Genomic DNA, 72,089 nt, shown 5'->3' with positions numbered 1-72,089 from the left:
CATATGATGAAATAGCATGAGGGATCTTAGGGTCAAAATTAGGGTCTTATAGCTGCCCCTATTTAAGGACATTCTAACTGAGGATGCGAAGGTTAAAATCTTTGTATCAACTCAGTAAAATGGACTTAAATAACAACATCTATAAATAAATTTTGCTCCCTAAGAGACCTCATGATGCATATGATATATATGTCAAAATAATCCTTATGGGGAATATATTGCCACAAAGGAAAAGAATCCGGAGAGACTGAAAGTCCATAGGAGCATAATGCATTCCGTAAGGAAAGTTCATTGAAGAGACAAAGATATTGGGGGATAAAAACTATGCGTAGGCCAGACTATGACTTGAAAACTGCTGGGGACACGAGGGGATTTTCCATGAAAATAAATCAGTGGAAGGACTCGGTTTGGGGGTAAGGGAAAATCTGCAGGGGAAACGGGTAAATCAGAACAAAACTGAAATACTCGAATCAAACAGGAAAAGGTGATTCCACTGAGGAAACACGCACTCAAACTCAACTAGGGAAGAATAAACTTCAACACAAGAGTACCAGAGATATATCTATTACGGTTACTGGGTAGAAAGATAATATATTATGACAAAGGGACATTCATTACCGGTTAGGGTAAACATATCAAGGATGACTCGCTGAGGAGAAAAAGGTATATTCAATATTTGTTACTAGGTAAGAATAACCTAATGGGGAGAGAACTCAAATAGGGTTTATAACTATCGGTTACTAGGAAGAAGACCAAAGAGAGAGTATCTGTCACCTGATTAAAGTGAACATATCAAGGATAAACTCAGAGGAAGAATATCCGTCATCGGTTAGGATGAACATATCAAGGATAGACTGTCGGCGAGAAAATAGGAATTATATCTATCAATTACTGGATAAAATACCAAAGAGAGAATATCCATCACCGGTTAGGATGAACATATCAAGGATAGACTCAGAGAGAAAAAAAGGATAGAAATTACAACTACCAGTCACTGGGTAGAAGACCAAAGAAAGAGTATCTGTCACTAGTTAAAGTGAACATATCAAGGATAAACTCAAATAAAAAAGTGGGATTTATATCTACCGGTTACTAGGCAGAAGACCGCAAAGAGGAGAAAATCTGTCATCGGTTAAGATGAACATATCAAAGATTAACTATCCAAGGAATAAAAATAGGGATTATAACTACCTTTTTACTGGATAGAAAACCACAAAAGGAAGAATATCTATCACCGGTTAAGATGAACATATCAAGGATAGACTGCCTGGGGGAAATGTGAAAATGAATCCGCTGGGGAAAAAAAGGAAGTAAATTACATTTACCGGGTATTAGGAAAAAGTAAAGTACTAAGCAATTGAGAAGAATATTACCAGTTACTGGGTAACAGACTCTCAGGGGACTAAAATATCTACCTAGGTAATAGCTAGAAAGAAACGTTCAAACAAAGACTCGACCCAATGGGGATATAACTCAAGGGGAGTGACTCCATTCATATAATTAGCTGGGGAGGAAACTAAAATAATAATTACCCACGAGGAAATAACTCAGTGTGGAAATGAGAAAGGTTAAACTCTTTCTGCTTAAGGGGATGACACTCTATAATTGAGGGAGGACAGACACGCCAAATCTGTATAGGTAAATGATATCATCGAAGCAGGGGATCAGAATAAACGAATCAAGTGCGATAAAAATGCATAATGAAATATCTGATGTTGTGTTCTCTGAATGAATATGCATGTATATGACTATGATTATGCTGAATAAACAACACAAAGGATACAAATATCAAAGATTTGAATCACTGCTGCAACACTCGGGTAATCTCGACAAGATGGAAACACCCATTGGAGAAAATGCTGGGGATAAAAATAAATCATCTAGCTCTGCATAAATCACTTATGGCTGGGAAAGTAATGGAGAACATGCCTCCAATTAATCATGGAAAACTCCGCAGGGAGAAGAGAGCATTACTGAAGGAATATCAACTGAACATGCCGAGGATAGAGAAAGGATCTGCGGAGGATCCAAATTGTCAACACTGTGGGGAATTTTAGGTCAATACTATATTAAATGGGAGACAACCTTGCAGAAGACAAAATCAAATACTGCTCTGAATTAAATAATGCCGGGAAAGAGGGAACTTCATATCAGAAGATGAACTCTGCCTGGGAACACAAGAGATAAAACTCTACACCGGGATCTAAGCGAACTGCTAAGGATGCTATGACCAAAATCGTCACATTCCTCAATAATCATTGAATTCTTTTTGGAAATTGTGAAATAAACCAATTCCAAGGCAAAGATAAACCGGATTTGACTCACCAAGGAGAAACCACCGAGGTTATGCAACACAATTATGCAAATGGAAACCAAATAAAGGTTTTGGATCTCTAGGGTCCAATCACAAACTAGGAGGATACGAAACATGAACACCTCAGTTGGGGAATGTGAGTTTGCAAAGGAAACCGATCATCAGCTCGACTCTACTGGGGATGTGACCCACAAACTCAACTGGGTATAAATGACAAAATGTCGGGGAGGAGAATAGTTACCAAACCAAATGCTTGGGGAAGACCAACAACGTTTCATACTTCAAGACTTACCTGTCCTTGGATTGCTGTTGACGTTCCTTACTGAAATCGATTTTTCTTAAAGTGGTTATTTTTATTATTTTAAGAAAAATGATTATTCATTAATTTATTTCAAAATTATCATCATAAAAATTCAATTTTATTTAACATAAGGAAATAAGAACAAAAATAATTGGATAAAAGCTCAACTTTATTTAGTAGAATGGTAGTCTGCGAATAGCAGGACTCCATGGATCTTTACAAAGTTTGAGAATGGTAATTTATATGGAAAAAGACTATATTGAATACAATGATCACTACTCTCCCTACCAACTTTGAAATCTATTGTGCTCTTGGCTTCGGTTGAGAATAATGAATCAGAACCAAATGACTTGCTCAAAACTGAATACAATTACTTGCCATAATCCCTAATTTTTGCCTAGATTACCCTAAGGTGGGGTACTCAATCTACCGGGATAAATTTCCTGTTTTATGTTTCTAACTTTTGCCTGGATCGCCCTTTCAGGTTTTTAATCCACCGAGGCGCTCATTGTTGCCTAAGCCGCCCTTTCGGGTTTTCAACTTAGCGAGTTGTTCTTTTCCTTTTTAGGCGAAGTATTTCTTGACTGCATTGGCGTTCACAGGACGAGTGAACTCTTCACCATCCATAGTTGTAAGAATCAAAGCACCGCCTGAAAAGGCTCTCTTAACAACATATGGGCCTTCATCATTAGGAGTCCATTTGCCCCTATCATCAGGTTTGAAAGATAGAATCTTCTTGAGCACGAGGTCACCTTCTCTAAACACACGAGGCCTGACCTTCTTATAAAAAGCTTTCTTTATTCTTTGCTGATACAACTGACCATGGCACATGGCAGTCAATCTCTTCTCTTCAATTAAATTCAGATGGTCATATCTAGTCTGGCACCATTCAGCTTCAGTCAACTTGGTTTCCATCAAAACACGTAATGAAGGGATCTCAACTTCCACGGGGAGCATAACTTCCATACCATAAACAAGAGAGAAAGGGGTTGCCCCTGTTGAAGTGTGGATGGATGTAAGATACCCATGCAAAGCAAATGGGGACATCTCATGCCAGTCTTTATATGTCGCAACCATCTTTTGAATGATCTTCTTCATGTTCTTATTCGCAGCTTCAACAACCACATTCATCTTGGGTCTATAGGGAGAAGAATTATGATGTGCAATCTTGAAGTCTTTGCAAAGAGCTTCCACCATATTATTGTTCAAGTTTAATCCATTATCAGTAATGATCTTGCTTGGCACACCATAACGGCATATAATCTTATTCTTGATAAACCTTACAGTAACTTGCTTGGTTACATTTGCATACGACGCCGCTTTAACCTACTTTGTGAAGTAATCAATATCCACTAGAATGAAATGATGTCCATTTGAAGCTTTGGGCTCAATCATGCCAATCATATCAATTCCCCACATGGAGAATGGCCATGGAGAGGAAATGACATTCAACAATGCCGAAGGAAAATGAATCTTATCTGCATAAATTTGACACTTGTGGCATTTCTTCACAAACTTGCAACAGTTAGAATACTTTGTCAGCCAATAGTAACCTGCTCCCAACATCTTCTTTGCCATAGCATGTCCATTGGAATGGGTACCAAAGGAACCATCATGGACTTCAGACATCAACATGTCTTCTTCCTGTCTATCCACGCATCTGAGCAAAACCATATTGAAGTTTCTCTTATAAAGCACATCACCGTTCAGGTAGAATTTTCCAGCTAATCTCCTCAAAGTCTTCTTATCTTTCAACGATGCCCCAGGTGGGTAAGTCTGACTTTGAAGGAAACATTTATATCAAAATACCATGACTTTTCATCTCTGACTTCTTCAACAAGAAATATATGAGCTGGCCTATCAAGACACATCCCAGTCAAATTAGGAACTTCATTCCAAAATTTCACTACAATCATGGAAGCCAACATTACAAGAGCATCTGACATACGGTTTTCATCTCGAGGGATATGATGAAACTCAACCTTTGTAAAGAAAGTTGAAATCCTCCTCGCATAGTCTTTATATGGTATCAAACTGGGTTGATTCATCTCCCATTCACCTTTGATCTGATTTACAACCAAATCTGAATCTCCATAGACGTCAAGATATTTAATTCTGAGATCAATGGCCTCTTCAAGCCCTATAATGCAAGCTTCATACTCAGCCATATTATTTGTACATTTGAAGGTCAATCTAGTTGTAAATGGAAAATGAGTGCCTTGAGGAGTAATAATCACTGCCCCGATGCCATTACCATATGAATTAACAGCTCCATTAAATACCATGCCCCAACGGGAACCAAGTTTTGGCCCTTCTTCAAGCAATGGTTCATCACAATCTTTCATTTTTAAGTACAAAATCTCTTCGTTAGGAAAATCGTACTGCACTGAAGGATGCAAGATGGGAAACAAAATACCATAGTCAGATATTCCTTTGACATACCTTTGTATCCTCTTGGTGGATGCAAGATGGGATACCTTTGGCTTCTGCATTAATCTACTGACCATGCCTACACAATAATCTAAATATGGCCTTATGTGATAGAGGTGTCGAAGTGACCCAATGAGTCTTCTGTACTGCATTGGATTAACATCATCTTCATCTGAGTCTTTCATAAGTTGCAATCTGGGCTCAGTTGGAGTCGAAGTTGGGTTACAATCTTTCATCTCAAATCTCTTGAGTTTTTTGCATGCATATCTTCTTTGGTGTATCATCAAGCCTCTACTACTCTTGTATAATTTGATACCAAGGAAGTATGGGAGATTTACCAAGTCTGGCATTTCAAACTCCTTACTTAAGTCATGTTTGAAGTCTTCGATCTCATTCTTGCAACTGTCTGTTATCAACATGTGATCTACATAGAGACATAGAATAAGTATCCCATTCATGCTTCTCCTGACATACACATCACACTATGTCGAGTACTTATCAAACTCTTTTTCTATTTGAAAGCCATCTATTTTCTTGTTCCAAGCTCTTGGAGCTTATTTCAGTCCATACTTTGTGCAACATATATACTTTCCTTTCTTGGTCTTGTTTCACAAACCCAACTGGTTGTGTCACATACACCTCTTTGTCTAGAGGGTCATTCAGGAATTCACATTTCACATCCATCTGACATATCAACCAGTTATGCATATTCGCTAGACCGACAACCAACTTGATTGTTTCAATTATAGCTCTTGGTGAAAAGCCTTCATCATAGTTGATTCCTTCTTTTTGACGAAACCCCTTGGCTACAAGTCTTACAATATGTCAAACTACTTCACCTTTTGGATTTGAATTGACTTTATACACCCATTTCACATCAATTTCCTTATTCCCTTTTGGAAATTTGACTAGTGATCAGGTATCATTGTCTTCTAAATATTTTATCTCATCCACCATAGCTTTCATCCATCTTGAGTCTTTCAATGCTTTAGTTGCATTGAGTGGCTCAATATTTTCATAGAGGGTGTAGTGTAGTAACTCACCTTCATCATCGACCATATCATCTGATATGATTACACATTTTTTCAGTATTTCATGCATGTTTCATGTTCTCTAGGTCCTTCTTGTGCTAGCCTGACTTTCGACAACTTCTTGTTGAACTTCTCGAACAGTTTGTAGAACATCTCTAACAACTTCACTAGCTAGTTTATTACACAAGATTCTCACTGAATCCCTCTTGATGTTCTTAGTCCAATCCCTCTCCTTAAGATCACCTATGATCACATCCCTGTTGATCACGACTTGCTTGTTTAGTGGGTCAAATAGTTTGTATCCATCAATCGAATGACATCCCACTAGGATCATCTGACTTGACTTATAATCCAATTTTCTTCTCGGCTTATCTGGAACATGTCTATGTATTATGGATTCAAACACCTTCAAGTGGCTTAAGCTAGGTTTGACACCATAACAACATTCTTCTGGTGTGATACCTTCAAGCCTTTTTGTTGTACATATGTTTAGTATATATGTTACAGTTGATTCAGCCTTACCTTATAGCTCATTTAGAATATGGTTGCCTTTTAACATACTTCTCTCCATATTCATAATGGTTATGTTCTTTCTTTCAATAGTATTATTTTGTTAATGAGTATATCTTAGCACCACCTCATGAAAAATTCCTTCTTTTGTGCATAGTGTGTCAAAATCTTTCGACACATACTCTCTACCTCTATGTGTCCTCAGAACCTTAATCTTGTTACCATTCTGTCTTTCAACCATTGCTTTGAAGTTGATGAAAACATCGATCAAGTCACTTTTCTCATTGATTAAGTAGGTCCCCGACTTTCTGTTGTAGTTATCAATAAATGTAACAAAGTACTTGTTACCTCCAAGTGAATCTACCAAAAGAGGACCACACACATCTGAGTATATTATCTCGAGAGTGGATTTCTACTTGCTTCTTACATCCTTGTTGAAGTTATTCTTGTGTTTCTTTGCTTAAACACGTTCTTCACATACTTCTTATAGAATATGGATTTCTAGTAGGCATGAAACAATGTTTTTCCATCATATCTATAATGCCATAACCATTCATCTCTGCTAGTTGCATTCGCCAGAAACTTGTATTCCATCATATCAAGTTCAATCCTTAAGGTTCTACTATAAAACACATGAGCCTTCAAGATTAACATATTTCTCGAGTTGATCACTTTCATCATTCTATCTTCGATCAATGCTTTGTAATTACTTTCAACCAGGTGACCTATACTTAACAAATTACTCTTCATGCCAGGTATGTACAACACATTGGAAATTACTAATCGTTTACCATCTTTTCTCTTGATCAAAACATCACCAATACCTTCAACGGATAAGGTATTGTCGTTTGAAAATTTTACCTTGTTCTTCAACGAGGGACTGATGTTGATAAACCAATCTTTTCTTTGAGTCATGTGCGACAAATAACTTGAGTCGAGGTACCATTGATCTTTGAATCTTTCTTCTTCTTTTGTTATGACCATTAGCATCACTTTGTCTTTTGCAAGCTTTACATCACTTTCTTGATCTTTCATGCCTCCCCGATATTGACTTGCATTATGGCCATACTTTTGACAATTGTAGCACTAAATATGACTTTTATCAGGTTTTCTTCCATCACTTCTTCCTCTACATGCACCACCACCTCTATGATTGCCTTGGTTAGAAGATTGTCTTTGATTTGATGAATTATCCTCTTGATGGTTTCCTCTACCAGTCGAGTTGTTGTAACTTCCTCTGCCCTTGTTACCATTCCATCTTCCTTTGTCTTTCTTAGTCGGCTGAGCTTGCAAAGCCACGCCAGTCTTCGACTTGCTTACAGTTCTTTCAACAATTTTTTATTTGTGAGATTCAAGAGTCCCTTGAAGCTCTTATTTTGTCATACTTGACAAATCCTTCGATTCTTCTATGGCTACTACCACATGATCAAACTCTGGATGTAATGGCCTCAAAAACTTTGACACTACAAATTTTGATGTAAACACTTGTCCACACGTTTTAATTTGATTCACTAGTTTTGTTACCCTAGTGAAGAAATCAGTCACATTTTCATTGTTTTCCATCTGAAGCAATTCATACATTCTTTTGCGTTTGTAACCTCATCTCCTTTACTTTCTCAGTGCCTCCAAATAATTTTTTCAGGATGCCCCATGCTTCCTTTGCTGAATGTACATCACAAACTTTCTCAAAACTGTTTGGATCAATGCATTGATTGATTAAGAAGAGAACCTTGTAATCTTTCTTCTTCAAATCTTTGTGTACATCCTTTTATTCATCTGTAACATTCTCTCCAATTGGTGTTACTCAATTTTTCACAAGATCCCAAAGATTTTGATAACAGAAAACAACCTTCATCTGCTTACACCAATTTTCATAATTCTTACCATTCAAGATTGGAAGATTCGCAGGAAAATTCTCATTCTAATGATTCATCATGATTCAATGTGTCCCAAAGATCACATAACCAACGCTCTAGATACCAGATATTGGGAAAACTCCAATCTTGAAGTTAACCGAATCAATGTTGATGAACAATAATCAATATTTCTAATTGATTACGCCTCTTGTTCTTCATCCTTTACTCACATGAAACAATCATTCCTTGTTTGCAAGATGATTCTACACTATTTAGAGAATTGAAAGAAGAAAACAATGCAAATTGAAAGTGAGAGAAAAAATAAATTTTAGAAGTAAAAGAAGAATGTAATGTTGTTGTGCAAATTGCACTATAAGTGTTTGATATTGTGTGTTAATCACAACTGTGGTTTCAGAAATTACACAAGGTTATTACAAAGTTTTATCTTTCACTTAATTACAAAAGAAATAAAACTCCTCTCGATTTATAGAAGAGATTACCCGCACTTCAAATAATTACAAAATAACTAACTCAATTAAAACTAAGCTAAGTTAATCTATTTCGACTCTTTCGACAACGATATATTTCAACTGTATGTTTCGACAAATTATATTTGACTTTTTGTCAAATATAACAAAAACACAGACTCTATTCGACACAAATACTTTTTGAGTCCCGTCAAATACAAACACATTTTTCGACTTCGACACAAAAAACTATATATTTAACATAACCGAGAGAATATACCATGAATAAAATATTTTATACCAGTCCAACCGAAGGTGAAACTAACCGGTCTGATTTGATTTTTAAAACATTAGCTAGAAGATAAAAGATGCGATCAACGTGTCACAATTTACTAATCGTTGTAAGTTAGATTATTAATTTAAATGTTTCGTGATTTAAGTTTTCTAGTCTGTCGAATGATTGAGGTGAAAGAGATTTATCCACCTCATAGCACTATTTAGTTTATCTTTTGTCTTTTAACTTATATAAAACTGTTTGATAAGTGCACGGTAAGTAAAATGGGAAGTGTTGCCATGCCAACTTTTTCATAACGTGAAATGCGCACTATAAAAAACAAGATAATAAAACAATAATAACGCAACCATGTACGGATATATCGTTTTCCACTAGGATAGATTAATATAATCATAAAAAGTTTAATGTTTTTCCATTAATATAGTGTTCAACTATGATCCACCAACCCATATGAAAAATAGCGTTTTCGTATCCGTGTTCATTTCGGAATTGAGCACATATATCAATAGTTATAATTAAGTTTAATTTTTTTTTTTAAACTATTATTGATTTTTCGTATCAATATCGAGGTCGTATTTGAGATGTCGTGTTTTATAATATTCAAAGCATTACATTAGCTTGTGATTCGACAGCGTCAACCACTCTTCTGTTGTAATTTCTCAAAGAAGTGAGAGTGATGTATAATACTTAAATATACTGTGGTTTTCATTCATTTTGAGTCTCTTCTAATGTTGGCCACGAATCGTTCAATATAAAAATTAAACTATGTTAGGGTTAACCCCACCAATTGGAATACAGTTTTTAATTATAATCAAGAATCTCTATTATATATTAATGATAACAGGGAATACTATCTTTACACCATTCTTTTACATCCATTCATACATCATACGACAATGTTTTTTTATAAATAAAATAAAATATCTACAAAAAAAAAATTGTTTTTAAAATTATTTTCTTAACATAAATTTAAAATTGATTATTAACCAATTTTATTATTATATTAACCATAAAAATATATATTATTAATTATTTGTTTTATTTATAATTTATTAATCAAATTTATTAATTCAGTAACCAATAAAATACATAATATTAACCAAATTCTGAAATTAAATTATTAAATATAGATGAATTATTATATTTAATATTTTTTAATGTCAGAATTTGGTTAATACTGTGTGTAGTGGAGTTTTCGTTACCTTTAGGTTTATTGACTAAACCAAAAGTCAACATACAATTCGAGTCGCCACCACACTTTTATTTGTCCAAGGGAAAGGCTAAAAAGCGAACAAAAGCCAAGATAAGAAGTTTTTCAAATCAAAAACTAATAAAAATGTCAGAGATCTGGGTAAGGGGGTTGGTTATGAAATGAGAAGGTTTTACGCAACCAAAACATCCTTAGTACTCTAAGGGAATCCTTTTTGCAAATATGTGTTGTAGGTTGGTATTTGTGAAAAGATTTGTACAAAAAAAGATTGGAGGGATGAGAAGAGAATAGATTATATTTATAAATTTTGTTGTTTGAATGGATGAACCCATTTCCTACGTACCATCACAAAGGAGGATCAAAACCTCGTAGTTCGGGGTAAAAATCTCAAAGATTGGTGAATTGATTTGACCAAAAGTCTTAAGGTCTTTTGTTATCAAAGGGAGAAAACTCAACCTAAACCAACAATCCACCATGTGAGGAGGGCTTCAACATGCTAGTGAGGGGTTAACCCTATAATAAGCATGGAAGACTTATAATCCAACCACTAAAGATAATGTGAGATTTACATCAACCACTATGATAACTCAAACCTATGACTAATGTTTTTGAAAAGGGTTTTAATAAGGTGACCATTGAAACCACAAAAACAACTTGAAGTGAGTTATATTTACAAGTTAGATTTACTTACAAAATAAAGTCAAAGTTGGATTAAAGTTCATTCACAATGAGTATTTATGAAAAGAGTTTGAAAAGTCAAAGGCTTAAGGCCTAGGTTTCTAATTTGAAACAAAGTCAAAGTTTAGAAAATGATTTTTGGCTTGGTTAGAGTGGGGGGAGAAGAAGAAAAAGGCTAGTCCTAAAGCATACAAAGACAAGAGGGGAAAGATAAACCCTTGGAGTTCCTTTTCTTGAAGTCATGGAGATGACTCAAGATCTTCCTTTCCTTTGGACTTAACACATAAGCAAGCAATCAAACAAATTGAACTCAAGCTCCTAGGATTTCCAATTGGCTTGTCTCTTAACTTGACTACTCATGACAATGATCCTCTTGCACAATCTCAAGGTGGAATCCCTATCACACAAGAACAAACATCAAAAAGTTCACAACACAATAAGGGGGATGAAAAAAAAATAAGTTTGGATGAGAAGTCCTTTGATATCAACTTTGAATTTTAGCATTCTAAAGGCATGAGGCCTAGTTTCTCTTCAACAAATTTAGCATTCTAAAGGCATGAGGCCTAGTTGCTCTTGAACTCCTTTAAGCATAGGTAAGTCCTAATTCTAAGTCCTTTCTCCTTTTGCATTTGGTTCACACAAAACAAACACAAAGCAAACACAAGATAACAATATATTTATATACAATAATGGGCTCAAACGAGCAAAAGAAAAATGACATAAACATAAAATATGTGCTCAAGTGAGCAAAATGAAAAGCAATATGAATACATGAGCAAGAAATAAATGGCATTAAAAGTAAAGGGCAAGAAATTAAATGCTCAAATTAAAGTTAGTAATTAGTGGAGGTTATGTTAGCTTGTCATAAGACAATGTAGCGCTATGTTAAGCAATCGTAAGTGAACTAATGTAGTAGCCACACCTATCTGAGGCCGGTCAATAAAAATATAGGCAAAGAACACAAGTTAGAGATCATGACTAGTAAGCCAAGCTCCAGAAACTTGCCATTCAAAAACAAAAGGGGAATGGCCTTGTATGGACTTTAGGTTATTTGCTTGACCAAGAAGAAACCTATCTTGGACATAAAACAACTCACTTGATCATGGATCAAGTTGAGTTTGGTTTGGATCAAAGAAGGTTAAACCTCTCATTTGTCAAGACCAACCATAAGACATTAACTCATTGGCCATTAATGGAAAGAATGGGATGAAGAAGAAATGGAATGGAAAAGAAGACAAGTATCAAGTCTAATTAATCAAATGTGAATCAAGTCATCATCAATCAATGCCAAACAAAAAAGAAATGAAGATTACAGATCAACAAGTCAACAATATTTTTTTGGTATTTTTTGAATAAAAATAAAAGGCAAATAAAAAATAATCAAATAAGGTCAAACCTCAAATTCAATTCAAATCAACTTCAACAAGTCCAATTAAATTCTCAAAGGTCTAACATGGTCAAACAAGCTTTGACTAATTTTCTCAACAATTTTTGAAATCAGAAAGTAATTTAAAACAATTAAAAATAATCAAAAGTAGCACAAAATGGATTAAAATCTCAAATAAATCTCAAATCAAATAAGAAATTGATGAGACTATTTTTCATTTATTTATCATGATCCATAAATGCTAGGAAAATATTTTTGTATTTTTTAAATATCAGAAAGTATTTTAAAATGAACTAAAACTATTAAAAACCAAATAATTCACAAAAAATATTAAATGAAGTCACAAAAATAATTAAAAATAAAAATATGAAACTAGATTTTTCAAGAAATTTTTTGGCATTGGTCTCATATTTTTATGACTTCAAATAAATTTTTTATGAATTTTTGAAAATCAAAGGAATTAACTGAAAATAAAAGAAAATAGAAATAAATGAAAAATGCGCAGCCACTGGATGAGATTCATTAATTAACGTGGCAAGGAGAAACAATCCAGATGTGAGGGCACAACGTGCAACCAAGTCAAACGTGTGGCATAATGGATTAAATAAAGTACACATAATGAATGCACACGATTAAAACGTGAGAACCAAATCCAAAGGCTGGGAACGTGTATACGTGGTGATGGTGGTGGAAACCACCATCTTCTCCGGTGGAACAACAACCTCCGACCACCAGTTGCAGAGAAAATTTTCTAACAAAAATGGAGAATGAGGATATGAAATTGAAGCTTGTGTGATGGAGATCACCACTGTATCCATGGATCTTCCTCACTCTTCCTATATTGAGAGAAATGTGAGGTGAAAGATCATGGTGTATCAACTGTAAATGCACGAAATGGAAAATTGAAACCACCATTGGCTTGCCTCAAGTGTGAGGACTTCAGAAAACCACACAAACAAGAGAATACTACATTGAATTGCAAGTTCTAGATCCAAAAAATTTGAAGGTCTACCTCTGAATTGAAGTTCTTTAAGCCACGAAACCTTCAAGATCTTGACTCCTCTTTACTCTAGGGATGCAGTGGAGATGATAGGCTAATGAATTAGGTTTTGAAAATCAACTAATGATGTTGAATTTCAAGCTCGAAAGTGAGAAAAATTTCTGGAAAATTCCTTTGGTATGGTTATGGTTTCAATGCTGCAGCATTTCAGATCTCCAAAAGGTTGATGAATGAATGAGAAAGAGTGCTTATTTATAGTTGAAATTGGGTGTGCATCATGCTTCCCTCGTGTGCATGGCATTTGAAATTGGATATGCATGGGCCTGTATAGGCACATGTGAGTCCCAATGATGGGTGCAAAACCATGTTGAGTTCATTTGGAAAGTAATTGGACGTGCATTTTGGAGGGAACTAGCTTGCACATTAAGTTTCATCATAAAAATGCCAAATTGTACATAAATGAAGAGCTCTTCGAAACTCACCAATGGTAAGTCCAAAAAAGTAATGTGAGTAATGGTTGGAAAGCCCTTGGAATAAGGAACAAAAGTCATGTTAGGAAAAAATCATTTGACATTTGGAAATTAATGAAAACTGGCTGTGAAAATTTAGGTACAAAACATGTTTAATCACCTTTGAAAATTTTCACCAAAAGCAAGCCTATTCAAACCCCTATGTTTTCATGATGAAAGTTTCAAATTAAAAACCCTCCAACATAAAAGTTGTATATCTTTTCAAGATAATCAATTTAGACTCAAAGTTTGCATCATTTGGATTTTCTATGACAAAGTTATGGGCATTTGAAGTTGGGTACTTTTTCAAAATCAATGAATTAGGTCCAATGTGACCTATAATCTTTTTGTATTATCACATGTATTTATTTTAGAATTATGAAATTTTGTCCAAAATAAAATTTTAATTAGAAATCTCAAGATTTCCAATGCATTTGGTCTCACCTCAAAATCATAAAAATTAAGGAAGTTATAGCCTTGGTAAGTTGACCCAAAATTAGGGTTTCAGTCAAAATAACCTATAATGTTTTGAATGAATGATGACCTTCCAAGTTTCAAATGAATTTTGGATGAAAATTAAACTTGTTCATATGGTTCTTAAGAACAGTGTTTCTCTTGGGGTCATCTCCATTTGACAAACACATTAAAATTTATATCTCAATGGTGCTCAGTTTAGTCAGATGACTTGACTGGTCAACTTCTCATGGTCAAACTTCTAAACTTGATGAATAAATGGTTGAGGATGCTCAAAGAGGCTCATATATTCATAAAATGATGAATGGAATAATTTTCCTTGATTAAATTTAATCATAGGTTGAGGTTGCTTCATGGGCAAGGCATAGTCAAGGTACAGTTGAATTAGGGTTTCCTTGGGAAACAATCCTCAAGCCCTTTGGGTTATCTTGATCAAATTGGAAAATTAAGATACTTGGGATACATATATGATGATTAGGAGCTTTGTGGACCATTTTCATGCTTTTCCTCATCTTCATCTAGCCATTTCATTGGGTTTAGGAGCCTCCTAGGAGCATTGGAACCCATGATCACTTGAGCTTCAATACAAAAAGAGTTAGTGACATATTCTTGTGCTTTTGGTTAGTAATTAAATAAGAAAATCAATAATATACAATACAAGCATGCTTGGTGGTCTCAAACCACTCACACAAGTCCCAACCCTAAGGTTAAGGAGCCAAACATGTTATGATCCTTGAGGCAATGCACTTGTGCAATGATATGATGCTATGAGGGATCTTAGGGTCAAAATTAGGGTCTTACACTGTATAATTTATTGGTCAATAAATTAGTAAATTTGGTTAATAAATTATAAATAAAATAAGTGGTCAAATATATATATATATATATATATATATATATATATATATATATATATATATATATATATATATATATATATATATATATATATATATATATATATATATATATATAATGTAATAATAAAATTGATTAATAATAAACTTTATATTTATATTACAAAAATATTTTATTTATTTTAAAATATTTTTTATAAATATTATTATTTTATTTATAAAAAAAAATATTGTTCACTATATATATGTTTATCGTATAAATACGATAAATAATGCATGATGTAAGTATTGGCGTAAGAATAATATTTCTCTAATGATAAATAAGTCCGTGTAAACGGCAAGAAAATCAACGCCATACATAGTCTTACTAGAAAAATTGAAAGAATATTTGGCCCTTGTTTGCAACAATCACTCAAGCACGAACACTCTATCATTCTCTTTATTTGAATCATACACATGAATTACTCAATTTTTGTTTTGAAGGTGAGAAAAACAAGAAAGGGGGGGTTTGAATTGTTTGAAAAATAAGCGCTTTTGCAAAATAAAATCACACAATGATTTTATACTGGTTCGCTTATAACACAAAGCTACTCCAGTCCACCCGGCCAAGGTGATTTCGCCTTCAACAAGGACTTAATCCACTAATCTTGAAAGATTACAAACAACCCCTAAGAGAGAAGAAAATCTCTTAGTCCTCTCAAGTCTACAGACTACAAAGAGTCACTTGAGGAAATCAAATAAAAATTAGATACAAGATGTGTAATCTAGAGTGCTTCTAAGAAAGCAAATATTACAAACTTAAGAACAAATTTTTCACTTGATAAGCAAAAGCTTAGTGAAAATCTTTGAAGAACAAAGATGTTTTTCTTGAGCGTGATATAATTTCAGTATAGTTTTGGCTAGTGATTTTTCTTGTTTTACTGAATGAGATTTCTTCTCTATTTATAGGAGTTGAAGTAGAGTTGAAGTAGCGTTGAATCTGTTGGATATTGAGATGTAGTTACGCCATTCCATTTATAGCTTCTGCAGTAGACTTTTTCTCTTAGAAGTGACTACTTACCACAATTAGTATCTTCTCTCTTGGAAGTGGAGATTAACGTCTCTTTCTAATTGAGGAAATCCATTTGCAGAACTTTAACTTGGCTTAAACGTTACTTCATCATGATTAACAATTCTGATTAGAGTCTGTGTGTATCTGGAGAAACTAGCTTCTGATGTTATCTCTTGAAAGTTCAGATGGCGCTGATAACTTCCAGAGTTTACAGAAGGCATTTGTTCAGAGTCAGAGCTTCTAGACTTTACTTCATGTTCAGATGCTTCTGATACTTTGTAGTTTTGTCCAGAGTCAGAGCTTCTTGAAACGAGATTCCTCTTTAGATGCTTCTGATACTTGAGATTTTGCATCTGATCTTGTTTTGCATCTGATGACATCATCAGATTTATTTCTTCTTTCTTTAGAACCCTGCACACTTAGAAACTTTTCGTTAGGGTGCCATTTTTGGTTTCATCCTTTGTTATCATCAAAATCATGGAATCTGTTGTAGAACACTTTTTGTTCTTACATGTTTTCCACTCACACACGTTCACACATAAATAATTGAAGAGTAAAAGATGAAGGTTGCTAATGAAAGAATGAGATAATAATGCACCTGGAATGGTCGCATTACAAGAGTATATGAATTTGTTACTTGCAGTACAAGTACAAGTAACTAACAAATTTTCAACTAATTCTTACTTGTGTTCCAACTAATGCACAAAATAATGAATTATATTTAGTACACCACCTAATTTATTATATTCAAACTTTCTATATCCATTATAGTTCTAAATTTCTTGAACAATTTCACTTACACTGTCTTGGTCATGATGTCTGCTACTTGATCTTCACTTTTCCAATGCTCCAAACATAGCCTTTCATTACTTACTTTCTTCCTAAAATAATAAAACCTCATTTTTATGTGCTTACTCCCGCCATGTGCAATAGTGTTCTTGGCTAAATTTATGACAAATATGTTGTCAATCTTCATGGTAATAGCCTCATGGAATTTTCCTTCAACTTCATCAATCAAATTTACCTACCATATAGCTTGACAAGCACATGGTAAGAATCATCACTGAATCTAGAGAGTTTTTCCCAGCACAAGTCAGGTATTCCATCCGTTGCTAGGAATCTTTTCTGGACTTTTTTCTCTCCAGCAGAGTCAGGTATTACAGCCGTTGCTAGGAACCGCCACTAAATCTTTGGATATCCCCATAGTGTTAGGTATTCTAGTCGTTGTTAGGAATCATCACTGAACCTAAAGATATCCCCAATAGATGTCAGGTATTTCATTTGTTGCTAGGAATCATCACTGAATCTAAATCTCCCCATCAACATTAGGTATTCCAGCCGTTGCTAGTAATTGTCGTTGACCTTTTTCTCCCCAGCTGTTACTAGGGGTTGCCACCACTTTTTGCATAAAGAATTTATCCCCAACAAAGTTATTTTCTTTCCCCACCTTTCTTCTTGGAGTATCATCGTTAACCTTTCCTCTTTGAAGAGATAACTATGTTGCATAACATACATTATATTGCATATCATACATAATCATCATAATCATATCCTTTCCAACTAAAGCCCACAAAATACCATATCCATTTCCCCAACATTTGGTCTCAATTCAAGACCATTTACCACCCCATAAATACTTTACCACCTTCATTTTTCCAAGCAGATGAACTCATGACAAGATCATTTACCATCCCCAGCAAATCATTTCATATCACTTTCACCCTAGTAGGGAAATTTTTTGGTTACTCTTTTTAGTATTTAATCCACTCCTACCTTGAAAGCATGGAAGTCGTTGTTATCATTACATCCAGATTCGAGAAGATTAAATAGGGGCATTTGTTATACCCTCAAATTCACCCTACCTTCATAAAATCTCCATAGCCCTAATTCATGAGCATACATCCCTCACATATCATCTAATGTGCATCTATAACCATAATAATCCATGAACTCAAGGCATGGGGTCCATCTATGAAGCTTCAAGATCCTTTGACCAGGTTGAGGTGTGCCCAAGCCACTTTAGCCCTAATCTTCATACTCAAGCATCCTTTGGATCTTAGAGGATCACTCAAGACAACTCCATCACCTCCAAAACCCTAATTGAGTGGTGTGCCCTCATTGAAGACATGTGAAGATTCATCTGGTCACACAAAGGACCTCAACCCTAGTTCTTGACCCTCAATGGCTTGTACAAATTATGATTAATTTTGTGCCTTGACCATACCTTTGAGGACCCCTAATATCCAAACTTTTTTCATGCCACAACCCTTTGAATCACCTTAATACACCTCTTGCACCCGAAAACCCTAAATTTCTGGCTATGGCTCTTGATGAAACTTGTGAACCAAGAAACCCTAGTTTGTGCATCCTTTAATTATATTTTTGCCTCTCTTGATCAAGACATTATTAAATATTTCATTAACCTTCAATTCAAGCTATTTTAAACCATAAATCATCAATCAAACACCCATTTCATACATGGTACAAGTCTTTGGTTTCATCTTGAATTTTGAACTTTCAATGCCTTGATTTCACCAACAAAATTGACCTAAATTCATTCCACAAAGAACCAAGCCTCATTTTAAATCAATCTTTGATCATATGAGCTTCAAACATCCATCACGGTTCCTTAAAAATCAAGAAATCTCAAAATGGCATTTCTAGGTCATGTTGGTTGGTCACATTTTGGCAAGTTTGGCCTACTATTTGGCCCAAACCCCATAACTTTCTCACCTTTCAAGATTTTCAATATATTCTTTGATCCAAATGTCCTAATTGAACCCCTCTTCAACTTTGTTTCAAGGTCCAAGACCTAATTCATTGAGAAAGTACCTCAATTGTTGGATTGGCCAAGCTGGTCAAAATGCCTAGCCAAACCTAGAATCATGCACATGACCCCCACTTTACCTCATTTCCATTTCCAAACTACAACTCCTTTTGACCTGGTTATTTTTTCATTTTATCAAGGGCATGTAATAGAACATTTGGCATAAGTTTCATGCAAAATGCACGAGCCAATTTTATTTGGCCCAAGTTCAAAAATTGGATTTCATCATGGTGCGCCAAACCAGTAACACTTAACCAGAATTTTCATATTGATGCACCAAGCCACCAAACTCATGTGTTATGATCCCTTTTGGCCCAAGATACATTGCGTAACATTGTGTGACATGTTTAGAAGTCAACTTGGGTACAACAAGAGCACATGTGAACATTTTGAGCCAAGGTCATAAAGTGAAATTCTACCTTTGAGCATGCTTCGGACCTTCACGATTTTCTGAAGAGAACCCCTTCATTATCCCTCGAAACACTTTCCTAACCTTCCCTATAAATAGGGGAAGGTATTCCATACATTTCTCAAGATTTTAAAGCCAGAAAATCTCTGCCTTGAAACCATATTTCTTCATCAAAAACAGAGTTTCACTTTCTGAGTTTTGAATCCTTTCAATCAAGACTAAGCACCTAGAAACCTTCACACCACCTCACTTAAGCTTTCTGGAACACTAACACACCTTTCAGCCAACTTCCCATAAGTATCCATAATCATCGGAGTCACCATCTGTGATTGATTCCGACCAGGTAGTTCCACTCATCTTTTTCACTCAAACAAGTTACCCTCTTTCTCAAAAAAATTCACTGATGCTTAACCTCATGGTGTGAATCTTGATTACTCCTTATCCACAATTTAATTTAATTTTTAGGTCAAACTCCATTTCCGTGTTCTTGAGAAATTCTCCATTCTCAGAGCCAATCAATGGCTCATTAGTGTGAAGATGATAACGATGGAGTGAGGGGAGGTTGAATCCATGTCTGATTCCCTCCAAAAACATGAGTTTCAAGAGTTTGATTTTTGATGTTTGGAGGTTGAAGACGACCTCACGTGTCTGTTACTTCGTGCGTTTGAATTCAAAAATTTATCGTGGCTTGCTCTGATTGGCTCATTTAGCAAGCGTGTTTTATTTTATGGTTGACTTAATATATTATTACCTGGATGCGCTGACTAACACCACAAGGCGCTTGGCCAAGTGGATGGGGGTTGACCCCATAACCCCAAGGTCAGGGGTCCAACCCCCAACGCCCTCACTTTATTTTATCCTTTTTTCTTTCTTTTGTTTTGTTTTCTTATTTTTAACTATGTTCTTTCATTTTTATTTTAGTTTTTTCATCACTCATATTAATTCTGATCAAAATATTTTCAACATAAACTTGACTTATTTTTCTCCCTTTTATTTTACTCCACCCTTGTTTTATTTTATTTTGACTTATTTTGTTGACTTTTCATGTCTTGATTTATGATGGTTAATGAAATCTATTAGGTCATGACCTTGGATATTTAGGGTTGATAAAACTTTCAATGCTTCAAATCTATCAATGAATGATCAATGGATCATTCATGATACTTTGAGGCATTGATAGGTTGCCTCTATTTAACCATACTTGAGTCATTTGATACATAGATGAAGCCATTTATTGTCTAACTTAATAATTAATCAACTCATTAACTTGTAATTATTGAGTGATACAATCTTCCATTTGTCAAATCATTGATAGATGGACTTAGGGTTGTATAACTTTCATTATTTCAAATATATTATTAGATGATCAAAGATCATTTTCAATATTTTACATAAGTGATAAGTTATCCCTTGATGCGCCATATTTTGAATCCTTTAACCTATGGATAAATAGTCCTCAAATGTTTTCTTTGTACATTTAACTAACCACTAACTATACTTTACTAATTTTCACTCCTAACCTTTATTATTGTGATCTTGTTATTATTATTATCTTGTGATTTATTTTATGTCAATCATATTGCATTGCCATTTACTTTCAAGTACCCATTATCATCATCATCATTGTATATACTCCTCATGCATGTTTAATTTTGTTATTTATTTATTTTAATTATACAATAAAAAAAACAACAAAAACATGATAAAATTATAAGACCAAAAGTATGCATTTCACTTGTGATCAACCATTGGACTTAGAGGATTTCATTTAGGACCCTTGCTTGGAGACCTTGCCCTTATCTTTTGACACTTACCTTAACTCTGGATTTCATTTGTAACTTACATTATTGTTGTAAGAATGGCATCATGACACTATCCTAGGAAGACATGATTGTAAGGACATTATCCACTTGTTAGTTTAGGTCACTTTTGTACACACAAGGCTTTATCTTGGGCTAACTTACAATGAGACCATTTACATTCTTGTTTGGTTACTTTGTATATTCATTGCACGTCACAATTTCAAAATTAAGAGCAATAAATCCTTGATCCAACATCAAGTGGCATTTTCATAATCAAACTAAAAAAAACAATAAAAATACGATTAGTATTGTGCGTCACGATCCTTAAGTGGTGTGGAATGAGTAAGGATGGAGCTCTCCTACCCTTACTCTGATTATTTTGGACACAAGACGTTTGACTTGTTTATCTAGAATATTCTCCTCGGTCCATAGACTTTAGTGCAATCTAATCACAAACATCTCTTTTCATAAACCCTTCGTCAAGGTAAAATCAACACAACCCATCAAACCTCATTTTTGCGCCTTAGGGACTCACACCGAAAACCCTTTTCTCAAAGGTAAAATCAAACAACCCATAAACATTTTATACTCCAAACTACGGAGATTCGATTCTTCATCACCTAATGAATGATACGTAGCCATAAGGGCCCCAATCCTTGGCGAACACAATAATAAAAAACCAAAAAACACATTCTTTCACACTCTTTTGTAAATAAATAATAAAGATAGATTTTTTTTAATAGATAAATACCCACACAGACGGATAATATAAATGATTCTCATGGAGTACCATGGACGTGAGGGGTGCTAAAATCTTCCTCTTGTGTAACCGACTTCCGAACCCAATCTTGGTTGCGAGACCAATCCATATCCTTATGATTGCACTTCCTGTGTGCATTTCTTTTCTCGAAGGGTTTTATTGACTATTTCCCCTTTCCTTTTTTAGGAATAAATAAAATTTGGTGGCGACTCTTTTGTTTCGTTTTTGAAAATGGTCAGTCCTAGTTTCGTTATCGTGAAACCTCGGTAGCGACACTACCACCACCTCTTTGACCATATTGATTTGTACCTTGTTTCTGATTCGATGGTCTTCCTTCTTGCTTAATTTCTACCATTCAAGTTGTTGTAACCACCTCTAACTTTGATGTCATTCCACATTCCTTTGCCTTTCTTATCTCTGCTTAATTGTGCCTGCAATGCCACATCTACTTTTTCGTTGCTTACAAACCTCTTTGCCATTCTTTTCTCATAAGATTCAAGAGTACATTCTAATTCTTAGTTTTTTTTTAAATCTGATAATTCTTTGCATTCTTCTATAGCCACCATAATATGATCATATTTTAGGGACAAAGATCTCGAGAACTTTGCAACTACAAACTCAGTCACTCCATCACACATCTTGATCTGGTTCACCAAAATAGTTACCCTTGTAAAGAAATCACGCATGCTTTCATTTTCTTCCATTTGGAGAAACTCATACAACCTCTTATGATTTTGTAACCTCACCTCCTTCACCTTCTCATCACTACAAAATGTTTGCTCTAGTATATCCCACACTTCCTTTGATGAATCAACATGTCCAATATTCTTAAAGTTATATGGATCAACACAATGATGAATTATAAAGAGATCTTTACAATCCTTCTTATTAAATTCTTTATGCACATTCTTTTGATCATGAATGACACGATCGCTGATTGGTGTGACACTATTCTTTACAAGATCCCACACATCTTGATAGGAGAAAATTATCTTCATCTGCTTGCATCAATTATCATAGTTATTTCCATTTAGAATGAGAATATTTTTTTAGGAAATGACCATTTGGATGAAAATCCATTACTCAAGATCTTCCAAGAATCGAGCTAGAGGGTCTAGATACCAGATGTTGGAACAATCACTCAAGCACAAACACTCTGTCACTCTCTTCACTTGAATGATACACATAGATTGCTTAAATTTTTGTCCTTCCACTAACACACACAAGAATTGAAGAGAAAAAATGAAGATTCACAATGAGAGAATGGGATAATAATGCACTACTTAGACCGGTCATATTACAAGACTATATAAAGTTATTACTTGCACTACAAATAACCAACAAACTTCCAACTAATTGGACAATCACTAACTGTCATAAGTAACACAAGTTAGTTACTAACTAGCTCTTACTTGTGTTCCAACAAATACATATAAAAATGAATTACATTTAACAGCCATCATGGCCATTTAGTAAGTCATATTAATGTAGACTTTTAGTTTATCTAATATGTGTTAAAATCTAAAAAATTTAATTAAGAGGGAAAAGATTCTTTTCATTTCCTCCACTGTTTTTCAGTTGTTAAAACCATAACTGATATCTAACTATTGCATATTCTTTATTATAAAACTTTGACAAATAACTAAGTGTCTAAAAAATTTTAAAAATAAAAATAAAAATATTTTTTATATAACATTAAATCTATTATAAATTGTTTATTAAGCTATAGTGTCCTTTAAATTCAACAACAATCTCATTTTAGAAAATAAAATAAAATATATTAAACGTCGATAGATAAATTAATGACTTATAAATAACTCATAAATAACTATAGAAAATATCGATTATCGATTGTTCTTGAGAGATCTTTCAACCATCATCTATGGAAATTATAATTTGTGTCATTTCAGTTATAGTATATGCTTTATCATTACATAGATAAATAAATCCAAGATTATCTAAATTGAATGTAGTGAACCCTTCCTGGTGCGTCCTCATGTGATAAGAACAACCAGAGTAAAGAATCCACACTTTTGTACACTTGTTTGATGCAACACAAAGTATATCTGCTTTACTTTCTGAATCATTAAATTGAAGCACATTTGCAGAATTGGATGAACCCTGTTTTTTGTTTGGACACTCCCCCTTCCAATGTCCAATAGGTTTGTAACTATAACACTCAGTTATTTTCAGATTCTTGGATTTAGACCTCTTTTTTCCAAAACATGCTTTATTCTTTTTCCGCTCACGGTCTTCCTCTTTTACATACACATCTTCGCCTTGGATTCCTTTCACTACACTTTGTATCCTTTGTGAAGGAGATAAAGTTGTATGAGTAATCATATCAATACTAATAATGTATTTTCCGTATGTAAGAGTAGTCACCAAATGGTCATAAAACCTAGTAACAAGTCCATGTCTCACCTGTTTTTTCTCCTAGTGAATCTCTAATTTGACCCAAACCTTCTTCGCCACCATTAGGTCCAAGATATGATTCATCACCTAGTCTGAAACACATTGCAAATCAATTCTGGTTTTCTCCTTCATCTCTACCAAATTGGTATCTTTCATGTCGATCAGTTTCGTCTCACATAACACCTTTTGTAAACTTTTTAAGTCAACAAATTCTTAACCCTCATTTTCCATGATTCAAAGTTACTTATCCCAATGAATCTTCTCACCTCGAAGTTTACACAATAGTTAATCGATATTTGATACAAATTGTTAGAATATGAACCAGTATAATTTTTTTTAAGAGAAATGAAAATAAAAGACAATGAACACTATCGATTTTTGTTAACATAGTTTATCCAATGGTGTCTACCTCCACGACTATAAAATAACTATAATTCATCTGTACTTATGTAATTAATTAGGGTTATAGTGTTACAATAATATATATAATACTATCACCCGTCACACCCCAATCACCTACTCCCTAAGACACATTTAGAATTTTCACACATTGATTTCCACTTTGTCCCACATATTATGTTCCTCTTTGTCCTAATATAAGTCGTACTCAACAATGATTTGTTATTTACATAATTTTCTTACAATAATAATTTTGTTATTTACATAAAATATATAACATATTTCTATATGGCATATCTAACATATATAATAAATTATTAATTTATTCATGTTTTTTTTATAAATTAAAATGAATTATTTAATAATGAAAATAAACTTATATAAAAGTTATAAAAATTTATTTAACTACTTTTAGATATTTAAATTATTTATTTATTAAATTTTAAAATAATTTTTAAAAAATAAATGTAATTTTTTAAAAAAGGATTGTCTTAGAATAATATATATCATATGATTATGTCATTATTAAGTATGAAAGACATAAACAATAATATGTTAAATCATTATTCTTTTCGTGTGTGCACAAAACACATGAAATTTATTATCATAACATGTCTCTATTTTATTATGTGTATTAAAACACACTTTAGATTTTTTTCTTTAATTATTAATTTATAAAGATGAACTTATTTACATTAATATATAAATATAGATAAATATTGTTATAAAAGATTAAACCTTAAATCATTCATGCCTATTTAATTCAACAAATATATATATATATATATATATATATATATATATATTATATATATATATATATATATATATATATTATAATATATATATATATATATATATATATATATATATATATATATTATATATATATATATATATAAATAAAAGTTGAAATATCTCACTCATCTAATTGTTTTAAATTTTAATAATGCATGTATTGTAGACATTCAATGCAGTCGAACTTGGAAGAATGTTGGAAGGCATAATATCTTCCTAGAAAATAAATATCCGGATGTTTTTAGTTTATATTCCATGAAAATCAATAAATACATCATTTTAGGAAATAAAATGTTAATTTTTCTCTGTTTTAAGAAAATATACCACACTTAAGAAGTTGCTTGCATTTCAGCATTTCAGTATTTGTCAACACTAAATTTATTTAACTACTTTTAGATATTTTAAATTATTTATTTAACTACTGAAAATATACCACACTAAAGTTATAAAAATTTATTTAACTACTTAGTAATATGTGGGTTTAGATATTAGTAAAAATAGTACTTATAAATATGTGGGTTTAGATATTTGTTTTCATTTAAATGGAAAAAGACTAGAGTGATTCAATCTAAGGTGGAGACACAAATTTTTGGTTAGGCCCTTGAAGAGGACTCTTGGGGATATTCAAATTCAAACTGATTTTCTCTTTTATAAAACTGTTTATATTGGATTGAACTTTAAATTGATTTTTCAAAATTGTTTGAAATCAAACCGAAACGTATGCATATATTTTAATCTTGTTTTTTTTTACTATGATATATTACGTTAATTTACTATTTGTTGATATTGAATTGATTTTAACAATATTTATTAGTTTAATTTATCTATTTATTTTTAATATTTTTTTGGTGTAAAAAATAATTGGTTGTCCTTAGTTTTTGTAATTTTAATTTTTAATATATTAAATATTAATATTATTTAAAATCTATTGTTTTTTTGTATTTTTTATAATATTAATATTAATAGAATTATTGTTTGTAATTTAGATATAAAAAAATAAATATGAATTAAACCACAAATTTGGATCAGATTGAATAATTTAAACTAGTCATCAAAAACTGAATCGAATCGTGAGTGATTTTAAGATGAAAATTTCTTTTAAAATCTACCAAAACCATACCACGAACACTGCAATCACAAGAGAGAGAAAGAATTGGACACCTTTTAAAATTATTGTTTCTTCCTAGCAATTCTTCTTGAATAAGAATTTTACCAAGTTTAATTTGTTTAGGAAAAAGTTATGGTTGATTTGCATGTTATTTCCTCTGCTGGATAATGGATAGAAGATATCAAGTAACCATTTGTTCAACTATACATCACATCATCGCTTTGTCTAAATCATATGATATATGATCTTTAGGTGGTTTGGCAGATGGGTGGCTCTGCCACAGTTTATCGTTTATTATGATGGATCATGAGAAAGAGCATTCAAATTGGATCAAGAATAATCACACAAGTGAGAAAAAACACCACATATTTATCAAAAACCTTAAGATATTGAGTATATGAGTCCTCTAACTTTTCCAAACAATGTATGACTTCTAACTCACACTTTTATCTTGATAATTTCTCCCTCAAATATGAGTCAATCCACTATGCTCCCCCTTAAGTGAAAATTAGTTCATCCACGTACATTTGTACTGTCGTTGACACCCTTACCGTTTTAAAGATACTTCAATGGGACATACCATCTTAAGGTATTAGGCAAATGAGTCTTTTGACTTTTTAAAGCAATGTCATACTTCCAACTCACACTTGTATCTCAATAATTTTCCCTTCAAGTGTGGATCCATCCACTATACTTCCATTCAAGTGGAAGCTCTTTCATCCACATACACTTGCAACGCTGTTGACACCCTTACCACGTCACAGACACTTCAACGGGACATGCCGTTTGACCACCACCATGTTAGGAAAACTTTCGATACATGTAACCTGTCATTTACTCGAACCATCGACTCTGGTATCATTGACGGGTCACGAGGAGGAGCATCCACATTGAGTCAAGAGCAATCACACAGAGAGACACCATATATTCACCCAAAATCTTATGCCATTGGATATATGAATCCTCTCACTTATAAAATGTTAAACATGCATTTTCCAAATCATATGAAACTTTCAACTTACACTTGGATCTTAACATAGTTACATGGTCCTTTCGGTTCATAATTGTGAGTCTATTATAGCTGATGACTTGCAGTTGAGGAGTTTACACAACATTTGGAAAATGAAGGTGTCATGCAAGGTTCAAGCATTTAGGTGGTGGAAGTTGCTGCATAATCGGATTCCACTGAAGTTTCAATTGGCAAAACATGGAATTATTCAAGGACCGCCTAATTTGGTTTGTCCACTTTGCTTCGATGACAATGAAGACACCACTCATGTTTTTAACTTGCAAAATCAGCTTGAAAGTTTGGGACAGAGTATTTGTTTGATTAGGTTTTCATCGCGTTTCTGGAATGACTTCTATCTTTTCTCATGTGATGTTCTTTTGTCAGCTGGTAAGACTAAATTAGAGGAAAAATTATATTCTTTCTTTTGATGTGTTGTCTTTTGGATTTTGTGGCTTTGCGAGAATTCCATTTTATTCAAAGGCGATTTATTAGTTAAAAAACAATTATCTTGGGGTTGGTTTCAAGTCAAGTTTAAGTACTCCAATTCTTATTTGTGGGAGGAGTGAAAATCTAATCCGTAGATCTGTTTTGACCCGTAGTAAATTCGGTAATTTTTTTTTTCTTGCTTTGATTTCTTTGTAGTTAGAGCTGAGTATTCTTTATAGTCATTATACTCATTCTTATTCAATTTGTTTATTAAAAAAAACTTGTATCTCAACATATCGCTGATATCTTACAATTGGATTGGTTATGATATGACATTGTTTGGTCTATTTGGTACGATCAGCAATAATGTTATCTATTTTTGAAAAATATATAAATTATTATTAAAAAATGTATAAAAATTTAATCATGAAAATAAAGAAACGCAAATTGGTGTAGATAATTCTCAATTGTCTGCCACATTACTCAGAATTTTGAGCGTGTATATCTGGACAAAATGCATGGTTCTTGGGGAATCATTATAAGAGTTGATTGTGAGGGAACATACATAAATTATTCAAGCTTCCACTACACTAAACTTAGGGCAGATAATGATATGTTGTTTGTGATGATATTAATTAATGGATGGTTGAAAAACTTTATTTGTGTTAATATATTGCTTTCATAATGGACATTAATTATGAAAGTACAAGTCCTAATTCCAACATTTTTGAGAAATTCATGATTAGTTAGTTGAAAACAACATTTAATGGGTGGTGTTTTCTTTGATTCCGTAGAGGAAGTACAAGAATGAAGTTGAACTTATAAGAGTATTTTTTAAATACATTTTTTAATACTATTTTAAAGAAAAAATTGGAAAAAAAAAGGTGCAGTGATTTTAGTTTCAGAAATTATTTTAAAGATGAGAAATTAGATAAATTGTTTGTGAAAATTTTGCCAAAAAGGGGATCAACCATGAGTCATAGTTGATCTCTAATCAGTTAATATATCTTGTTAATCGATTAGATCTAGGTGATTAGAAAGAAATTAGTCGGATTCAAAGTCTAATTGATTAAGAGGGTTCTTAATCAATAAAGTTGGAGATTTCACTCTATGGTCAGTTAGATACATGTTTTAATCGACTAGCATGTGAGTTTTCGTTTTACTAAATAGTTTTCCTAATCGATTATTAAATGACCATAAATGATTTAAATAAATATTTGAAAGATATGAAGTTTGTATAATCATTTTAAGTGTGTGTACATTATTTTAGTAACTTGAGAGCTACTCACTCTTATTAAACACTATTGATCCTAAAAAATATAAAATACACTAAAACACATGATCAAACAAGCTATCATAGGCTTAAGTTCCTTTGATGTTGATCGTAGCATTTGACTTTCTTTGTTCTAAACACCAGAACCTTCTTAATTTCTCTTTTTGATAAACTTTAATCTTTTTCTTCTTTCATGATGCTCATGATTAGTTTTCTTTATTATTTTTTCATCATAAAAACCACAGTAGAATTCACACTTACCTGCAAAATATATAGAACCACATCCTCCCTCTTTTTAAAGATGATAACGTATCTTTCAAGAAGGTGGCAAAAAGAGAGTGTACTATACTCCCTCTAAATGTGTGCTTCAACCCACTTTGACATTTCAAGAATATAAAACGGCAAAAAGAGAGTTGAATTATGTTATTTATAAATCGAGTTTATTTAAAATAAATAAATAAATATATATATATATATATATATATATATATATATATATATATATATATAAATATATAAATATAAATAAATATATATATATATATATATATAATATAAATAATATATATATATATATATATATATATATATATATATATATATATATATATATATATATATATATATATATATATATATATATATATATATATATACAAAAACATTGCCAAAATATTTTTTATTTTTATTCTTTATAAACATAAAGAGAAATACGGGGGATCATAATATTTGAATTCAAAAAAAGTCCTTTTATTCATGATAAAATTTGCAAATGCAAACATGGTAGCCCGACAAACATTTCACAATGTCTTGGGCAGAACATAGGAATTATGACTTGATAAGAAAAACAATGAAAATTACTCCTCCACGCGGGTGACCGTGATAAGTTCTTCAGAAGTCCAATTAGATAGCTCTTGACGGGGGACTGTTGGGTGAATCCAATTTTCTAGATCATAATCACTATCCACTTCGTCTTCAACAACACAAGCATCCTCTTCTGTGCTCTTCCCAGCACTGATAAACTTGATAGGGCCAACGGCCTGCTGAGTCTCGGGGGTACTATTCTTCTTCTGGTTCCTCCATTCTTGATCAAACTTGAATCCCAACCCACACTTGTCCTTTCGAGTTGGCAGTTCCAACACTCTACCCCAACCTTCAGGGTGTTCAGATTCCATAACAGCTTGGGCTTGTTTGAATGATGACATAGAGATTTCTGGCTTCTTCTCCTTAACATGAGGAATCTTAATAGCATGTACGACCTCAAACGCTTGAAACGGGGTCTCGTGGATCTCCCCCTCCACTTCAACATATCGGAAAGAGTTAAGATGTCTTATCACATAATCCTTCTCACTACAAACAGTGACGATCTTGCTACCAATAGGATATTTTAGCTTCTGATGCAGTCTAGAAGTAACAACACTTGCCTCATGTATCCATGGTCTTCCTAACAAACAGCAATAGGCCGACTGTATATCCATAACAAAGAAGTTAGCAGTAAACACTTGAGGCCCTATCTTTATTGGTAAGTCAACTTCACCAAAGAAAGCCCTCCTAAACCCATCAAAGGCTCTCACCATCAAATCACTTGGTCGAATCTCCACCCCTTGATAGTTCAAATTCATCAGCGCCGCTTTTGGGAGTACATTTAAAGACGAACCCGTGTCAACTAGCACACGGGACAAAGTCACACTTGTACATTCCAAAGAAATATGAAGAGCTTTGTTGTGCTTTCTTCCCTCGGGAGGAAAATCAAAATCAGTGAAACCTAAACCATTGCTCGCAGTAATGCTCGCAACTACATGTTCAAACTGATTTACTGATATCTCTTGTGGTACAAAGGAAGTGTTCAACAGCTATATCAAAGAATTTTTATGAGCTTCCGAATCTCACAGCAAAGACATGATAGATATTTTTGACGATATCTTGCTTAACTGATCAATCACTCTATAATCACTTTTTTGGATGTATCTCATAAGCTCTTCAACTTCTTCATTAGATGGCATCCCCGAATTCGAACCAGAAGGTTGAGTACTCTGCACAGGAGGTTCGGGAACAGAAAGTTCTGGCTCAACATCAGTTCCTTTAACTACAACTCTTTTCCCTTTGGCTTTAGCCAAATCCTCAACATTTACCTCGGGAGTCTTTTGAACAGGAGAGAACACACGACCACTTCTAGTAATTAGAACAGTTCCACCAACATCATTAACATCAGAATTAGGAGTTTTAACATCAACCTTCTTCCCTTGGTAATATACTTCTTCCCCATAGTTCCATGGAACATCTTTATCACTGCTATAAGGAACAGGGCCCGGTAAAGTAATACGAACAATGGATTTCTTTGGAGGCACAGGAATGGTGATAACATCAACTTCCTCTACAACTTTCTTTTTCATACGGTCAAACTGTAGAGACCCCTCGTTAATTAGATTCTGAATCGCAGACGCCAGACAATCACAACCATTACACTAATATAAACAATCTTCACAATCAACAGCACAACCAGGAAAGACCCCCATCTTTAAAAGATATTCTTTGACAAAAGGCAGCGGGGTAGTCACAAGACTAACATCCATGATCATGTTTAACTCTTCATCCACTTCAATAGCACTCACAGCAGCACCTCCATGAGGTGGCATGGGATTCTGCACCACATTTGGTCCATTAGGAGATTCAAACTCAATAGTCTCATTATCAATAAGGTCTTGCACTTTGTGTTTGAATGCCCAACAGTTCTCGATGTCGTGTCCGACACCTCCGGAGTGAAAAACACATCTGACATTTGGATCATGACTGGCATGGAGAGGGTCCGACACTGTCCAATTTCTCAATTCAATCAAGTTGGTCTGGCGAATATGATTAAACAATTGAGCATAAGTCATAGGCAGAAGAGTGAATTGCCTATGAGGACCCCTAGTCCTTTGTTGAGCATTTCTCTGGCGAGGAGCAGTCTGCTATTGTTGTCTAGGTTGCTGAGTTTGCTGACGAGGCGCAACAATAGGAATTATGACAACAACCACTTATTCGGAATAGGATCTCCCTTTACCTTTACCAACATAAGCAACACTAGAATCTTCTTTCTTCTTTGAAAAGCCCGTGAAAGGCTTCTTACCCTTATCAAATGAACTTCTAGAACTAGGAAATTGAATATTACCAAGCTTGATACCCACTTCAACATGCTCACCAACCGTGACCAAATCTGGGAAGCCAGCAGCGGTGAAACCAACCAAACGACCATAGTAAACTCCTTGAAGAGTTCCCATAAATAGATCAACAAGCTCACGCTCCATCAATGGAGGTTGAACTCGAGCAACCAACTCACGTCATCTTTGTGCGTACTCTTTAAAGGATTCGTTGTGCCCCTGTGTTAAATTATGCAACTGAGTGTGATTGGGAGCCATATCAGAGTTGTAGTGGTAATGTGTTACAAAGGCATTCACCAATTCTTTCCAGCTTCGCACATTAGCCCTCTCTAAAGACATGTACCAATCAAGAGATCCTCCTGATAGTCTGTCTTGGAAGAAATGCATCAACATCTTCTCATCATTGGAATACGCAGACATCTTTCTGAAATAAGCACACACATGAGTCTTTGGGAAATAATTCCCCTTGTACTTGATGAACTCGGGTACCTTGAATTTGTTTGGAATCCTAAGCTTGGGAACAAGACCCATGTCATTGAAATCCATCCCCATGACATCTTGGTTCTCCATAGCACACAACCTTTCTTCCATCATACAAAATTTCTCATCACCAACACTCTTTTCAGCATCGGAATAGCAATCCTCATATTGATCATCTTCTTGCACATGAATCTGTATGGTCCTCCTAGGATGAGCCAAGACTTGCTCAGTTGGATTTCTGATACGGACATTCCCAACATGCGGGGGTGTCAGAGGAGGAGGAGGCGACGGAGGAGGTGGAGGATTCCCATCATGTCGAGGTGTGGGCGGATGAGAAGGAGAAGGAGGAGGGGGAGGATTCCAATTGTTCTCATTATCGTCTTCACCAAATGGATTCCCTTTAGTGGGCCTAAGGATAATCACCCTTAATGCTTCTTTCCTGATCGCCATATTCTAAATTAGTTCCATGAACTGACTCATCTGCGCAGTAACTTGCTCTTGCATTGCTTCCATATCTGCTTGTATCCGTTCTATCTTTCGTTGCTAGTTGGCACGAGTTGGGTAGCGGTGAAAACTGGAATTTACAATCTCTCTACAGAAGAAAACCAAGCAGAGATAAGAAGACTGGCCACAAATAACCTGTTATGCATGAAATGTGTATGCTATGTGTATTCTATGTTTTATCACTTCCAGGAACTCAAAGTTTTGTCTCTCAATAAGATGATAACAACAAAATACCATAGGCGATAAAAGAAAACACTGCTGAAAATAACTGCCCATCTCATTAAAATTATCAGAACAAGAATACAAGTGAGTTCAACATAGAGTAAAGACATAAATGCTAAAATATAGGTGCCCCATCCGACAAGTCTGGAGGTGGTCACAAAGTACAAAACATCAAAATACGACAAAAAATAGGCTAACCAGTCATCTCCAAATAATCTAGAAGTCTAGTCTTCAAATGCTTATGGCTCCAAGCTTTGGACTCCTCGAACAACTTCTTTCTGTCTTTATGTCCGGGTTGTTCAATCAAACCTTTGATGAGAAGGTCCTTACGATGCATCATAACCTTCATGTACTGGAAATCTCTGCATAACTGGTCGCACCTATCACAGTCTTCACTAGGTTTTCCTCTTCTACTTTCAGCTTCTTCTTCTCTTTAAGAGCTTTGTCAAGGTACTTCTGGCGTTCCTTGAGATTAAACTCAAGTATTTTATTTTCACCTTTGACTCTACCAACTTCCTTTTGTTTATCTTGCAACTTCTTTTCCAGGATCTTCAACTCTTTCTTGTGCTCAGCTTTTGACTTTGCTTTAGACGCTTCCAATTTGAGACTCCTCTATTGCGCTCTGAATAATTCTCTCTTGAGCTCTTCCATTTCTTCGTTTCTGTGTTCAATTGCTCTTGAATTTTCTGGCCTTTTCCTCTTTGTAGGAACACTTCTTCTCGCCTCTTTAAGCTCGTGCATCAGTTGTCTCTTCTCTTGATCAACTTGGTAGAGTTTCATCCCCATCTCATCTTTCTTAGCTTGAGTTTGGTAGTTTTCCGCTTATAATTGCCGATAATGCTAAATGGGTATCATGACAGGCTCATCAGAATGCAACTGAGAAAGTTGTTTGTAGAATGGCTCTTCTCTTTCAAAAGGTAACTTGATCACCTCAACCCTCTTCTTGATCAATGCCACATATGGATGCAAGGCCACATTCTCTTTTGGTCCAAAGAACACCTTACCCTTCTTATGGATTTTTCGCCAAGATGTCTTCACTCTTTCCAACAACTCAGGTTTCTCCTTCTTAGCAAAGCAAACTGAAGCTTCTATCCCTCGAGCTTTGGGCTCATGTCTCAAAGAAAATCCCAATTGACGGATAGCCAATACAGGATTATAGTTGATACACCCTTTCGTCCCTATGAGAGGAACGTTGGAGAACTCCCCACAGCTAGTGATCATTTTAGTAACATGCATAACATTAGCCCATGTTATATCAAAAGAAGTCAAAGCCATCACCATTTTGGACCATTTCAAAGTACCTCGTGTTTCTACGAATGGTCCTTTTACAGGAAGATGAATCAAGAACCTTTTGTAAAGCAAAGGTAGACAATAAACCACCGCTCTTCTCTTTCCATGTTGGGAGTGAATAGCATAATAAGTATCAGCGAGAATAGTGGGAACAGGGTTCCTTCCTATAAAGATGAAAATAGAAGCTAGACCAATCAAATTCTCCACACCGGGAAATAATACAGCTCCATACACCATCACAACTAGCAGTCTATTAAAAATCACCCAACTTCCATTATCAGCATAGTAATCAACTCTGTCTGCCAAGAACTTCAAAGGGAGACCAGAGGCTCCACTCTTATTCATACTCTAATGCTCCTTAACTTCTCCCATACCCAAATAAAGGGTATTTGCAATCAGCTGAAAATCTGGCTCTTCGGGAACACTAAAAAACTGAACCTCCTCTTTGATAGGAATTCTGAGAAGAGAAGAGTACTCCTCCAACATTGGAGCCAACTGGTAATCTTGGAAGGTGAAGCACCGTAGCTCAGGGTCATAGTATTCTAGCAACGTGTTAACAACTTGGTCGTCAATCCCAGAATGCAGAAAGAACAGGATGTTCCCATACTCACTTGCAAATGCCTCAACATTTATGTCAACCACTCTCTTACTCAATCCTTGTAGCCTAGATAAGTCAAATGGGGAGAAGGTGTAGGTGGTCTTGTTTCTAAGAGGTCTCGTGCCTGTATCTTTGTTGTTTGACATCTTAAGAAGTAACAAGAACTTTGACTTTCCTGGAAATGATATGCGTATGCCGGGTTAGCTTCTTTTTTACATAAAAATAAAATGAATGCTATGTATGCGTATGTCACACAAACAATTGGGATCAAGGTTGATGAACACTGAAGTTCTGATGTCTGTCTCTTGAAATGACAGGATATCATATGACCAAAAGTTCGACGTCAACTGAGAAATACCACGGAACCAAGGAACCAAGTACTAAAATTTTGCAGTGCGTACCTGTTCAAGAATCCCCACCCCACTCACAGGTAAAAACTGGTGAGGTTAAGGTCGAAAGGTCCACAGATTCATCGGTCTGTGTGAAAGTACTATCATAATAGCAACATAGTATGCATAACGATAACATCCCACATTGAAAACCTCATTTGTGTGTGGATCACATGACCGCACTAAACAGATCTGCACCTGAATAGCCTTCATGTCTCCACTCTATTCCTAGGTTTCCTAAGTGACATCTCTGGCCTGGGTACTGGGCCTTTTACCTCATAGTATCAACCCGCCCATCAAGAAAACAACAACAAAACGACAGTGTATATAAGAAGGTATCCCAGACGCAGATGCATGCAAACATATATACAACAGTGATATCAAATAAAGCAATTAAGAAATAAAAACGCAAAGAAATAAAACAAACAAGTGCTAGGATTGACTCACTTATGGAAATTGCCTCAGTCCCCAGCAGAGTCGCCAACTGTCGCGGCGGGAAAATTCTGAGTGTAAGCTATTGATTAACTTAACTCGATTGAAACAGAGTCTCCACTGAACTTTTATTTATTCCAAAAAGGAAAAGGGGAAAATATCGAGAAAATCCTAAAGAAAAACTAGGTACGGAAGTCAGTTACGCAAGGGGAAGGTATTAGCACCCCTCACGTCCGTAGTACTCTACGGTATCCACACAAGTCTGTCTATTCTAAGGGTGTCTAAGTTTAAAGCTTGAAAGATAATGAGGAATGCAATGCATCGTAGAAGGTTGATTTATTTACAAGGAAAAAATAAAAGGTTTTTATTACTGTGCCCGACGTGGTTGTGAACCTTTGTGCCTACGTACCCCCTTAGTGAGGGATTAGGGCATTCTAGTTCACCTTAAAAAATTGGTTTGTTTATGTTTTTTAGACGGATAATGTTACATTCATACTCTAGCATTTTGACGACTTACCGCCTGACCTTGGGGGACTTACATGTCGCATTGCGCAGAATGGAAATAACACATCCTTTGTTAAGAAAAAAGTTTGCAAAAGAAAAAGGGCCAAGAGGCCAAAAAGAGTTTGATTTGGTTTGTATTTTTGTTGTAGATACTGATGAGTTAATCCCAATGTAGGTACACTCTTCTTTCTCTACTTTTATGAAAAATATTTGAGAATTGGTCCACAATAAAAGGCTATGAATAAGAGAAATAACGGTAAACGGAGTGTACCGCCTCATTACCCTCCTATTACTTAAGTCTCATAACATGTGAACCAACTCGTTTATGGCTTAGTGTTTTGAATTTTGATTTAAAAAAAGAAGGTCTAATGCAAAATAAAGAAGAAAAGACTAACGGGAGACTACACAACCCTAGTGTTGTCATGCAATAGTGGCCCTAAAGTTGAAGATAGGGGAGAATAAGAAAAACCCCAATGTTAGCATGCATGGGTAGAACCCTAAGGTCTAATGACTTATCTTGCATAAGATGAAGTCAAATCCTAAGGGAGCATGGCAAACAAGGAATAAGGAAGTAATCAAGGATAAACAACATGCATACTAAGATCAAGCAACAAAACAACTCACGGAGAGGATGCATAAGATCGTCACAAGATGTAATGCACACGAAGTAATACTCAAGTAATCTATGCAAAAAAAAACAAACTAATGTATGATCAAATATCCATGTGATAAGGCAATGACAATCCCAAAGTCATCAACATATCACAAAGGATGCCCAATGATCAAAGCACTAATGCTAAAGCACAAAACAAACACAAATCACATAAGTGAAAGATATCATCGCACAAAGGAATCATGTATCAAAGGTCAAACAAGGAAGGTATAATCACTAAAGGATCAAAACAAACAAGATAAGGCAGTATCTAAGACATACCAACAAGTATCAATTATTGAATACTCTTCAACAAATGAAATAGTCCTCAAGATACAAAACTAACTAACGAAAACATCAAACAAAGCTCAAAGGAAGCAAACTTGTAATGCAAGCAAGAAGGAAAGGAAATAGATGAAAGTAATGCAAGATTCACATACACATGAAAACATACTTCAAATATCAATCCAAATATGGATCCTTAACCCTAAAGGTCCCACCATCAAAGAGGAATGAAAACAAGGTGGGAGGAAGAGAAATGTTGCTTCCAAAAGTCATCAAAGTGGACTTGTAATTGAATGCAAGCCATAGAATCATAGAAGCTATACCTTAAAGGTAAAATGACTTTATAAGTCAGTAGAAAACACACAAGGTTCAATTCAATATGGATCAAAGGTAATTGTCAAAGGAATGCATCAAAACAATCTCCTAACATTGATCACATATGAATGAAAATAAAGCAACAAAGAAAAACATAACAAACACAAGTTAGGGAGCTTAAATGGATCAACCAAATTGATCTTAAGTCCCTAAACATGTCAATGAGAATAAGATAAAGAAATGAGAATCAAATCCTTAATGGTTTGCATTAATGCGTTCCATGTATCTCACAAAAACCACAAATAAGCATAAGAAAGAAACACATTCAAAGAGAAAGATCAAGGTGATAAATGAAGTCAAAGGCAAAAGGGATGTTCATGATCAAAAAACCAAAGGAAATAGCAAATAGGATATAAAATCCAAACAGAAATATTTACAAGAGCTAAAACCTCTAACAAATCAAAGGCATATCCTTGCTCAAGCCAAAAGATCAAGGAAACACCAAAACAAAAAGAAAAGTTGAAACTAGCTCATAAACTAGTCTAAAAAGACCTTTGAACAAAATAAATTTGAACAAGGCACAAAAACAGAATAAAAAAATCTACAATAATAACAAACATCAACTTAACATCTTACAGAAGCTAGAAAATATTTTTGTGAATTTTTATGACCAATGGAAGTGGAGGAATTATATTGAAACTTCATTTAGAAGCCATAAAACCTAAAAAACCATTTAAATCTTGTCAAATTTTGAAAACAAAGCAAAACTAAAAATAAATTTGGTCCAAGACGACCAAAATTTCACGAAAACTCAGGGAAACATGAAAATATTTCTTGGGCCATGCAACATGAAAAAAACTTCAAAAACCTTCCAAGAAATCGTGTTGCACGATTTTCAACAGGGTAACTTGCTGTCTATTTTTCTCCTTCATCTCTTGATGAAATAAAAAGTTGTAAACACCAAAGTTGTAGATCTCAAAGAGATCTATAACTTTGGTTTAGAATTTTTTTCAAAAGGATGAATGATGAGAGAGAAATTTGGGCGAGAAGTTGGATAAATATCATTTTCATCAAATAACTTCCAATCCAAAAATCAGAGAATCAAGCAAGAATCAATGGAAAGTTTCAACATGAAAAATGTTCTAAACAACATCATGAACACATACAACAATTTCCAGATCTTGAAATGCCATGGTTAGAGTTTTGCAAGCTTACCAAGTGGAGAAAGAGTTCACTGCCCTCTTGTGCTTCTAAAATCAAAAGAAACCCATAAACTCTTGTAAATTCTTCTTCCTTGAACTCAAATAAAGAGTTTTGATATTGAGAAATTCTAGAGAAGAGACTTGATTCAAGAGGGAGAAAAATAAGACAAATTTGGTGGTTTTTTGTGAAAGGGGAAGAGATAACTTGTGTATTCTGAAATGGATGACTTGGCTTTCTTATATAGGCCCCCAAAGTGAGGGTAGAAGAGTCATTGCAAGCAAAGAGACGTTGGATGGCATAAATGGAAGATAAGACCAAAAACTAACTTGTTAAGCAAGGCTGCGTTTTTTTTCACATTTGGCTAGAGGGTTTCTGTGTTTTGGACACCTCATAAGTGCAGTAGCACATGGGAAAAAGATGGTACAAGTTAGTGGAGTATGGAGAGAGAAACATCAAAGTTACCATTTTTGGCAAAAAAATAAGGTTGTAAGTGCAAAATTGGCCAAAATGGTTGCATGTGTGAAAATAGAAGGCAATGTACTCTCATTCACAATCTAAATAGGTTATGGGCTTGATTTTAGTCAAAAACAATGGCTACATTTTGAGCAAATGGGGTATATGCAAAACTAGGTTTTAGTAAATTTACAAAAACCACCCCTTGGCCTTAAGGAAATAATATTCTCAATTTTGAGAGTTAGCTCAAGTTCTTATACGTTTTGGATAGGTCTTGAGATGCCCTGCAACGTTCATGTTGGGAGAAATTTGATTTGAAACCTTTAAAGTCCCCAAAAGTGACCCCGAAAATGGATGAATGGTGAAAATGACCCATAATTCTCAAAAGTGACTTATAATGTCTTGCTCCATAACTCTCAACATATGCATGTTTTGGACATGAGACCACAATAAAAAACTTGTAGGTATTCTTCCCAGATTTCCAGGCATATAAAGTTTGCAAATTTCCAATATAAAATGATGAAGTTATGAATTTTACAAAATCAACACTATGAAGTAACTTTTATACTTAGAAAAATTTCCACTTCGCCAAGTTACTTCATGAACAAGTTAGCTTCCAAAACCATATTTCTCTTGAATTTTTTCCACCAAAAGCCATATGACATTGAAACATGATCTTTGACTTCAACTTTGACCAAAAGTCCACTTGGTCAACAGTTGACTTTTGTTGGCTTTTGCTCAAATAATCAAATAATCAAGAATAAGCCACTGAACATCAAATAATACCAACCAAAGGTCCATGATTCAAATCAGGATGCCCTAGTACACATACAAGCCATTGAGAACCAAGTTGCTCAAGAAATTTGTCAGAAACAACCTTTGACCAATAATTGACTTTTTCACTGATCAGGTCAAAATTTCAAGAATCATCCAATGCAATGCTTTGAGAAATCTTATGATGAATCCAATGGTAATACTTGATACCTTGGGCCATCAGTTGATCAAAGAAACCAAGTCTTGCTGAAAATTCAACTCAATTCTTGAAAGGAGCCAAAACCCTAATTCATGATCAAAAGGCTTAGGGGACAAGTAACTGAAGCCACACCCTGATTCCTCAAAGATTCTTGGGGAATTCAAAAAGTCAATGATCTTGAATCAATAAGATACTCATGAACATGAGGTCCCACACAACTTTCCTTGAAAGCTTCCATCTTCAACTGATGATCAAAAGCTCCAGAAATCCTTGATCCCACACACAAGTACCAATGTAAATGCAATGTATGAGAAGCAATAAACATATGATGGTTGAAAACCAAGTGAGCAAATTTTGGGGTGCAACAACTTCATGAATTTGATCTAGAGATTGAGATAAGAAGGGTATAAAGAATAGGGTCCCATACCATCTGTCTAGGTTTACTAATTTTAAAAAGGAATATTTACCCCTAGAAGACTTTTTTCCTGATTATATACTTTTTGCGTTGATATAAAATGAAGTGCCTTGGTCTGTTGACTTTGTCAACTACCTTGCGGCTGAAGTCTTGCCTCTAGATATGAACTATAAGTGCAAGAAAAAGTTTTTTGCTGATCCGAAACACTATTATTAGGATGGAACTGTTCGTTTCAAGAGATGCATTGACTGTATCTTCCGAAGGTGTGTCCCAAAGAAGAGATGGAAAATGGTATAACTCACTACCATGCTTCTGCTTATGGTGGGCAAACAAGTACGTCAAAGACCGTTGCTAAAATCCTCTAAGTTGATTGGCCTGGCCTCTGTAAGGATGCATACTTATTCATTACAAAGTGTTACTAGTGCCAATGTATGGGAAAAATTTCAAAACAAAATGAAATGTCATTGAATAACATCCTGGAGGTCGAGATCATATACGTATGAGGAATTAATTTCATGGGACCTTTCCCTTCGTCCATCAGAAATCAATACATGGTTGTCGTCTCTCCTACAAATGATGCACGAGTTGTTATTAAGATGTTTAAGAATACCATTTTCACGAGGTTTGGAGTCTCCATACTATTTATAAGAGATAGAGAATCTCACTTCATTTCACAACAATTTGAAAACTTGCTGAAAAAGTATGAATTGAGGCACATAGTTGCAACTCCTTATAATCCTCAAACAAGTGGCCAGATGGAAGTCTACAATAGGGAGATATAAAAACCATCTTGGAAAAGACAGCCTCTCTATTAAGGAAGGATAGGGTCGCAAAGCTTGTTGACACGCTCTAGGCTTATAGAACTACTTACAAGACGTCGATTGGGACCACTCCATTTAAATTTTTTATAGGAAGTCCTACCACTTTCCTTTGGAATTACAGTGTAGAGCTTATTAGGCAATCAAATCCCTCAATTTGGATTTCAAGGATGCCAACAAAAAAATGAAGTTAGAGTTGAATGAGCTAGAAGAACTTAGGCTTGACGCGTATGAGAAAGCCAAGCTATATAAGGAGAGGATGAAAATATTGCATGGCGAGCGTATCATAAGAAGATAATTTAAAGAAGGAGAGATTATCTTGTCGTTTAGTTCCAAGTTGAAATTGTTCCTTGGAAAGCTCGATTCTAGATGGTCTAGACAGTTTCATGTAAAGAAGGTAATGTCATCAGTAGTTGTTAAGATTTGGAGTGAATCTACCAGATCATTCATGGTGAATGGGAAAAGACTTAAACATTATGTGACCTAAGAAGAGGTAGAAAAGGGAGCCGACTTCACTTTGAAGGAGCCTCCTTGATGATAAAAAACAGAAAAGTCAAGCTAAACGACTTTAAACAAAGTTCTGTGTGGGAAGAAACCCATGGGTTTTTAATATAATGATTTCTTTTGTTCTTTTGTTTGTTTATTTTTTTAAGGAAAATAATGAGATCTATCACCTCAAATAAAAGGTGTTTGTACATGGATATTCATGAGTGACTTTGAAAGATATGAGCAAAAATAAAAACACCCATGCAAATACCATGACCAAAAACCCCTAAAAATAACCATTTTTCGCATGAGGCAGACCAAATGACTGGAAAGCCAACATGGAGATGACAATTGTATCCTCCTTTATAAAATATTGAACAAAACGAGGTAGAAAAAATGAAGGGTATGCCATAATTTTCATTAAGACTAAAATTGTCCTAGATGACGTCTGTCATCAGCTATAGCGCTCGTAACCCTACCAAAAACTTGACCCTTGATATGGTGAAGGGTAGCCCATCATTAACGCTGACGCTTGTCAGCGATGATCCGTCATGTCTCCCCATGCCCTCGAGAACTGTAAAAACTCCCCATCTTTCCTCTTTCACCAATCAAAACCACCAAGAATCTAGTTCAAAATTATCAAAAATTTAATTTTCTCGTCTCTCTCTCTCTTCTCTTCCCACAACCCAAACCCCAATTTCACTTCATCTTCTCCAAACTTTATTCTTTCCATAACCAAAAACACACCCATTACAAGACAACCCAACAACCAAAATCGCACCCACCAACAAAACCATTTTTAAATCCAATAATTTATTTATTTTTTCTCATAATCTGAAGAATGTTATCGTATCCAAAAATTTCCTCACTTGTTTTTATTATCTTTTAAATTTAGCATTTTGAAAGAAGAAAAAAAAATCAAAAGTGTCACTCAAGTCAATTGATAAATGTCTAGGAATGTCAAATACAGGGTCGTAGTTTGAATCCCACCATTTTCCTTTTTAATTTGGTTATTTATTTAAGAAGTTCCAAAATTCAAATGTTGACTTATTTTTTGAGTTTTTAAATATAATTTTCATTTTAATTTTGAAGTATTTGAAAAAAAATTCATTTAATTCATTGTTTTATGCAAAAAAAAATAGAAAAAAAATCATTAAAATATAAAAATATCTCACAATTTGTCATTTTCGTTTTTGATTGGTCACATTTAAAATATTTGCTTCTGATTGGTCATTGTCATACCCCAAAATTTGCCCATTGAAATTACAAAGCATTTTCCAAGACCCTCTGACTTGTTCTGCAAGGCACTGATATCAAATGGACAAAAGCCCAGCTCACAACAGGCCTAATCCAAAGTGGCCCAAAATAGCTTGCTCGCTAGGCGAGCAATTCCTTCGCCTAGCGAATATCTCAGCATGCCACTCGCCCAGCGAAGCATCAGGTCCAGAAAAAGCCCAAACCTAGTTTGCTCGCTAGGCGAGCAATTCCTTCGCCTAGCGAAGCTTGCGAGAATTTGAAAATTTGGACCTCATTTTAAGCCCATTAGGTCACCATTGCCACAACTATAAATACATGCTCTTCTGCCACGAACAAGGAGACAGAGACGGACGAAGACGGACGGAAACACGCATCCAGAGGGAGGAACACAGAAACCCTGCTGATCCAAAGAGTTCAAAAGGCGGAAACCCTGAAGGCCGCTTACCCGCTCCGAAGCTACCACCACTCAGCTCAATCCGGCTCGCCAATTCAAGGTTGCAACTCGATTTGCAAACAGGTTTGCATCATTATCATCGCTTTAGTTTCTTAATTGGCATATGATATCACTTTAGGGTATTAATTTACACATGATTATCACTTTGTATTCTTATTTTGCATGTGGTACCGCATTAGTGTCTTAATTTGCATGTGACATCGTTTTGTACTCTCATTTGGCATATGGTACCACTTCATGTTCTTAATTAGTGGAGGATATCATAATTGAATTCATAAACATTTTGAAGCTTTGCATGAGAATTTAAATGTGCTTGAACATTGTGAAACTGAACCATATAATTATGTGTTAGAGGCCATAGGCCATGCTGCTGATTGAGGTCATAATTTCAAACCCGTGGCCGCTCGCTAGCTCATCGCTAGGCGAGCCCGCAGCGAGCCTTCGCTGAGCCTTCGCTAGGCGAAGCAGAAGCGAACAGGACAGGGGCTGCCTTGTCCCTTGGTTGCCCGTTTTATACTTACCTAATCATGACTCTGCATCATTTGGCTTAAATTCCTGGCTGTTATATTCATTTTGTGATGCAATTTCCAATTGTGTTTTATCTCAATGCTATAATCTGTGTGTTAATGGTGTAAAGGCTAGCATACTTCCGAAGAAATAACCGGCTAGGTACGCCGCTTTATGCATGGGAAGACTTTCATGGAGATGGACTCTAAATTATTTCACTTTAATGTGAAAATTCATATTGGTTGCCTAACCAATTTTAATGTATTGATCCTTAATGTGTTGATTTTAATGTATCGATTCAATGCGGTGCCACCATAATTACCTAATGAACTTAAAACATGGACTTTAAATAAATGATATCGGACCTCTCTCTATTACCCCACGATTACAATATTACGGTCATGTCCCGCGAATATGGGGATATCCTTAGCAAAGACCCTTCGGTAAAATCATCATAGTCCCTCGGATGTTGCCTTCGAAAATACGACTTTGTCCCTCGATGACCCTTCGGTGTAGCCTACGGTTAAATGATGATAGTCCCTTCGAATGCTAAGGTATCCTCACAACTGTTGCCTTCAATGACCAATCGATGACCCTACGATGACCCTCCTACATCCCCAGGATAAAACTACTTACTTCTCAATAGTACGGACAGTTTTACCCTCATAAGGATAGGAAATGCCCGGAAAGACCTCGGACAGGTATAACCTTAATTGCTCATTCATAACAAAAAAAATATACTTTTCACCTCACACCTTTCAAACATCTTTTTTGGAAAATCACCACTTAGCATACATCCGCACTAGGATCATTGCCGAGTTATATTCTTCTAAACTATTTTCTAAATTAAAACGAGATAACCACTTTGTATACATTCATGCAAGGATCATTACAAAGTTAAATTCTCATTTTTGCAAAACATTTTTTATACATTTTTCAACCACCTTTTTCAAACAAAAGAAACATAAATGATTGAGCAATTAAGAGCCCATGGATAACCATGGATACAAAGGGTGCTTACCCCTTCCCTTTGTATAAAGTACCTCCCGAACCTAAGAATCTAAATTAAGGTCTTTCCTGTTCTTTTCCGCCTTTCCTTATGGGATAAAAGAAAAGTCGGTGGCGACTCTTGCTAACCGCGACATTGCGATTACAAATCCAATAAGGTCCAGTTCACCGTATGACAGAACTGGCGACTCTGCTGGGGAGTCTAAAGAGAGGTCCACCTTAAAAATCATTTATGTTTGAATTTGTTCGTTCGTTTTAAGGGATTGTCTGAGTGAAAGATCCTACACCCGGATCTAGTGTACCTTAGGTAAGTAGCAATAGATCATCGCGACTATCCGGCGTATACTGGAATGGTCAAAATGATGGCTACGGTTAATGTGACACTTTGGTCGTCCTGATGTTCCTCATGTTCACTTGAGGAAAAATTTGGCTTCCGCGTGGTGTCATCAAAGCATTAACCAGACCTTTAGAACCCTAATTGACTCATCCTAGCCATTAGAAAGTAGTGAGATAACTGGCTTCGATTCCGACTGAGGTTGGTTGATACTCGATACTACACTCTTTGAGATTGGACTTTAGGGAAGCTTCGGTCAACCACTTGGTGTTGCACTGAAGTGGACTTAAGGAAAGGTCGATGATTTGAGATCCTTCTAGAACCCGGTTACTATTCTAGGACAGGTTGAACCAACCAAACTTCAGTGGGGAGGGCACTTACCTATGGAACTCATGCAAGCCTTAAAACATAGGAATAATTGTTGTGTGACATGCTTGTGCTTGCATAACATCATAACATCATAACATCATGGCATTATACTAACCATTTCAAGGACTTAGGAATTTAGCTTTGCTCTGTCGAACAGGTTATGGCTTCCAGGAAGACTATCCGGATCAATCTTGTAACGATCTCTCCTCGACTCAAGGATTTGGTGTCAGAACTCCCCGATCATGCTCAGTTCCACAAGAAACATGGTCATCTTCTCAACTTAGTTACCACCGGTTTCAAAGAAGATATGATGAGAGTTCTATTCCAGTTCTTCGATCCTAAACATCATTGCTTCACTTTCCCAGATTATCAGTTGGTACCCACATTAGAAGAATTCTCCCAGCTGCTCGGGATACCTATCCTGGACCAAATACCTTTCAGTGGTCTAGAAAAGATGCCAAAGTCTGAAGAAGTTGCCGCAGCTTTATGCATGACAAAGTCTGATATTGAGACCAATTGGGTAACAAGGAGTGGAACGAAAGGTTTACTTGCCAAATTTCTGATAAGTAAGGCCCGAGAATTCCTAAAAGTTGTGAATGTCCATGCTTTCGAAGATGTTTTAGCATTGCTAATCTATGGTTTGGTGCTATTCCCTAATCCGGACCAATTCATAGATGTGAATGCTATTAAGATATTCCTCACTCATAATCCTGTGCCTACCTTTCTTGGAGATGTCTTGCATTCCCTTCACACTCGTACTATGAGGAGGCAAGGGACTCTCATGTGCTGCGTACCTTTGTTGTCTAGGTGGTTTATTTCGCACCTCCCTCGATCAGTCTTGAAGAATGATCAAAATCTGAAATGGTCTCAAAGGATAATGGCACTCTCCCATTCAGACATCCGTTGGTGTTCCAATCTCAGAGAAAACGTCACTCTCATCGACCGTTGTGGAGAATTCCCTAATGTACCACTCCTGGGGATAAGAGGAGGTATTACTTATAATCCTGCCTTAGCCCTACGTCAGTTTGGGCATGCTCGAAGAGATGGTCCACATAAAATGATTATTCAAGGTACAGTGTTTGACTATGACAATGACTCTCAAGGTCTCCGCCAAAGGTTTGTACGAGCTTGGGGCATGGTGAAAAGAAGCAATTTAGGAAAGAAAAATTCTATTCCTATGGAGCCTTATCTCAGATGGGTACGCGCCAGAGCTCACGAACTTGTCATGCCATATCTTACAGTCGGACCATTGATTGTTGAATCAGAGGCCGAAGGAGCTACTTCCCAGATCATTCCTTATCCAGATATGCCTACTGATGTTGAAGAATTGAAAAGATCCTGGACCCAGTTGAGAGAAGAGAGAGATACTTTCGAAGCTCAGTTCAATGCAGAAAGGAAGAAAGTGTTAGAGCTCACCAGTCAGCTTAATGAGGAACGAAGACTCAATGCATATCTTCGCCCGAAAAGAAGTCGCCCCTGGGAGACTTGAGCTTTGTATTTTTACTATTATTCCTTTTGTAATGAACATTGATCAAAAAAAAAGTAGCAATAAAACATTTCCCTCTTGTTGGGGATTTATGCAGAGTTAAATTCCAAAAGTCCTTGAAAACATTTCATACATTGCATCGCATAACATAACATTGCATAACAGGTGTTCTAAAAGACCATATTCTCACGGTCTGCCTCTTAAACAGAAAAATGGATCTCGAACAGACTGTCAAAGATCTCCAGACTCAGAATGCTCAGTTCAAGGAGATGATGTTAAGCTTATCCAAAGGGCAGGAGGAGCTGAAGGCTCTTTTGGCTGAAAAGAAGAAGGACAAGAAAGCTGTGAGCTTCATTAACCCGGGCAGAAGGCGTAAAGGACAGGCTACGGGAATCAAATTTGGAATCCCGAATGGCCCAGAAGAGGGGGCGGAAAATGATTCAGAGGAGGAGAATGTTGATTTCTCTAACCCTGAGGATGATGATGAGGAGTATGAAAATGAACAGTACTCTCCAAGAGATGATAAGTACAAATTGCTGGAAGAGCGCATGCTAGCCATGGAGGGTCAGAAAACACCTGGTCTGGATTTCGAAAGTTTGGGTCTGGTCTCCGATGTGACCATTCCTCGCAAATTCAAAATCCCCACTTTCACTAAGTACGATGGTGCGTCTTGTCCTCAGATGCATCTAAGGGCTTATGTGAGAAAGATCCAGCCGCATACCACTGATAAGAAACTGTGGATCCATTTCTTCCAAGAGAGTCTATCTGACACTCAGTTGGAATGGTATTATCAGCTCGAGAGCTCTGACATCCGCACCTGGACTGATTTAGCAACGGCTTTCTACAAGCAGTACCAGTACAATTCTGAATTAGCACCTACTCGGCTGCAGTTGCAGAATATGGCCATGGGATCTAAAGAAAGCTTCAAAGAGTATGCTCAGAAATGGAGAGATTTGGCCGGCAGAGTCAAACCCCCTATGACTGACCGAGAATTAGTAGACCTGTTCATGGGTACCCTGACTGGCCCATTCTACAGCCACCTACTGGGGAGTTCTTCATCAGGTTTCACTGAACTTATACTGACAGGTGAACGGGTGGAAAGCGGCATTCGAAGTGGAAAATTACAGGCAACTACTTCTACAAGCAGTAAAAAGTCCTACCATGGGAAGAACGAATCGAATGCTGTGTATGGTCAAAAGAATCATAATAAGAAAATCGGTGACCATGCCATTGGAGCAGTGACGATCGCGGCCCCGCCAGCTCAAAACTTCCAGCAAAGACAAGACAGACCAAGAAGGCAGTTTACCAAGCTCAATATGACTTTAGCACAAGCATTGCAAAGTATGCTAAAGGTAAACCTGATCACTCTCAGAGGTCCTCCTGCAAATGCCAACACTGCTTCGCCTCGTTATAATCCCAATGCCAGGTGTGCATATCACTCCGATAGCCCCGGGCATGATACAAACGATTGTTGGCTGTTGAAGAATAAGATTCAGGACATGATCGATGCTGGGGAAATCGAGTTCGAGCCTCCGGAGACTCCTAATGTCATCAATGCACCTATGCCTAATCATGACAAGGCTGTTAATGCTCTCAATGACGATTCTCTCATCACTACTGTAGCGGACTTAACATCTCCTCTCCCGGTCATAAAGCGGAATTTATCGCAAGCTGGTTTATTTCCAGGTTGTACTGAAGATTGCAATCTCTGCACACTTTGGCCCGAGGACTGCTTGAAATTGAAAAATGGCATTCAACGGCTGATGGACGACCGTACAATTCTCTTTGAAAGGGTTTCTAAGGCGGAAAACCCTATTGAAGAAATATCTATGATTGCAAGGTCCAAAGTTCCGGTTAAGATTACCGCTCCCAGGGTACCTGTGAAGATCATTGCTGAGCCCAAGGTAGCTCCCCTGATCATTACTGCACCTGGCCCAATACCGTACTCCTCAAGCAAGGCCATTCCGTGGAATTATGGAGGTGAGGTTTACATCCATGGCGTAAAGCAAGTTGGTGATTCTGCTAATCCTAATGACATCGTTGGGACTAGTAAAATTACTCGAAGCGGAAGGATCTTCTCTCCAGAGATCTCACCCCCAGCTCCTGAGACTCGAGGAAAGGAACCAGTCAATCCTTCTCAGTCAGAGACACCGGTCGAAGATACTACTGAAGACGTTGCCAAACGAGAAATGGAAGAAGTGTTGAAAATCATTCGCAAGAGTGACTTTGATGTTGTAGAGCAGTTGGGGCATACCCCATCTAAGATCTCAATGTTATCATTGCTGTTATCTTCTGAATCTCATGCCAATGCGTTGATAAAATTCTTGAAGACTGCTCATGTGCCTCAGGAAACATCTGTCGATCAGTTCGAACATTATGTGGCTCACTTGGCTGTTGACAATGGCCTAGGATTCTCCGACGCTGATCTGACACCAGCGGGAAAGAACCATAATAAGGCCCTGCATATCTCCATTGAGTGTAAAGGCATCACCCTGTCTCATGTGCTGATCGATAATGGCTCTTCTTTGAATGTGTTACCGAAAGCCGTGCTCGAGAAACTTGACTGCAAGAGCGTTGAACTGAAGCCTAGTGACATTGTGGTGCGGGCTTACGATGGTGCAAAGAGTGTTGTCCACGGTGAAGTTGTTCTCCCTATCAAGATAGGACCTCAAGTTTTCAACACTACCTTTTATGTAATGAACATTCGTCCTGCCTACTCCTGCCTACTGGGGCGCCCTTGGATTCATGAGGCAGGTGCTGTGGCTTCGTCGCTCCATCAAAAGCTGAGGTATCCAATAGAGGGTAAAATCGTCACCGTGTGTGGGGAAGAGGAATACATTGTCAGTAGTATGCATACCTTCAGATACGTTGAGATGGATGGTGAATTCTTCGAGACTCCAACTCAGTCATCTGAAGTGGTTTCTCCGCTCGATCCTGTCCTTAAGCCAACTCCCTGTGTGCCCAAGGTTACTCGTGCTCCTCCTGCTATGATTTCTCTGAAAGATGCTCAAGCTGTGGTTGAAGATGGTGGCTGTACTGGCTGGGGTCAACTGATCAACGTACCGTACAAGTCTGACAAAGCTGGTCTGGGATTCAACTCTGAGAAGACGGTCAAAGATCAAATCAATGTTGTAGAAGATGCTGACAGTGATTGCAACCTGGATAGTTGGATCTACCCAACAATTGGCGACGGACTCAATAATTGGAAGGCTGAAGACACTATCCCGATCTCCTTTAGTCAGGAGTAATTGTTATTGTCTATTTAGCATTGCAAATTCTAATTGAACTTCTTAAAGCATTGTGTCTATACCCGGGGCACAATAGCTAATTTGTTAAGGGTTTTGTCATTTCATAAGCATATTTTCATATTCAATAAATCAATGGACCTTTTCGCATTCAAATATTGCGCTCTTTATTTTTCCTGTCGTCTTTCAAACGAGCTATGTTTTCTTACACACACTCACGTAACAAATTGCAGATCCGTACTCACTCTGGATCCTATTGATAATAATTCCGCTACTGTTCATTATGACTTTGAAAATCCAATCTACCAAGCCGAAGATGGAAGTGAGGAAGATTGTGAAGTCCCTGGAGAGCTTGCCAGATTGGTACTGCAAGAAGAAAGGACTATACGGCCGCATGAAGAGTCCCTCGAAATTGTAAATCTAGGTACTGATGTAGACAGAAAAGAAGTCAAAATAGGAGCAGGATTGGAAAGCAGTGTCAAGGAAAGATTGGTTCGGATGTTACATGACTATGTAGAGGTTTTCGCTTGGTCTTATGAAGACATGCCCGGATTGGATACTGATATAGTGGTACATCGGTTGCCTACGAAGAAAGACTGCCGTCCTGTCAAGCAAAAAGTTCGCCGCATGCGTCCTGAAATGTCCGAGAAAATCAAAGCCGAGGTTATGAAACAATTCAATGCCGGTTTTTTAGCTGTTACTTCTTATCCTCAATGGGTTGCTAATGTGGTGCCAGTGCCAAAGAAAGATGGTAAGGTGCGAATGTGCGTAGATTACAGAGATTTGAATAAAGCGAGTCCCAAAGATGACTTTCCGCTCCCGCACATTGATGTTCTGGTAGACAACACCGCCCAACACAAATTATTCTCATTCATGGATGGTTTCTCAGGTTACAATCAGATTAAGATGGCACCTGAGGACATGGAGAAAACTACGTTTGTGACGCAATGGGGCACTTTCTGTTACAAAGTAATGCCGTTCGGTCTAAAGAACGCCGGGGCAACATACCAGCGTGCTATGGTGGTTTTGTTCCATGACATGATTCATCATGAGATAGAAGTATATGTGGATGACATGATAGCTAGATCTCATACTGAAGAAGAGCATCTCGATCATTTATACAAACTGTTCGAGAGGCTGAAGAAGTACAAATTGAGATTGAATCCGAACAAATGCACTTTTGGAGTAAGATCCGGTAAACTCTTAGGCTTTATTGTCAGTGGTAAAGGAATTGAGGTTGACCCGGCTAAAGTAAGAGCTATTCAAGAAATGCCAGTTCCCCGTACGGAGAAAGAAGTCAGAGGTTTCTTGGGACGCTTGAACTACATTGCTCGATTTATCTCCCACTTGACCGCTACCTGCAAACCCATCTTCAAATTGCTGAGGAAAAATCAAGAAATGACATGGAATGACGAATGCCAAGAAGCTTTTGACAAAGTCAAGAACTACCTCCAGGAACCTCCGATTTTGATACCACCAGTTGAAGGAAGACCTCTAATCATGTATTTGACCGTGTTAGAAAATTCAATGGGGTGCGTATTGGGGCAACATGACGAGTCTGGTCGAAAAGAGCATGCCATATACTACCTGAGCAAAAAGTTTACCGACTGTGAAACAAGATACTCACTGCTCGAGAGAACTTGCTGTGCTTTGGCCTGGGCTGCTCGCCGACTAAGACAGTATATGTTGAATCATACCACTTTGTTGATTTCTAGGATGAATCCCATCAAATACATGTTCGAGAAGCCTGCCCTCTCTGGAAGAATAGCGAGATGGCAGATGATCTTAACAGAGTACGATATCCAGTACACTACCCAGAAAGCAATCAAAGGAAGCGTGCTGGCTGATCATTTGGCTCATCAAGCGGTGGATGATTACCAATCTATGAATTTTGAGTTCCCAGATGAGGATGTCATGTTTGTTGCTGATGATGAAAAACCTAAACCAGATGAAGGATCCGAATGGGGATCCCGATGGACTATGGTCTTTGATGGATCTTCTAATGCATTGGGCCATGGTGTGGGGGTTGTACTCATTTCTCCTGGAGGTTACCATACGCCTCTCACTGCTAGACTATGTTTTCATTGTACCAATAATATGGCTGAGTATGAAGCATGTATTTTTGGACTCAAAGCTGCTATAGATTGGCGAATCAAGTTTTTGAGTGTGTACGGAGATTCGGCCTTGGTAATCAGTCAGATCAAAGGAGAATGGGATACTAAACACCCAAATCTCATCCCCTATCGAGAGCAGGTGATGACATTAATCCCATACTTTGAAGAAATAGCATTTGAACATATTCCACGAGAGGAGAACCAGCTGGCAGACGCATTAGCTACCATGTCATCTATGTTCAGAGTCAGATGGGGCAGCGAAGCTCCCATGATTACCATTGGACGGTTAGATGAAACAGCATACTGTTATGGACTTAACACAGAGGAGGTACAGGAAAAACCTTGGTTCCACGACGTAAGAAGATATTTAGAAGCTCAGGAATACCCTGAAGGGGCATCCATCAAGGACAGAAAATTCCTGAGGAAGTTCTCCGCTAAATTCTTGCTGAGTAATGGAGTGTTATACAAACGTAATCATGACTCGACTCTGCTTCGCTGTGTGGATCAAAAGGAAGCGGAAAGGATTATGGAAGACATGCATGACGGTATTTTTGGGACTCATCCTAATGGACATACCATGGCCAAGAAGATTCTGAGATCAGGGTATTATTGGTCTACCATGGAAGCTGATTGCCACCATCACTCCAGAACCTGCCACAAGTGTCAGATCTATGCGGATAAAGTACATGTACCTCCTGCTCCATTGAACGTGTTAACAGCGCCTTGGCCCTTTGCAATGTGGGGCATCGATATGATTGGAGAGATTAAACCTACGGCTTCTAATGGACATCGTTTCATTCTCGTCGCTATTGATTACTTCACAAAGTGGGTAGAGGCAGCCTCCTTCGCTTCTGTCACCAAGAATGTGGTGGCACGGTTCATCAAGAATAGTCTTATTTGTCGGTATGGCATCCCTGAAAGAATTATCACTGACAATGGTACTAATTTGAATAACCAGATGATTACTGAACTCTGCACGCAGTTCAAAATAAAGCATCATAATTCTTCTCCGTACCGGCCAAAGATGAATGGCGCCGTGGAGGCTGCTAATAAGAACATCAAGAAGATCATACAAAAGATGACAGTAACGTACAAAGACTGGCATGAGATGTTACCATTTGCTCTCCATGGTTATCGCACTTCAGTACGCACCTCGACAGGGGCAACTCCTTTCTCTTTAGTCTACGGAGCGGAAGCTGTTTTACCAGTGGAAGTCCAGATTCCTTCTCTAAGAATCATGAAAGAGGCGGGCTTAGACGAAGATGAATGGATTCAGACTCGACTTGATCAAATAAACTTGATTGACGAGAAGAGACTTGCGGCTGTTTGTCACGGGCAGATATATCAGAAGTGCATGACCCGGGCGTTTAACAAAAGAGTCAAGAGACAGGTGTATCAAGTAGGCGACTTGGTGATCAAACGTATCATTCTACCACAAGGTGACCCCAGAGGCAAGTGGACTCCCACATACGAAGGGCCATTTGTGGTTAAGAAAGTATTCTCTGGTGGAGCCATGATACTTGCTACAATGGATGGCGAAGACTTCCCGCATCCTGTGAACGCGGACATAGTTAAAAAATACTACGCATAAAAGAGACCCGCTAGGTCGACGTACCTAGGCAAAAGTAAGGGCATCCCGGCGAACCAAAAGGGTTCGGGCAAAAATTAGGGATAAATATATAAAGACGTATACCCGACAAGTCGAAAACCTGAGAAGGCGGCTTGGGCAAAAAGGGGTATCCCGGTGGACTGAAAACCTGAAAAGGCGGTCCAGGCAAAATTAGGGATTAAAGCGTATGACTATGTCCCGTTCTCTGTCAGCTTCAACCAAGTTCCAGGGACTGAACAAGCCAATCACTTCTATCCGACAGCAGGAGATGAGATGCTTGAAGACATAATGACAGTAGTGGAATCAAAATCAATAGGACTTATTCTGCATAGCTTTCTTTTTGTTGTCTTGACAACTTCCTCTTACTAGGATTTCTGTCTCCTTGTACACAAATTGCCTATTTATAGGCCCTCTTTCAAAATCAATACAATTTCATTGCCAAAAAGATGCTTTTGTTTTTACCTTTTCTGTTTTGTTTGCGTAAACGTCCATTGATTTAACTTGAATTGACTTATGCACTTGAATATGACCCATGTTTACAAAAATGCGTGCCTAAAATAGCAATAGCAATTACTACACGACTTCAGGATCGAGGAGAAGGTCTAACCACGCTTTCCAAGGAGGCTGTTACTAATTCGATTCCCCGGCAACGCCAATTATTCCCCAGAAGAGGTCGGCATCGCCCTACCGAAAGGTCATCCCTTCTATCCCCAGCCAGGCCCCGTGGGACAGAACCCAAATCCCCAGCTAAGGAAGGGCCATCCATACCAATGTCTCCGACCAGCAGACTGAGATCTATCTCCCCAGTAGTGTCCCTTGGAAGAATGTTTCAGACGCCTAATGCATTCAGTACATCATTTCATATTACATACCTGCATACAACGCTCACATTTACTTCATTCCACATCATATACTTTACATAATATATACATGCATACACATGCATACCAGGTTCGCAAGCATAAAACATCTCATGCATCATGACATGGCATGAAGCTAACTGTGTTTTTCAGGTTAATTATCCTCCTGATTACATTCAAGATTCAACTATATCCCTCAGATACTGCCTAGCATATGGTACATTCCGAGGTGTAGTCTAGCGTACGACCACTTTCTTCTTCAGCTACACCTTCCAGATATACTCCATGTCAACATTCATTCTGACATTCTCCCAATGGTGGCATCTCTAAGCCCACCCCAGATATTCGCTGCAAATACAACAAACAGTATCAGATACAGCCTAACGTACGGTTCATTCTGATTCAGCCCAACATATGGCTCTTTCAACTCAGATACGGTCTAACGTACGATCCATTCTGACTCTCAACAACTCCAATACGGTCTAACGTGCGACCCAGTTGGACCTCCAACTCAGATACGGTCTAACGTACGATCCCTTCTGACTCTCAACAACTCCAATACGGTCTAACGTACGACCCATTTGGATATTCAAATCCTCAGATGCTGCCTAGCGTACGGTATATTCCGGGGTGTAGTCTAGCGTACGACTACTTTCTTCTTCAGATACAGCCTAACGTACGGCTCATTCTGCAACTCCAATATGGTCTAACATACGACCCATTTGGACCTCCAGCTCAGATACGATCTAGCGTACGATCCCTTCTGATCTTCAACAACTCAAGTATGGTTTAATGTACGACCAAGTTAAACCTCCATCTTCTCAGGTGCTACCTTCGGACAGGTACATTCCTGAATGGTAGTCTAGTATACGGCTACTCCCTTTCTCAGGTGCTACCTTCGGACAGGTACATTCCTGAATGGTAGTCTAGTATACGACTACTCCCCTTTCTCAGGTGCTACCTTCGGACAGGTACATTCCTGAATGGTAGTCTAGTATACGGCTACTCCCCTTTCTCAGGTGCTACCTTCGGACAGGTACATTCCTGAATGGTAGTCTAGTATACGACTACTCCCCTTTCTCAGGTGCTACCTTCGGACGGGTACATTCCTGAATGGTAGTCTAGTATACGGCTACTCCCTTTCTCAGGTGCTACCTTCGGACAGGTACATTCCTGAATGGTAGTCTAGTATACGGCTACTCCCTTTCTCAGGTGCTACCTTCGGACAGGTACATTCCTGAATGGTAGTCTAGTATACGGCTACTCCCTTTCTCAGGTGCTACCTTCGGACAGGTACATTCTTGAATGGTAGTCTAGTATACGGCTACACCCTTTCTCAGGTGCTACCTTCGGACAGGTACATTCCTGAATGGTAGTTTAGTATACGGCTACTCCCTTACTCAGATGCTACCTTCGGACAGGTACATTTCTGAATGGTAGTCTAGTATACGGCTACTCCCTTTTCAGCAGATTCAGCCTAACGGACGGCCCATTCTGCAACTCAGATGCGATCTAGCATACGATCCATTCTGATCGTTCATCCCCAGCGAAGTCATCCGCCTAATGAACAACTCACTCTGGTATTCAGACGCGGTCTAACATACGATCCATTCTGATCCCTTATCCCCAGCAGTATATAACATACTCTGACTCTCCAACGAAGTCAACAGCATGATGGATAATTCACTATACGGTCTGATGTACGACCCGGTGTGACACCCATGTCTCTAGATATCGTCTAACGTACGACACAATCTGGAAATCTCCTCAGCAAGTTGCTTGGATGGCATCTCTAAGCCCATCTCCGTCAAGACTGATGGACAAGCGCAAATTTTCGGGGCATTATAGTGTTCAATAATCTTTCACCTCCAGACCACGAACGGCACATGCCATTCTACTCTCTCGGTGCAAGAATATTGAACAGGGGCAGCTGTCATACCCCAAAATTTGCCCATTGAAATTACAAAGCATTTTCCAAGACCCTCTGACTTGTTCTGCAAGGCACTGATATCAAATGGACAAAAGCCCAGCTCACAACAGGCCTAATCCAAAGTGGCCCAAAATAGCTTGCTCGCTAGGCGAGCAATTCCTTCGCCTAGCGAATATCTCAGCATGCCACTCGCCCAGCGAAGCATCAGGTCCAGAAAAAGCCCAAACCTAGTTTGCTCGCTAGGCGAGCAATTCCTTCGCCTAGCGAAGCTTGCGAGAATTTGAAAATTTGGACCTCATTTTAAGCCCATTAGGTCACCATTGCCACTACTATAAATACATGCTCTTCTGCCACGAACAAGGAGACAGAGACGGACGAAGACGGACGGAAACACGCATCCAGAGGGAGGAACACAGAAACCCTGCTGATCCAAAGAGTTCAGAAGGCGGAAACCCTGAAGGCCGCTTACCCGCTCCGAAGCTACCACCACTCAGCTCAATCCGGCTCGCCAATTCAAGGTTGCAACTCGATTTGCAAACAGGTTTGCATCATTATCATCGCTTTAGTTTCTTAATTGGCATATGATATCACTTTAGGGTATTAATTTACACATGATTATCACTTTGTATTCTTATTTTGCATGTGGTACCGCATTAGTGTCTTAATTTGCATGTGACATCGTTTTGTACTCTCATTTGGCATATGGTACCACTTCATGTTCTTAATTAGTGGAGGATATCATAATTGAATTCATAAACATTTTGAAGCTTTGCATGAGAATTTAAATGTGCTTGAACATTGTGAAAGTGAACCATATAATTATGTGTTAGAGGCCATAGGCCATGCTGCTGATTGAGGTCATAATTTCAAACCCGTGGCCGCTCGCTAGCTCATCGCTAGGCGAGCCCGCAGCGAGCCTTCGCTGAGCCTTCGCTAGGCGAAGCAGAAGCGAACAGGACAGGGGCTGCCTTGTCCCTTGGTTGCCCGTTTTATACTTACCTAATCATGACTCTGCATCATTTGGCTTAAATTCCTGGCTGTTATATTCATTTTGTGATGCAATTTCCAATTGTGTTTTATCTCAATGCTATAATCTGTGTGTTAATGGTGTAAAGGCTAGCATACTTCCGAAGAAATAACCGGCTAGGTACACCGCTTTATGCATGGGAAGACTTTCATGGAGATGGACTCTAAATTATTTCACTTTAATGTGAAAATTCATATTGGTTGCCTAACCAATTTTAATGTATTGATCCTTAATGTGTTGATTTTAATGTATCGATTCAATGCGGTGCCACCATAATTACCTAATGAACTTAAAACATGGACTTTAAATAAATGATATCGGACCTCTCTCTATTACCCCACGATTACAATATTACGGTCATGTCCCGCGAATATGGGGATATCCTTAGCAAAGACCCTTCGGTAAAATCATCATAGTCCCTCGGATGTTGCCTTCGAAAATACGACTTTGTCCCTCGATGACCCTTCGGTGTAGCCTACGGTTAAATGATGATAGTCCCTTCGAATGCTAAGGTATCCTCACAACTGTTGCCTTCAATGACCAATCGATGACCCTACGATGACCCTCCTACATCCCCAGGATAAAACTACTTACTTCTCAATAGTACGGACAGTTTTACCCTCATAAGGATAGGAAATGCCCGGAAAGACCTCGGACAGGTATAACCTTAATTGCTCATTCATAACAAAAAAAATATACTTTTCACCTCACACCTTTCAAACATCTTTTTTGGAAAATCACCACTTAGCATACATCCGCACTAGGATCATTGCCGAGTTATATTCTTCTAAACTATTTTCTAAATTAAAACGAGATAACCACTTTGTATACATTCATGCAAGGATCATTACAAAGTTAAATTCTCATTTTTGCAAAACATTTTTTATACATTTTTCAACCACCTTTTTCAAACAAAAGAAACATAAATGATTGAGCAATTAAGAGCCCATGGATAACCATGGATACAAAGGGTGCTTACCCCTTCCCTTTGTATAAAGTACCTCCCGAACCTAAGAATCTAAATTAAGGTCTTTCCTGTTCTTTTCCGCCTTTCCTTATGGGATAAAAGAAAAGTCGGTGGCGACTCTTGCTAACCGCGACATTGCGATTACAAATCCAATAAGGTCCAGTTCACCGTATGACAGTCATGCTTTGTCATGATGATTTCTAATTGATCAAAGTTTGTCAGCTTGCTGATCAAGAAAATCAGATAATATCTGATATTATTTGATTTTATTTCTTTTTCATTTTTGTCTTTTAACCTAGTTTTTTTCCACATTATAAATAGACACTAGTTTCTACACATTACAAATAGAGATCAGTTTCTACACATTTTCCCATCCATAATTCAGCACCAAAGTTCCCCTTAAAAAAACCCTTTCTTTTCTTTCCTAAATCAAACCCTTATTTTTGAGTCAACACCACAAAAAACCAACAAAGAAACTCCTCACAAACTCAACCTCCCTCTCACACGTATACATCAACAACCATACCAGATCATCTCTTTCACTAACATAAACATTAACCTCCATCATACATTTTTTCCATAAACCTCTAATCCATACATATACCAACACCATCGAAATGAAACACCATTCACAACCTCATCCAAACATAAACCATCCCAAACTAATCTTAATCTTAATTCCCTTCCACCCTAAACCTCATAACAACCACTATCCTCCATTAAAATCACCACTCGAACACCACCTTCCCCCCCTCCTGAATATTTTATTTCATTTTGTTTGTTCTTCTTTTTACTTTTTTTATTTAGTTTACTATTTATATATTTATTTTATCCAATTGGAAGATTTTTAGGATTTTTGCTTTGTGCTTTGAGGCTTGGGCCTATTGATTTTATGTTATGTTATGCACACCCTCACCATTCACATCACCCTCTTCTAACTTTCGTTTTAATCTTGATTTCATTTGATTCTATTTTAATTATTATTATTAGAAAAATACAAAAAAAAACAATAAATATTCAAAAATTCCAAAAACATGTCCCTTTCATTAGGTTCTTCTATTTGATTAGCCTTTTTAAAATTATTTTAGTTTATTAGGTTAGTTAATCTTGTTTATTAGGAAAATATAAAAAAAAATACGAAAATCATTTAATTAGTCAAAAAACACAAAAACATGTCTTTATCTCTTTTAAGTGAAATATTAATTTAGTTATACAATCTTTAGGTTTTGCCCGATTAAAACATTCCCTTGTATATAAACTCGTAAATATTTCGCAATACTTGTACATAGGTCACTAACACAAAGTCAATTCCAAAGATCAAACACAAAAATATCTTTTTTTCTTCACAACTAAAATTCATCTTAACCCATCGAATTATTTTTTCCCTTGCGCACTTAAACCAAAATGTTTCATAAAAGAATAGTCTGATTCATTTGACGCGAATACAAACAATGTCTAAGCCTCCATCATGCGAGCAAACATGGATACGTCTAACTGCTAAAATGCGACCTAACACTATTATCTAAAATCAATCAATCCACAAATATTTGTTTCACGAACTACGATGCTCTGACTTTCTCATTGCACTTTCGGAATACGTAGGCACATGGTTTTGAAACCCTTGTGAGCATAATAATAAAAAATCAATATTTTCCCTCTTTAAATCTTTTGTAAATAACCCTTTTAGTAAATAAAAAAATGATTGCAAACATTCCCTTAAGCACACTTAACCCTAGCATATTAAAAAGTTCCCGTTTAGTACAACAAATGTGAGGGGTGATAATACCTTCCCCTCACATAACCGACTCCCAGATCCTCAATTGGCTGCAATGACCATGTTTTCTTCCTTTAAAGGTTTTAACGATGTTTCCATTCAAATAAAAACTTAGACATCGACTTTGTGTCTATTTCGAGCATTTAGACGCTCGCGTATTTTTTTTACACTACGACAGCTGACGACTCTGCTGGGGACACCTCCATAAAGAGAGTCAAGCATATCCTTTAGTTCTAGGGTTGTTGGTTTGTTTGCTTGTTTTTATTTTGTTTTTTGTTTTATTTTGTTTATTTTCTACTTTATTTTTATTTTCCTTCTTTATTTTTATCTTGTATCTTATATAATATTGTGGGTTTTGGGATTATTGTTTGAGAATAAACTCTACACTAGAGCTCACTACGCCAAAAATGACTTTTAACAGCGCATCTTAGACAGCGCTTTTAAAAGAAAGCGCTGTCTAAGGTTAAAATTAAAATAAAACACGGAAAATGTTCCAAAAAAATAATGAAAGCGCTGTCTAAGGGGGGGTCTTAGACAGCGCTTTCTAAAAGCGCTGTCTAAGACCCCCCCTTAGACAGCGCTTTTAGAAAGCGCTTTTAAATGTAGACCTTAGTCAGCGCTTTTGATAAAGCGCTGTCTAAAGTCTTTAAATTAAAAAAAAAATAAAAACCAAAAGCGCTGTCCTCTTTCCCTCTTCATTTTTCCTCTACTCATTCTGCTCCCAATTTACACTTCACTGACACACACACACAAACACCAATTTCCTCCAATCCAATCAACCCTAAAAACCCCATTTTTCTCTAGTGTCGGTGATCCACTTCATTTTCAAACACCATAAAAAAAAATCCCAACCAATTCACACCATTGTTGAATCCTTCAAAAAAAACCGCAACAATGTCATCATCAACCAAGCCACCGCACTACGCCACAAGCGGTTTGGTGATAGGTTACGCTCTCTGTTCAAGCTTGTTAGCGATAATCAACAAATACGCCATCACTCAATTCAACTACCCTGGTCTCTTAACCGCTTTACAGTACCTCACTTTAGCTCTCGGCGTTTACCTTTTCGGAAAATTAGGGTTTCTTCATCACGATCCTTTCACCATTCCGATCGCCAAGAAATTCTTCCCTGCCGCACTCGTTTTCTTCCTCGCTATCTTCACCAACACGAATCTACTCCGTCACGCTAACGTTGATACCTTCATTATTTTCAGATCTCTTACCCCTCTTCTTGTTGCTCTCGCTGATACCGCTTTTCGAGGTCAACCTTCGCCTTCTAACCTTACTTTTTTCTCGCTTGTTGTTATTCTTGCTGGTGCCGTTGGTTATGTTGCTACCGATTCGGGTGTTACTCTTACCGCTTATTCATGGGCTTTTGCTTATTTGGTTACGATTACTACTGAGATGGTTTATATCAAGCATATGGTTATGAGTCTTGGGTTGAATACTTGGGGTTTTGTTCTTTATAACAATGTCTTGTCTTTAATGATTGCTCCTTTCTTTTGGTTTCTAACTGGAGAGAATTTTGAGGTTTCGAATGCGATTAATTCGAGTACCGGGAGTTTGTTTGAGATGAATGCGTTTCTTGCGGTTTCTTTGTCTTGTGTGTTTGGTTTGCTTATCAGTTTCTTTGGATTTGCTGCGAGAAAAGCGGTTTCGGCTACTGCTTTTACGGTTACTGGGGTTGTGAATAAGTTTCTCACGGTGGCTATTAATGTGACGATTTGGGATAAGCATGCTAGTCCTGCTGGTCTGGTTTGTTTGCTTTTTACTATAATTGGGGGAGTTCTTTATCAGCAATCGATTACTGGGAATGGTTCGCAACAACGGGATGCGGTGGTGGTGACTAAGCAGAGTGATATTGAAAGTAATCTTGTTGGTGATGGTGATTTGGAAGATGAGAGTGAAGTAAAGGGTAAACTTGCTTCTTTATGAGTATTTTGTGTTGTTATTTGTTTTTAGTTTAGTACTTGACTTGGTGTTTAAGCTGTAATGAACTATGAATGTTGTCTTTTATTAACAACATTCGGAAAATTTTATATAGCTTGAGGTATTATTTTCATAATGATTTGAAATCTAGGTATTATTTTAACAACATTCGGAGAATGTTGAGAAATAACTCTGCATTGTTCTTCATTTCTTAACTCTTTCTGCAATTTCTCCACTGCTTAATTTTCATAGTTCAAACCTCCCTTGCCTCCAAAGCTAGGTAAGTCATCAATGGCATTGTGTATTGTGATGGATCCTGCCACGTTGATTCATGATTTACTACTTGTGCATACTCTCTGATTGAATTTCCAATTATTTTGGATGATTCTGACTGTTAAATTATTGTTCTTTTCGATGCAGAATTGCTAGGACCAGCACTCATCAGGTGAAACACTGTTATTTAATAGCATTTGTTATTTTTTTCTGTTGATTTTTTTTTGTGATTTTATCCCTTTAATCCTTAATATCTGTTTTTTGTTTTGTTTGTGTTGGATAGATTGGAAGTAGGGTGGCATGGAGCAGAAATTATGCGGCGAAAGAGATCAAGTTTGGCGTTGATGCTCGTGCTTTGATGCTTAAGGGTGTTGAAGAGCTTGCTGAGGCAGTTAAAGTAACCATGGGTCCCAAGGTAACTAAGCAAATCTTCCTTTGATTCAATCATCACACACATTTATTCATTAAGCACTAGTTTTGTTTGTAGCAATGGAAGATAATAGATATCATGTTATACAATATTGACCCATTATTTATTTGGTGCTGATTGTGATTCTTAAAGTTAGGCTTTACGTGTTTGTAGGGACGTAATGTTGTGATTGAGCAAAGTTTTGGTGCCCCTAAAGTGACTAAAGACGGAGTCACTGTTGCTAAGAGCATTGAGTTCAAGGATAAAGTCAAGAATATTGGTGCCAGTCTTGTAAAGCAGGTTGCAAATGCTACCAATGATGTTGCTGGTGATGGTAAGCTGTTATATCCATGATAGATTATACTTTTTAGTTGTTCCTCAGCATTGATTCAGTTTTATAATTGTTAGAAATTAAATTTAAATACTGTCACATTGGACAAGCTGATGTTGAATGGTCTAAATTTTGGCAGGAACCACTTGTGCTACAGTTCTTACCCGGGCAATATTTGCGGAAGGGTGCAAATCAGTTGCAGCTGGAATGAATGCAATGGACTTGAGGCGAGGTATAAATATGGCTGTTGATGCTGTCGTAACAAGCTTGAAAAGCAGAGCACGGATGATTAGCACTTCGGAAGAAATAGCTCAGGTCAGTATATCAAATATTTAGAGCTAATAATAAGCATATTCCAAGAAAGTGGAGAAAGTGGAGCTAATAATAGCACTTTTGTATTTTTATTATTGCAATGATAGGTTGGGACAATATCTGCCAATGGAGAGAGAGAAATTGGTGAGTTAATTGCAAAGGCCATGGAGAAAGTTGGCAAAGAAGGTGTAATCACAATTGCAGTAAGTTGTTATATGCTCATCGTGCATAAATAATCATTTATCTAGGTTTTATTTGTTTTATGGATTTGGGAGCATACTGTTATTCATGCAGTGTTTTTATTGTGCCTTTCCTTTTTCCCCTTTATCCTCCAATGGGGTTCATACTTCGGCATGTATGCCATGCACTTTGTGATATGCTGGGATATAACTTTTGAGCTGTTTCAGGATGGCAAGACATTGCTCAATGAGTTGGAAGTTGTTGAAGGAATGAAGCTTGACAGAGGCTATATTTCTCCGTATTTCATTACAAACCAGAAGAACCAGAAATGTGTATGTTCTATATCATTGCCTCTACACAGCATCATTAGAAGTATTTACATATAATACTTTCTAGCAAGCTTGTTAGTCCCACTCTGTCTTCCATTTTTGCTCTGTTATACATATATCTGTTTTCTGGATTGGATTTGTAGCTTGTTTTTAACGTGTAGGCTATTTTCCAACTGTTTCTTTTTTTTCTTAACATGTTCTAACCTCTCAATCTTATCTTTGGTTTATTACTTTTAAGCATACATGTAAAGTATAAACAAATCAATTATAAATTTTTCAACACATTTCTAAAATTTTATCCTGTATTGACAACAACTATATGCTTTCTAAAGTGAAATTGGCATGAGGCTTTATGCTTATTTATCATGACTAACCTCGACATCTATTTGTTTCAACAGGAGCTTGAGGATCCCCTCATTATAATCCATGAGAAGAAAATCTCAAGTATAAATTCTATAGTTAAAGTATTAGAATTAGCTTTGAAGGTGGGCAGTGCTATTCACATCACTTTGCATTGAGTTGTAATTGTAAAATATTGATATTATACTAACTTACACTTCCTCATCAACAGAAACAAAGACCTTTATTAATTGTTGCCGAGGATGTGGAAAGTGATGCTCTTGCAACTCTTATTCTAAATAAGCTTCGTGCTGGAATTAAGGTTTGTTTTTCTTATATGTAGATTTACTTTTCTGTTCTTAAGGTAACTTAGATCTTTGTTTCATAATTTAGCTTATCTTAAATGTTTCTTACCCTCATTATATTAGGTATGTGCGATCAAAGCCCCTGGTTTTGGTGAAAACCGGAAATCTGGTCTCCAGGATCTCGCAGTTCTTACAGGAGGCCAAGTAAGTTATGTGTTAGCAATGGAATTATTGCTATGTTTTAGTGTCGTCTTATAAACACATAGAGCAATGGAATAATCTTAAGTGAAATTTTCGTATACCTTAGACAGCGCTTTTGTAAAAAGCGCTGTCTAAGGGGGGGGGGGGGGGGGGGGGCTTAGACAGCGCTTTTTGAAAAGCGCTGTCTAAGGTATACCTAAAAAAATTAAAATAGGAGGGTCTTAGAAAGCGCTTTTGGCCAAAGCGCTGTCTAAGGGGGTGGGGCTTAGACAGCGCTTTTCAAAAGCGCTGTCTAAGGTATACCTAAAAAATTTAAAATAAGAGGGTCTTATAAAGCGCTTTTGGCCAAAGCGCTGTCTAAGGGGGGGGGGGGCTTAGACAGCGCTTTTAAGATTTAAAAAAGCGCTGTCTAAACCTTTAGCAGCGGAGGTTTAGACAGCGCTTTAAAGCGCTGTCTAAGGCTAAAAAAAGCGCTGTCTAAGGTCTTGTTTGTTGTAGTGGCTCGAGAAGAAACATAAGCTTAAGTAAGGGGTTGTCTAGTATTGGCCAATTGGATGCACATCCCAACAAGTTTTTTACGATAACTTCGCATAGAGTAGACCAGTTCAAAGCTTTCGTCATGAGTTGGCTAGCCCATCTTTGTGACAAAACTTCGAACTTGGTCAATGACTCTAGGGACCTACTCTAGAACCAGACCATTAAGACTTTGCACGACTGACAAGTTGAATATTTTACCAGGTCTATACGAAGGTTGTGCCTAAGGGAGACTCTTTGAGAATTCATCATGAATTGGCTAAGCTTGATATCATGATGAAGTCTCATATGTGGTCCATGACCTTGGGTTTATTCTTAAGCAGCCAATAAAACCCTAGAGAATACCTTTGTGAGGTGTCTAGTAGAGAAACTTAGAACTATCCTATCATAAGGTTCCTTTCCATATAGGTTATTCTGTTGTCTAATTACCCATATAATTTCAAATCTGCAATTTTCTGAACCCACATGTTACGTTGCATTGCATTCATTAAAATAAAAAATCTAGCATATTGCATTTCATTTCATAACATCCCTTTGGTTGCATTATATTCATACCAAATGTACACCTGTCGCCACCATATTTTATTTATTCCTATATAAAGAGGAAATGGAAAATAGTCGATAAAACCCTTCTAAAAGAATAAATAAATATAAAAGGACAAGGATTGGTCTCGCAACCAAATATGCGTTCGGAAGTCAGTTTGGAGTAGAAAATGTTTATGTGTTGGGGTTGACGTTACCTTGAAAAAGGGTTTTCGGTGTGATGCACTAAGGCATAAAAATAAGGTTTGATGAGTTGTTGTTTGTTTAGGGTTTTTGAAAAGAAATGTTTTTGGTTATACTTGCACTAAAGAATATGGGAGGAGGTGCTTATATCAAACAAATAAGACAAGCATCTTGTGTCCAAAATATTCAAAGTAAGGGTAGGAAAGCTCCATTACTACTCATTCCCCACCACTTAAGGCTTGTGGCGTATAATTCTAATTGTATTTTTATTGTGTTTTTGAGTTTGATTATGAAGATGCCACTTGACATTAGATCAAGGGTTTATTGCTTATTGATTTTGAAATTATGATATACATGGATATTTATAATATAAAAAAATGCAATAAATAAAGGGTCTCATTGTAAGGTAGCCCAAGAGAAAGCCATGTGTGTGCATAGTGACCTATGCTAACAAGTGGATAATAGTCTTGAAATCACGTCTCCCTAGGATAGTGCCATGAATGCCATTATTACAATAAAATATTGCAAGTTATAGATGAAAATCCAAGTTAAAGCACTGGTTAAAGAATTAGGGCAAGGTCCAAATGAAAGGGTCCTAATGAGTCCTCTAAGTCCACAGTATGTCACAGATGAATGCAATTTTTGTCTTTTGATTTTATCATGTTTTGTTATTTTGGTTATGCAATGACAATAAGTAAATGACAAATGATAAAGATGTGTGAGATATGTACAATGATGGTAAATATGACGATGGATGCTTGATGATAAATGACAACAAAGCAAATTTACATGAAAGATAAATGACAAAGGATAAATTAGGTCAACATGATCAATAGTTAGTGGTTAGAAAATAAATGGAATAAGGTAACTACCTAAGGATTATCTATCCACAAGTCAAAGGGCTCAAAATATGTCACATCGAGGGATAAGCTATCATTGAATCAAAGTATTGAAGATAATGCATGATCATATATCAATAAATTTTAATCAAAGAAGGTTATACATCATCAAGTCCATCTATCAATGATTTGAAGAGTGGAAGATTGTATCACCCAAATAGTTACAAGATAAAAGTCAAATAATATATAAGTTAGGCATCCAAATCCAAGTGTTATTGGTTAATAATCAATGGAATCAAAGGCAATGCTCAAACAAGTGAAGGTTTCATCTATTCATCAAGAGGTTTAAGCAAGATCAAATAGGGGCAATCTATCAACACCTCAAAGTGTCAAGAATGATCCAATGATCATTCATCAACATGTTTGAAATGTTGAAGATTAAATCAACCCTAGGACCAATTACCATGAAAAATAGAATATCATCAACCACTAATTAATCACAAGGGTAAAAAAGCCCAATGAAAATGGTTAAAATAAATAATTAATGGAAATCAATAAAATAATTGATGGAATTTACTTAAGTAAAATATTTGGCTAAAATAAATAAGAAGGAAAAAAGAAATTAAAATGGCAAAGGGTGAAAATAAAATGTGAAAGGAAAAAATAAAAGAGAAAAGAATGAGAAAAAGAAAAAAGGGGTGTGCCAGGGGTTGAACCGCTGGCCTTGGGGTCATGGGCCTAGCCCCTTTCCACTGGGCTAAGCGCTCTTGGTTGGTAATAAACGCGTTCATGAAAATAAATAAAATGCCTCAATTAAAAAAGAATAAGTGGACCAACCAAAGCCACAAGCTCTACTTAATTACAAAATTATGCAAAATTGAGCGCCCAGATCATGGGGAACACAAAATGCGCGTTGACTTGAAACACACATACCCAGAAGTCAGGTCAAACACAACAACCAATAGAAACGTGCCAAGCACTTTTTTAAAATTTAAAATAAAAATTAAACACAGGAAGTAACGACCAAAGTTCATCGTCTTCAACCTTGGAACACAAAAATCAAACTATGCAATTCGAAGTTTCAAGTGGAATCATCCATGGATTCCACTTACCCTTGGGTATTTGTTGCCTTCCCCACACTCATAAGCCATTGATTGTCTCTGAGTATGGGGAATTTCTGATGAACACGAATGAAAAATTAACCCTAAAATAAAAATTAAATGGTGTATGTGCAATGATTGAGACTCAAAACATAGGGCTTATCTCCAATTAATCACGAGGAGTAAAGTGGTAACTTGTTTGGAGTGAAAACGATGGTGTTAACTACCTTGTCAGAATCAAGTTCAAATGGTGGTTCCAATGGATTTGAGGAGTTCAAGTGAGGGGGTATCAACCACTTCTAAGTATTCAGTTAGCTTCAGGAAGGTTATGTGAAGGCGTTGGAGTGTTTTTATGGTGTTGAAAATGGCTAGAATATGGAAAATGATTGCTATATTTTTTGAAGGAGGTGAGGTATGTTTTCAGCAGGGTTTTTATGGCTTTGAAGATTGGTTAATGAATGGAGAAGAATCACCTATTTATAGGGAAACTGATGGAGTGATTAGGTTGAAGTTTTGGGATTGGGAAGTCTGATTTTGCTTGAGCCCAAAATGTGACAAAATTGAAAACTTGTTGGCTAAGGGTGGTCCCTCTTTCCTCTTAAATTCCTTTTCTTCCACTTTTTTCTGCAGACCTATCATTTTTGCTGAGATAATGGTGGTCCCAACACTTGTTGAGGCCATTTTGACTTTTATCCATTTTGGGCAACTTTGTGCTTTTTCGGTTTGCCTCACATGTCCATTTGCTTCTATCAGTTGGGCTTGCAATTGGTGCCTCAATGTTTGCATCACACTATTGGTTCAAAAGGAAGTGAAACACACATGAATTAAAGACTTGAGACATGATGCATCATGGTTTGGCTAATCTGACCTGCTACATGGATCATGGTGAGGCATGGACTTTGCACTTGGGGAAATTAAAATTGGCTCGTGCATTTTGAACAAAAATTAGGCCAAACGAACCTTGCCATACCTTTAACATATTGAAAAAAGAATTAGGTCAAAAGGTGTTGTGATGTAAAAATGGCAATGGTTCAAAGTGGTAGTCATGACATGATTTTAGGCATGACTATGAAACTTGACCAGCTTGGCCAATCCCAATTTTGAGGTCTTTATGCATTGAATTAGGTCTTGAGCCTTGAAGAAAAGTTGAAGAGGAGTTAATTTAGGAAATTTGGATCAAATTAGATCCTCAAAATGTTAAAATATGAAAATGTTATGGGGTTTGGACCAAATGGTAGGCCAAACTTACCAAAACTTGACCAAACAACATGCTCTAAATTACAATTTTGGTGTTTTCTTGGATTTCAAGGTACTATGATGATTGTTTGAAGCTCAAATGAGTAGGTCTTGATAGAAACTAAGACGTAATTCCTTGTGGGATGATTATGGGATATGCTTGTGGATGAATCTATGGTAACTCAAAGTTCAAAGTTCAAGACTTCCACTTGTATTGCCAATTATGAAGTGGATGGATGTTTGGTGGATGGTTACTTAAATTAGCTTGAATTTGATATAAATGGACTAATGTATGATTAAGTGACCAAGTGAACAGGCAAAACATAGAAGCAAAGGGTCACAATTAGGGTTTCTTGGACCAAAAGGTTCCTCAAAGGCCAAGGTCATACAAACTAGGGTTTGGGTACATGAGGTATCTTGGAGTAGTTTAACAAGGTTGATGTATTATTAATGTTTTGGATATTAGGGTATCCTCAAAGGCAAGGTCAAAGCACAAAGTCAAAAGATGACTTGTACAAGCCATAAAGGATCATGGGATTAGGGTTGAGGTCCATGGATGACTAAATGAACAAACAAAGCTTCCAATTAAGGATCACCGACCAAATAGGGTCTTAGAGGTGAGTGGAGTGACTTGTGTAGTTCACCAAGGTCAAAGAATGCTTGAAGACAACAATTAGGGTTTAAGGTGGATTGTGCATACCCCAACAAGATCAAGGGATCTTGGTGGTTCTCAGATATGAACACCATGCCTTGAGTTTATGCTTTCTTGTTATGAGTGAAAATGCAAATGAGATGATGAATGTATTCTTATGCATTAGGGTTGAGGAAATTGTATAATAGGTAGGGTAAATTTAGGGGTATGACAGCTTCCCCTATTTAATCTTCTCAGACCTGAATGTATGGATAACAACAACTTTCACGCATTTGAGGTAGGAGAGGATTAAATACATAAAATATCCAAAAAAAAATCCTTACTGGGGATGAAGGTGATGTGAAGTGACGGGTATTTGTGAGGAAGTGTTTATGGGATGGAAAATGACTCTAATATGAAGCCATCTGTTAGGGAATTGGATATGGCGTTCCATGGGGAGGATATGGTTTAGCTGTATGATGGTTATGTCATCATATGTATGATATGAAGTTCATGTTATGGTATGTAACATAAGTATTTCTTCAAATAAAAAACAAAGAGAAAAGTTCAATGGCAAAAGGTCAAAGAGAAAAGTGAGGAAAAAACGACTTCGCTGGGGATAAGATTCTTATGTAACAGGTGGTGATAACCCCTAACAACGGATGGGAAGATCTAAAATATGGTGACAACAATCCCTAGTAACATCTGGGAAGGTTAAA

At 36.7% G+C, this 72,089-nt stretch overlaps 4 protein-coding genes across 4 annotated transcripts; 2 read left to right on the top strand and 2 right to left on the bottom strand.

Annotated features, from left to right (window-relative positions):
* Positions 1–30,453: 30,453 nt before the first annotated feature.
* On the bottom strand, positions 30,454–32,883 carry LOC127081452 (uncharacterized). The gene is made up of 4 exons (XM_051021703.1): positions 32,640–32,883; positions 32,164–32,408; positions 31,540–32,061; positions 30,454–31,449 (listed from the first exon to the last, which is right to left on the bottom strand). The coding sequence occupies exons 1-4, from the start codon at positions 32,881–32,883 to the stop codon at positions 30,454–30,456; spliced, it is 2,007 nt and encodes a 668-aa protein (XP_050877660.1).
* Positions 32,884–34,782: 1,899 nt separating this feature from the next.
* LOC127081451 (uncharacterized) lies at positions 34,783–35,577 on the bottom strand. Its single transcript, XM_051021702.1, has one exon. It carries the CDS (start codon positions 35,575–35,577, stop codon positions 34,783–34,785), a length of 795 nt encoding a protein of 264 aa, XP_050877659.1.
* Positions 35,578–62,433: 26,856 nt separating this feature from the next.
* LOC127085577 (GDP-fucose transporter 1-like) lies at positions 62,434–63,707 on the top strand. Its single transcript, XM_051026083.1, has one exon. It carries the CDS (start codon positions 62,591–62,593, stop codon positions 63,629–63,631), a length of 1,041 nt encoding a protein of 346 aa, XP_050882040.1. The 5' UTR covers positions 62,434–62,590; the 3' UTR covers positions 63,632–63,707.
* Positions 63,708–63,916: 209 nt separating this feature from the next.
* Positions 63,917–66,369, top strand: LOC127081450 (chaperonin CPN60-2, mitochondrial). Its single transcript, XM_051021701.1, has 11 exons — positions 63,917–63,948; positions 64,046–64,070; positions 64,182–64,313; positions 64,482–64,641; positions 64,778–64,953; positions 65,058–65,153; positions 65,358–65,462; positions 65,858–65,944; positions 66,031–66,120; positions 66,227–66,307; positions 66,349–66,369. Exons 1-11 carry the CDS (start codon positions 63,917–63,919, stop codon positions 66,367–66,369), a joined length of 1,005 nt encoding a protein of 334 aa, XP_050877658.1.
* Positions 66,370–72,089: the final 5,720 nt, after the last annotated feature.

The sequence above is a fragment of the Lathyrus oleraceus genome, chromosome 5 (genome assembly GCF_024323335.1).
Source record: "Lathyrus oleraceus cultivar Zhongwan6 chromosome 5, CAAS_Psat_ZW6_1.0, whole genome shotgun sequence".
Taxonomy (NCBI): Eukaryota; Viridiplantae; Streptophyta; class Magnoliopsida; order Fabales; family Fabaceae; genus Lathyrus; species Lathyrus oleraceus.
This window is presented reverse-complemented; position numbering and strand designations above follow the sequence as displayed.

What these genes read in the sequence shown, in the direction of transcription:
- LOC127081452 (XM_051021703.1), bottom strand. Translation starts at nt 32,883, where the DNA reads ATGGAGCGTGAGCTTGTTGATCTATTTATGGGAACTCTTCAAGGAGTT. An exon ending in TGTTGCTTATGTTGGTAAAG is followed by an intron (nt 32,409 to 32,639) that starts GTAAAGGGAGAT and finishes GAAATTGGACAG; the next exon opens with TGTCGGACCCTCTCCATGCC. An exon ending in AGTTAAACATGATCATGGAT is followed by an intron (nt 32,062 to 32,163) that starts GTTAGTCTTGTG and finishes TGTTTATATTAG; the next exon opens with TGTAATGGTTGTGATTGTCT.
- LOC127081451 (XM_051021702.1), bottom strand. Translation starts at nt 35,577, where the DNA reads ATGAATAAGAGTGGAGCCTCTGGTCTCCCTTTGAAGTTCTTGGCAGAC.
- LOC127085577 (XM_051026083.1), top strand. Translation starts at nt 62,591, where the DNA reads ATGTCATCATCAACCAAGCCACCGCACTACGCCACAAGCGGTTTGGTG.
- LOC127081450 (XM_051021701.1), top strand. Translation starts at nt 63,917, where the DNA reads ATGGCATTGTGTATTGTGATGGATCCTGCCAC. An exon ending in CTTCGGAAGAAATAGCTCAG is followed by an intron (nt 64,954 to 65,057) that starts GTCAGTATATCA and finishes TTGCAATGATAG; the next exon opens with GTTGGGACAATATCTGCCAA. An exon ending in AAGGTGTAATCACAATTGCA is followed by an intron (nt 65,154 to 65,357) that starts GTAAGTTGTTAT and finishes GAGCTGTTTCAG; the next exon opens with GATGGCAAGACATTGCTCAA.